Genomic DNA, 71,431 nt, shown 5'->3' with positions numbered 1-71,431 from the left:
CAGCTAACATTTCCAGCAGTACCCCATCGCTGGGAATCTTCAGTTTTAGGAGACCAGATGTCCTCTATACTTATATACCTCTATAATATCTGGTATCTTCACAAACTTCCTCATCATCTGTTAACCTGACGGGCTGGTTTACGCTAGTGTTTTAAGTACGCCGACATCACATAAAGATGCTCTTCAGGCTCTTCAGGTTCGACTACATAATACATGAACTGATTTTCATGAACTTTCCCTGCTGATGGGTCTGGTGTAGATAGAGGGTAAGCGTGAACTCAGGCAGAGGTGTGAGAGGTGTGACTGTGACTGTGACGGTGGGTGTGAGCTGCGAGGTGGCGATCTGGCTGCCTGCCTCGTGACGTGCCTGATCACACCATCCTCAGCACTGCCGCAGTGTTCGGCCAGCTGAACTTAATCATGCTATTCCCTTCACAGCTTGGTGCATGAGTCAGCACTGGGGCAAAGAAAATCAAGGGCTTTACCCCGCTTGAAATCTACAATTTGTAGCAGAGGTGATCTCTGTCACATCGATCTACGCTTGATAGCACAGGGGACCTCTGTGACATCAAGTGGGTGTAAGAGAAAAGAGAGTTATCCATTCAAATGATGACACACCAGCGCATAGCCACGCACACTCCGGAGAGCTCCGGAGTAGCTGTACACCAACTTCCATGGTACCTTAACCTACAAAGACCAGCTTAGAAGGTAGTTAAATACGATGCATTACTTTGTGTGTTGCAAGTAAGGGCCATATAACACCCTGCTTTCCGACTCCAATATCTGGACCAAGAGCTGCAACGTGATATGTGCCCTGAAAGTGGGTCAATTTGAGAGAGACCTGTTGAGACGACCCCGGGAGGAAGCAGCAGATTGTGATCACCTGTAGCGCCTCCAGCCCCGACAGAGAAGCACGTGTGTTTGCGTATGTGTCTATATCCGCCTCTCTCAGTGTGTGTCTGTGTTTGTGATGGGGTATGCAAGGAATGCTAAAGGGGCCAGATTTATCGGGCACAGCCTCTCGTCGGTCAACTCGACACCATGTATTTACTTGGGGAGGCGTTAGAGAGTGAGGAGGCGCGTGGCGTGTGTGTGTGTGAGAGAGAGGGTGCGAGAGGGGCGTGTCGGCGACACCCCTGATGGGATGGCTTCGGTCACGCGTTTTCTTGGTCACCCCTGTGCACCCCTGTCTCTCTGGTGAGTACGTTTTCCCAGGGCTAAGCCCACACGGGACCGCTGGCTCATCAGCAGAGTTCGTCAGCAAATCACTTACGCGCACACACACACACACACACACACACACACACACACACACACACACACACACACACACAGAGAGACGCTCGCACACTTTACACCCTATATATACACACACACGTCAGCTAACACAGAGCCTGCTTTTAAAAAAGAAGCCTTTTGGACTACACACATACTAAACAGCAACCAGGCACCAATGTAGGGAATTCATTGGGCCTCCACTCATGGTTGGGTCAAACACAAACAGAGTGAAGAGCTGGTGTTGATCCAGACCCCCACTGGCAGGCCCCTCTGGACCACAGCATCGCTATTCACAGCTGCGTCTGCAAAGTGACGGCTGAGGAGATGCAGAGAACATGCAAAATACCGCCAAGACCACAACCTAGGACAAAATATCCTGCAGTGATAGAGAGAGAGAGGGAAAGAGAGCTTGAGAGAGGAAGGGGGAGAGAGAGAAAGAGCAGGGGGAGAGAGAGAAAGAAAGAAAGAGAGGAGGCCGAAGTAGAAGGAAAGGGAGACCATTTAGAATAAGAATCAGGTTTTATTGACCAAGTAAGTTTGCACAAACAAGGAATTTGACTTGGTGAAGTAAAGTGGCTCTCAATGTGCTTACACAAAATATACATTACAACACAATACAAAACAAACAGTGCAACAGTTCAATGGTCTAAGAAGTTTAAGAAATATATACAAGGCGGAATGGCTATATACAGTAGCTGTGAAACAATAGTGCAAAGAAGAAGTGGAGAGTGCAAGAAGTGCAGGGATAAATATATATGCTGCAGTGGGTTAGCTGTTCAGTAGTGAGACGGCTAGGGGGAAGAAACTGTTTTTGTGTCTGGAGGTTTTGGCGAACAGTGATCTGTAGCGTCTACATGAAGACAAAAGATTGAGATTGAGATTGACAAAAGATTAAAAAAAGAGATTCACACCGTAAATAAGCGTGAGATAAAGAGATAGAGAGTGAATGCAGAGGAAGGCAGAGGTAAAGGAGAAGAGACACAGTTATAAAAAGATAAGAAGAGGCAAAGATCATGACTGAAACACAGATGGAAAGATAGAGATAGAGAAAGGGAAAAAGATGTGATGTGATGGAAAGTGAATGTCACTGCACACACAGCATAACTTGTGGAAAGTCAGGGATGGTCACTGACGTGTGTCAGGTTCTGGAGACGGAAAATGAAACCTGAGCCGGCCTGCTTGTGATCCTTCACAAAGCAACAGAGGAATCCGTAGCCTCACCCACGACACTTGATACTTACAGTGTGAGGGGAGAGGATTCTACACCCTCACAGGGCACAACAAGCATGTACATTCACACACATACACACACACACACACACACACACACACAGTTTACTATGAATATTTAAACATGTGCACATTGACATAACGTGCATGTGTGCTTTTAGGAACACTCAATCACACCCAGACACTTCTAGGAAAAAAGCAGTTTCTCTAGTTTTTGTTCGCGGAAGAAACTGGGTGAGAAAAAAAAAAAGAGAAAGAAAAACGTGAGCAGGATTTCACATGCAAACCCAAGGAGCTGCAGGCGAAGAACAGAAGCCCACTGCTGAGAGTAGCTTCAGCACAAGTCGATCGTAAGCACCCAGAAAAACTGCGCCAAAACCACAGCGGGTCATTCCCACACATAACACACACAGATGGTGTTCTGCATACTGGGTTTAAATCGGTATGCCCTTACAACATGGCATGCAGGCGTGACTGTGCTTCTGTATGGAACAAAGGTTGGTGATTTAGATACACTACCTGTGATAAGACATGCACATAACTGCTGCTAGAGCAATGGAGTGTGCCAGAGAAATGGAGGATGAAGGTAGAAAGGGATAGATAGCCTAATTAGATAGAGAGAGATAGAGAAATATACAGTATATTTAGATTCATAGACTGATAGATAGTGCAGAGCTACGGTGACCCAGTACAGTAGTAGTGAAAATTTGCTGGAGTAGTGCAGTGTGTTTTGGTGCCACAGACTCCTCTTCTCTGCTCTGCAGTGGGTCTCGGCACACGTGAGGCCCTGTGCACGTGCTGCCGCAGCGCAGGGGAACCCCTCCTTCTGCCTACACGATACCCCCTCTAAACCAGAACTGCACCCCTCTTCCACGAACTGACTCGCTCGCTCATCTCTCCTCTACACTCACTCGCTCACGCTCTCTCTCTCTCTCTCTCCTCTACACTCGCACTCATTCCTTTCTTATCGGCTGCAGAGCTGTCTGCCTTCTGTTTGCAGGCCACTTTCCTTCCAGGCTCAACAGTGTGTCTGTGTCTGTGTCTGTGTCTGTGTCTGTGTCTGTGTCTGTGTCTGTGTCTGTGTCTGTGTCTGTGTCTGTGTCTGTGTCTGTGTCTGTGTCTGTGTCTGTGTCTGTGTCTGTGTCTGTGTCTGTGTCTGTGTCTGTGTCTGTGTCTGTGTCTGTGTCTGTGTCTGTGTCTGTGTCTGTGTCTGTGTCTGTGTCTGTGTCTGTGTCTGTGTCTGTGTCTGTGTCTGTGTCTGTGTCTGTGTCTGTGTCTGTGTCTGTGTCTGTGTCTGTGTCTGTGTCTGTGTCTGTGTCTGTGTCTGTGTCTGTGTCTGTGACTCTGCACTGGCCAATCAAGGTCATGTGGCACATCCATCCAGAGCCGAGCTGTGACTGTGGCGTGACTCCTGATTAGTGCAGTGTCACTGCTGAGTCCTCGCTCACTGCGTCAATAGATCCATCTCACTCGCCCTCATTCTCCTGGCCACGCACACACACGTATGTACGCACACACACACACGTACGCATGCACACACACACACACACACACACACACACACACACACACACACACACACACACGTACGCATACACACACACACACACACACACACACTCACGGACAAATGCATTAGCCTTAGAGCCCATCTCTCTTTCATGTCATCTTCAGTCAGTGTCGAACTCTGACATGAACAGCGCATGCATGAACACACACACCACAATTCTATAGCCCATTTCACTGTGTTCCCCTTCCTTCTATCTCGCTCACGCACACACACAGACATTATACCCTCTCACCAATACGGACAAAGACACCCACACATTCACACAATATCCCAGACTGCAATCAGCACAGCCTCCTTTTCTCTGTATTATAACACTGACATGCACACAATCAACAACCTCATTTACAGCTAGCCTATATCTCTGCGCAGCTCTTAACGATTGCTACATTCATAAATCAATCTTCCTTTAATCAGCTTGTTTGGTTTCTGGCCATCTTTCTCTCCCTTCTGCTATCTCTTTCTCCTCTCTCCTTCTCTCTCTTCTGCTATCTCTCTCCTCTCTCCCTTTCTACTTTCACTCTCAGTCTCTCCCCCCTCTTCCCTGTGTCCTTGTGCAAGGTGTGGAATTTTTCTAAAATGGGCTTGTAGCTGGTGATAGAGGGTGCAAGAGAAAGGGAGAGACACACACATAGAGAAAGAGAAAGACACATGGAGAGAGAGAAAGACAGACAGAGAAATAGAAAGGGAGGAAGAGATAGAAAGACAGACGAGGAGAAAGAACGAGACAGGGAGAGAGAGACAAAGACACGGAGAGTGAGATAGAGGAGGAGAGAGTGTGAGAGAGTGAGTGAGAGAGAGAGGCTGCTTCTACTCTCCTGGCACACCTGAGACAGGCTGCTGGGATAGCTGCCTGCACCCAAGCACAGTGGAAAAATACCAACTCACCGCATCGCCAGCCTGACACAGTCTCCAAGAAGAACACGCACACACTCACAAACACACACGTCACAAAGCTAACAAATGCATATCTACAGCAAACAAATGTATAAGGCATAAGGCATTGACACACACACACACACACCCACACAAAGGCAAGCATGGCACAGCTAACAAATGCTTTATTACAGCATATAAAAGATTCTTCAGTCCAGTGCACATTAATGACACAGACCAGCATACTTACACCCACAAATGATATGTAATGGCATGCATACATACAAATGATCCACAACAGTATACATACACACAAAAGCATGCAAAATCTTAACATCGCTTGCAACTAGGCCCTGCAGGAGAGAGCACATATGAAGTAAAAATCTAGGTGAAGATGGAAAATCACTGCAGAGCTGAGCTGTAAATGTCAGGGCTGCACACAGAGGAAGCAAGAAGAAGAAATACAGACACGATGGGTGGGCTGTGCAGAATGAAGCCTCTGCTCAATCTAGGGCGTTTGCACACTACGTTTTAATCAGCTCAGGCATTTTTGGCTCAGCTGGGACCCAGGAGACATGAGCACCCCAAGAAGCAGGAAGAAAAAGCTAGAAGGACTTATTAAAGTATAGGGAAAAGAGAGTGAGTTTCCCAAACTCAAACTATCAGAGAAGGCACTGATTCTTTTGCACTCCCAGTGCTGGAGGCATTTCAGTAGTTATAGTGTTTTGAAAAGACATGACATTCTGTACTAGATTATAGAGTATGGCTACAATTTTTATCCTCTCAAAGTGCAAGAACAAAACAAAAATGTATCATCATCACATTTGGTCGTGTTGCAGCACAAAATGAGAGGCCAACTGTCACCAGAACAAGGTGCTTATCTGCAAAATGTGGAGAGTAACAAAACCGTTGACAGCCAATGCTGCCTTTAGCGTAGATACTGGATTTTGAGTTATTAAAATTCAAGCTTATTTACGGAATTTAAGTTAGGACAGCATTGCTGGCAGTGAGCTTATATGGTTATAGGTTTCCATAGCAGTAGTCTTCAGGTAGAATTTAAGGTCCTAGGTGACTAGGTTATAATTGTACCTAGGTGGTCTAAATCATGTCATATTACATTATTATCGTGTAAAATATACCTATTATTATACCATTATACCACATTGGTCGATTTTAATAAGGTATGTAGGAGGAAAGACCATCTTGGAAACAAAGAGACCTGTAGGCAATGGAGGGGTAAGGAGTCCCTTTCTCTGACCTTGGGATTCTATCAGCAGTCATTTGGAGTCTCTGCAGGTTTCAAACAGATGGCAGGACAGATAAGAGTGTTATAAAATAATTCCTCCAGTTAGACACAAATATAGTTAGGCAATTGACTTTTCACATGTAGAGCTTATTACACTATTCAGAGATAATCAACAGGTGTTAGCAGAGATATAGAACTTGCTACTAAGGTATGCGTCTGAAGGGGATTTGTATACCATTTTTCATTTAGCGTCTAACTTCCACCAAAACTGCTGACTGTAGCTTCAGCTTTCAGATCTTTATGAAGTTTCATTTCAGTGCTCCTGTGGGATTGAAAGCTCTCTGTTTTTACCCATATGACAGGAACGTATGATTGAATGTAGGAGATCTATTGCATACTGACAGTTAGAAAACGACATGTGGTATTACAGGACAGATAAACAAATATGTCAACCACAAAAACAGGAATTTAGAGTTGATCAAAGATGACATAAGCCTGTAAAGTAATATATATGGATCAAGAATACACTGGAGCAGAGCCGAGCCGAGCAGAGAAAAAGCCATTGGCTGATTTGGCCTTGAAACTAAATGAGAGCGATGTAGGTGATATCCTTGTTATTAAACACATAGGAATATTCAGACAAATTAATCTGTCGTCTTGGGGGATTTTTAAAATCATTTTGACCCTAAAACTTTAGTATATAATATTTCAGTGTATTTTGCAATACACTTTTAGTGGTTTAATCTTCCATTCATTTTTCAAGGTCTGACTCATTTTTCATGGTCAGAAATATTGCACCCTTTATGTTTTTGGCCAAGTGAGCCCTCTGCTCCTCGTGATCCTCAATCAGGCAACAAATTATGGACACACTGATATCTTGTTGCTTTTCTACTGCAATGGGGATTTGGCTGATAACATTCATGAACTGTAACTACAACCAACATTGGTTTAAAACTGTCACAAAGCAACTGAGCTTGAGGTAAAAACTCAACAATTGTTCTTTCAAAAGCACTAAAACTGCAAATAACGGGGTTGAAATACCTTCTATGGCCTTGTGGGTGATAACATTGTATCAGAGAAATTACAAAAGTTTCCAAATATTACATATTACAGCTTAATTTCCCTGTTTGACTTTGAAAACGTATACTTGTAATTGTGCTCTTAAACAATCAGAAATAAGAATATGATCAAGATTGCAAAAATAAATATCCTTGGCTCTGACAAAGCTTAATTACTTATGCTACATAACTAGAAGCACTAGTAAACGTGCCTTCAGTGACAAGTTAGGAGAAGAGAGAACACTCCAACCACACATCTGTCCATTACATCACGATCCATCTTCCTAAGCAGTGTGTGTAGGGCTGAGGGGGTAGCAATGCGGTTTTGGCCAGACACTGTGAGGAGATAACACCATGCTGCCATTTCACCCGGCTTTGACACCCCAACACGTGTGATGACACAGAATAAGGGAGCAGGCGGAACACCCGGGTGACAACATGAGCGCCAGCCAAGGAGGAGTCCACGTGCCTTGCAGCACCGCAACCATGACAACCCCCCCAAATGCTCTGATTACAATAAACAACCGAGCAAACCTCGGTATTCTCACCATAATCAAATGGCCCCATCTTAAACTCCCAAAGAGAATCCCATTGAATAGCACTCCCATTACCCCTCCCTCCCTCCCCACTATGACCACAGCAAAACCTCTTTGCCAGGACAGGCCAGACTCATCTCTTAAGTTTGAGCCACAATGGCTCTCCCACTGGGCTGCAGTTATCACAGATTGGGCTGGCGCAGCAGAACACTGGCTCTATATGAGCCGTTCTCCATTTTAGACCACCGAAACAGCCCTGTTGTCTGTAATGGAGGCCTTAAAAACAGCTAGAGCAGCAGCTCAATCCTCGGCTCTCGTCCTGCTTGACTTATCAGCTGCGTTTGATACAGTCAACCACCGCATCCTTCTGTCCATACTGTCAAGTATGGGCATTTCTGGCAATGCGCACTCCTGGTTTGAATCCTACCTCACTGGGCGCTCGTTCAACGTGTCATGGCAAGGTCAGCTGTCTGTACCTCACCGCCTCACCACTGGGGTGCCCCAAGGCTCGGTGATGGGACCACTTCTCTTTGCCATTTACACCACCTCGTTGGGCCCTATCATCCGCTCGCATGGTTTTTCCTACCACTGTTATGCCGATGATACTCAACTGTTTCTGTCTTTCCCTCCTGAGGACACCACGGTCTCGACACGGATTTCGGACTGTCTCGCTGATATATCCACATGGATGAAAAATCACCACCTTCAGCTGAACCTGGCCAAAACGGAACTGATGGTCTTCCCAGCCAAACAGGTCATCCACCACAACATCAAGATCAATACTGACTCTTTATCTCTTGCTCCATCCAAAACAGCAAGAAACCTCTGGGTCATTATTGATGACCAACTGACCTTCACGGCCCACATCGCCTCTGTCTCCAGGTCGTGCCGCTTTGCGCTATACAACATCCGCAAAATCAGGCCGTACCTAACCCAGTATGCCACCCAGCTGCTGGTGCAAACCTTGGTGAGCTCCCGCCTTGACTACTGCAACGCCCTCCTAACGGGCCTGCCGGCTTGCGTGGTGAAACCACTACAGATGATCCAGAACGCGGCGGCGCGTCTGGTGTTCAACCAACCGAAAAGGGCACACGTCACCCCGCTACTCATCGAGCTCCACTGGCTGCCAGTAGCTGCTCGCATTAAGTTCAAGTCACTTATGCTTGCCTACAGAGTGCTTACTGGTTCTGCTCCCACCTACCTAAATGCTCTTGTAAGGGCAAATGTTACACCCAGGACGCTGCGCTCGTCTAGTGAGCGTCGTTTGACACTGCCGTCCGTGCAAGCACGGCAATCCAGACTATTTTCATTTGTAGTTCCACGTTGGTGGAACGAACTGCCTAGTACTACCAGAGCAGGGGCGTCCCTCTCTACCTTCAAGAAGCTTTTGAAGACCCAACTCTTCAGAGAGCACCTCCCCTCCTAACTGGCACCCGACTAGCGCTTAACTTGCACTTCAGCAGTTACATTCCTGCACTTCTTTTTCCTCTTTTCTAGGTTGTTGTTTTTCTAATTCTCATGTAAAGTAGTATTTATTGTTACACCATGCTTTTTTATTGCTCTTAGCTTGACTGTTCTCTCCCTTGTACGTCGCTTTGGACAAAAGCGTCTGCTAAATGACTAAATGTAAATGTAAATGTAGACCGCCGTCTGTGTCTGCCTACATAAGATATCGGTCCCTCTGTCCGTCTGCCCCATTATGCAGTTACATAAGAGTGCAGTCTGGCCCAGTAAGACGGGAGCCCAGGGAGACAAAGGTACGCAGAAAAGGGGGGGGGCGAGGCCACCGGAGGAGGTGTGGAGGAGGGATGAGGAGCTAGGTTTCAGGGACAACGGGTGCAAACGAAGGAAGGAGAGAACGAGGCCAGAGATGTGTGAGAAAGTGTCTGTGTATGTGTGAGCTTGTGTGAGAGTGTGTGTGTGTGTGTGTGTGTGTGTTTGGGGGGTATTTGTTTCAGGTGGGGGTGAGCGGAGGGTAACCTGAGACAGATGAGCCAGAAAAGATTACACAATACTGGGGAGGTTGGCATGCTGGCTCGCAGCGTGGAAAAAGAAAAAGGGCCTGGCAGGGTTGATAAGATGGCTGTTATAATATTAATATTAATAACTAAATTAAGGACTTTACTCATTCAAAAGCAACCATTAGGTAAATTCCTTGTCAACTTCCGCAAGACATTGTTGTGTTTGAATCAATTAGGTATGCAAGAAAATATTGTTCTTGTCCATTACTGTCCACATTACTCATCTGCAAAACAAGCAACTGTGTACTTATACTTCTGAGTAAACAGTTTCCAGTTGTTTTGATTCTGTTAATTCATCTAACAGAACTATATGGATAGAGTTGCTGGATCAGCTACATGGAGTGACTGGCTGTGGGCAGGGAGGCACCATGATTTTATTTTGCCACCACATGTCAAGCACCACGCCCCAAGAGCAAACTCTGCCCTCAGAGTAAACTCACTCACCTTGGAATGACTTCAGCTGTAAACACACACATGCATATAGTTTCTCACTGTTGCTCTCCAACACACTCAAACAGATACATACAATAGACACACACACACACACACACACACACACACACACACACACACACACACACACACACACACACACTCACATTCAGTTCCTCTCTGTCGACCTCTACACACATACACATAAACACACACACATAAACACAAACACACAAAAACACATTATATTTCACAAATTTGCATGCTGGTGTGTGCATGAACACACACACACAAAGATAACTACTGCATTCAACACATTTGTCCCAATTGTAATTTAATCATTCAATCGTTGCAGCCTGTTCTTGGAATGTCCATGTTTTCTTCACTGACATCTTGAGAGCGAAAAAAACAATAATGAATCGTTCCACTACCCATAAGCCTTGGGCATGAGTTCATTTCAACCACACGGCATGCTGACCCCCCCCACATGCGTTACCCACCCGGGAAAGGCCTGTGACTGGAGCCAAGGGATTTGTGCATGAGTAACACCACACACCTCAGTTGACCAGAGTGCTGGGCAGTGGAGAACATGTGGGAATCACTTTTGAATTTGAACCACATGACCCTCCTATGTTTTTTTTCTCTTTTTCTAAGAAACAGAAAAAAATAGGAATAAACAACAGCAGCTAACAACAGGGGAGAAATAAAATGTGCATTTGCATGTGTGTGTGTGTGTATGTGTGGCTGTGGCGGTTGCACGCTTACTCAACAACACGGCTGTGCTTGCTGTCTGGTTTTTGTGCACACCACAGTGCACCAGCCGCCCCCAGATGTCAAAGGCTCTGCTCTTTCTCAAGCGTGCTCATTACACACATGGAACACAGTGTTCCAACCGTCCAACCGTGGGGGGTGGGGTGTGTGTGTGTGTGTGTGTGTGTGTGTTCCAGTGGGCCTGAGTGGGCTGGGATTAGGGGTCTGGGACCCATCAGGCCGGCGCAGCTCACTTAACCGTTCAAAACAACACAAACAAATAAGAGCTGGGCGCTCAGTCAGCGGCCTAATCCCGGGTGGACGGCTCTATCTCTTCATATGGTGCGACTGACCAGATGTGCGGCTCATTTTAGATTTGATGCGAAAGGTTAAATGTTGATGTTTCAATGGGGAGAGGTGGAAGTGCAGGACAGAGAGAGAGAGAGAGAGAAAGAGAATGGAGGATTGCTCAAGTTAGGGCCTGTGCCAGAAATGCCTGTGGTGCTGCCAGAATGAAGGGAGAGTTTAAATATAAGCCCAGCAGACCCCAGCTAGAGGACACAGAACAACATGAGTTACTTTGGAGAGAGACAGACAGAGAGAGGGAGAGAGGGATAGATAGACAGAGACAGAGCAAGAGAGGGAGCAGTTATTCCAGCAACAGGACCTTGATCAGGGCTATATAAGGCCAATCTCACGAGCTCTGCTCTGTTTTGCCCAGCACGTTTATTAAACTCAAGGCATGAACTGATGCCTGATCAGTGCGGGAGTACAACCAACACGTGTACGTACTTCACAGAAGCCAGACATGACAACACCGAATACTGGGTTATGATCCTTGGAGGCAGCTGTATTTGCATTAAACAGATACAAACACACATGCACGAACACAAACACATACCACGTGCACACAAACGCACCTCTGCAGACTGGAACCAAAGCTGACTAGATCTCAGAGATTGGCCCTCCATCTTCTCCCCGGCGGCAGCACAGCTGTCTCGCGCAGCCAAGTCTCTGCACATGCAGAGGAGGCTGGAAGAGGAGAGATAGGCCGGATTTTAGCCTACATGATCCCACAGATTATCCTGCTCTCACACAGATGAAAGGAGAGAGGGGGAGAGAGAGAGAGAGAGAGAGAGAGAGAGAGAGAGAGCGAAAGAGAAATCATCAGGGGATCCCCTCATTCTTTCCATCATTCTACCTACCAGGCATCCATCACTCTGCACTCATCCGTCAGCCATCAACAGGTTTGTGTGAGCGGTTTTACAAGCCATTGCAAATATGTCATTGTCTAAATAAGGAGATTTCCCTGCTATGCCTGTAAGGTGTGTCGTCTGGGGATAATTATAGAACAGCCTGTGACACCATTCAAGGACAAATGGATTTATGACCGCATGTTTGACTTTGGGCGTGTTTGTTTGTATACTGCACTCCTGGGGACTGATTTGCCCTGTTTGTCTGTGTGTCACACTCTCAAGTACGGATCTGAACTGTTTGTCCGTCCTCTCTGAAAGTCCACTTTGCTTAGTTGAACCCCAGCTAGGCCAGCTTTCCTCCAACTGGCCAGCATCCAGAGGCTGAGCCAATGGTGTAATCAGAGACCAAACTTCAGTGGATCAAAGATTACCGAGCGCTGAGTGACACATTGTACCGTGGCGGGAACCAGAGAGGACTAGAGGTGGAGAGCGTAGAGGTGGAAGAGGAGGATGATATGAGCGGATCGGGTGAACCGTCACATGGAACCATGGAAACATGGAGTGCACGCTCGTCGCCAGGGCCGACATGGTGGTCACGCCACAACAATTCTAGATATTTGAGCCACGCGATGACAAGGCTGCGCAGCGTATATTCCACAACGCCCACAGCCGCCTCATCCCATCTCCATCCCGAATTTTTCCATTCCTCCGTGAAGCTGGAGCCGGCTGGAGAGCCGAATTAAACAGGATCAGGTGCAGAGCTGCTTGACAGTACAGCTGCAGGGGATGTGCCAGTATTTTTTTCTCTAAAGGGGGACACGACCGTAGGGAAAACTCTGCCTCAATCCCACTGTCTCTCATGCCTGAGAGCACAAGGGCAAGCATCGATCTATAAACGCTATACTCCAGAAACAGCACAGGTCACGCACACGCACACGCCTGTGGACCTTTTCCTGTCCATGTAAGCAACCAAAGAGCAGTGTAGTCTGAAACTGACCTTGACCCGCTTGGTTCCAGGCTCCACTGCCACATGAATATGTGACATCCTACCCGCCCCATACTAGGGCCACTTCTGTCAGCGCCTCACCATATCCCCCCAGAACAGTCATATTTGAGACATCTGAGTGGGATCAGGTTTGACACTCATTCTTGGAACTCACCAGGAAATTACTGTGTTGACAGTGGCAGTAGGGTAAAGCAGGGGTCACTGACGGAAGATGCACTGATGCCGTCAAGACCCCCTGTGGCGCATCTATCTGTTATGATGAAAAATAAAATATGAAACCTGGTACATAATCTCTCAAAATGTCAGCATATACCCAAGACAGTCATGACAACTCAATCAGTGACTCAATCTGGGTCTGATGGGAAGAGGTTACACTAAAGGCAAAGGGCCAATAAACCATTCCGGGGTCACTGATGTAAGAGCTCCTGCTGTCCAGACCCCCTGCGGCGCATCTGTCTGTTATGATAAAGAATCAAAACATGAAACCTGGTACATAACCTCTCATGTCAGCATATACCCAAGACATTTATGACAACTCAATCTGTGACTTCATGTTGGAGCAGGAAGCAGATTTGGGATTTATGATAAACAAGGGGTGCTAGTGAGGTGGCAGAAGAAGACAAAATATTTGAACAGATTCTTCTCACACACCCATAGAGTACATTTCACTGTAGAGCATGTAGAAACATCTTGTGATTTGGAATACTGCAGATATAGAATATCATTCCAACCAGTTGGGGACTGGCCATCTGTCCTTTCTGGGAAAATCAGTTCACCCTGGCCGTTGGCCATTAGTTCAAGAAGGTCCTTGGACTAGCCTACACTCTGTTTGACCCACAGACTGTAGCTTCAGCCTCAAGGAGTTAACACCTCTCGTGCTACAGTTAGCTAACGTTACCTCCTGAGTGTGAGACTTTGCTCAACAGGTGCAGCAACCTAAATGATTTTATACGTTTCCATATGAGTTCATTAACCAGAGGAGTAAAGGGTCTGTAGTAGTAGGGCTGCAGACATTCAGTAAAAATGTAATCAAATTAGGCCTAGTTAGGGACTAGACTAGGGCTCTGGGCCAACCCAAACGGTGTCTCTAGTAAACCAACAGCACAAGTATGGAGCTTAGCCTCCCAGCTCCCAGGAAGTTCAAAACTGGGAATATCCAAGTAACAAACAAACCAAAACAGAAAACCAAAACATCCCAAAAAGCACAAAAAGTAAATTAAAAAAACCGAGTAGGTGAATCCAGCCAAGGGTTCACAATGTATCTACGGTTAGTCTCCACAATGATCAGCCAACAAGCCTTGCGTACTCACTACACTGAAATTCTCCCATCAGCCTTGCTTCAGGGCCTTATTACGCTAGCTCAACAGGTAACCAAGAAGCAAGCTGGTCCCCCCCCCCCTGTGGATGAGATGTATTTGTGAAAGTGTACTGTCTAATCTACAGGGCAAACCGATTTCAGGCAACACATGCAACACAAGGAACACATTAGCGTAACGAACAGACCAAACAAACACACGAGACACCAAAACACCACTCTCGCCTCTAGGGGCGCCATTCTCATTCGCTCATACTTCACATACTTCATATTTGGAATCTGAGCCAAAGTGGTGCCGATGCCATCCATCTCCCCGGGCACCCTATGCGTGCCAACATGAGACCCCTTGAACAGCAGTGACCTTCATCGTCAACACCGAATACCAGAATTGCACCAGGGTGTCCCCTAGTTGATGGACTGTGACACTGTACCTCATGACTTGGGAAAGAAATGGAAAAACCCCTTGCGGAGTCTGTCAGTGTAATTATATCTCAATGAAAGATATTTTGATATGCAGTGCCTATTTATATATTCAATTTGAAGCCCTAATATGAAAAGGCTAACAAAAGTTATGTGACCCGGTGATATTATCTCTTGTTATTACATCCCACCGGACTGACAGACACCACAAGGCCATATCAACTGCAGCTAACACAAATAGAAAGAAACATGGTGCTACTGGTCCACACACAATAACTCACAAATATTGGTTTTAAAATCTAACCTCTATTTAGTACAACCTCTAGGTCACTGGCATGGGTTCTGGTGTTTGTCCTCTGCCATGCTGGCTGGGTGTTTGGACTATCGATATACATGCGCCTATGTACGCGCCCAGTAAGTGGCGCGTGTTCTCATGAAGCATGCACCCGGCGAAACAGAGAGAGGTCAAATAGAATGGTCCTCATCCATGCCCATTTCCACATAGCAACAGAGAATACATTCAGAGGAACTGCCATTGTCAGAATGAAGTGCATTTGTTGTTGTACACACGTATCTAGGTTCATGTTTATTGACAAAAATGACCAAGGGCTGAGCATTCATCCAAAATTTGCAGTAAACAGAAGCAGTCAGTCGTGATAGTTTACCAAGGGCTAGAGCCACTCAGTGCCATAGAAGCATCTTTGCACTGAATGAGGTTAACGTCTGAGTCTCACCGAGCAGGGTGTCTCGCTCAAGCTGGGGGTTGCTCTAAATTATACATGTTTGTGTTAGCCAGAGACTAGCTAAGGTTTTTAAAACCAGACATTCCCTGTCATCCCTGTAACACAAACCCTCGACACCACCGGAGGCAAAAGAAAACAACCCGCTCTCATTTCACACATCAGCTGGCATGTCATTTAAAAGAATCAATGTGATTTTTTTAGTCATGCCTGCACAGACGCACACACACACACACACACACACACACACACACACACACACACACACACACACACACACACACACACACACACACACAGAACTGCACGCACCAGGAAAGACACTTTTGCCCCAAGATGAAAACCAATACAGCCTCTATTTGAACTTTTTGTACTTTTTTCTTTTCTTAAAAAAAAAAATGTCCTTGGTGATGGGGGGTGATCTATCTGACACAGTAACGTGGCCTTTAACTGAAACCGTGAGAGGCACTATGGGGAGTAACCGGACTCCCTCTCATTCAATATAGATGAACGAGTGACGGAGCTGAGGAGAGAGGGCAGTCATCTCACTACTCCGTGGGATATCAACACCAGTGTGATGTTCCTGTGGAGGAGGGCAGAGCCACGCAGAGTTCACTGGCCCTGCAGCCCAGCTCGCCACTGGGTGGCTAGAGTGGGCCGGATGGTGGAAATAGAACTGATCGATACAATGACGCCATTGATATTAACATCTGAGTGACTTTGTTTTGTTCATAACCTTTTCTGTTCTCAACAACCCTGTCAGGCAACTGGTTTCCCATATGAAGGCTAATCATTGAAAACCAATTCTATAAAATGTTTGGTTTAGAAAGTCATATTGGGATTAACTTTGTTAGACTAGAGTATCGCAACAGCCAGTATTTGGTAATTCTGCATGCTTTTGGTGGGGTTTAAATTTAATAGCTGCTTTAACATGGGATATATGGACTGCCTTTCAGGCCATCGAATGCTACTTCGAGACAGCATAAATGAACAACAAACAACCCAATAAATGATCAGCCCAAACATTTCATTAACTCTTCTAACCTACATGAATGGAGAGCCTCGTGCAGTGCTCTGTCTCCTTTAACATGTGCTGTAGGAGGAGTAGTCTTATATAACATCGACATACACATGCACGCATTCACACACACTCAGTCCCTGAGCACACAGACGGGGGCACGTGTTGATACAGAGAAGCACGTGGGGGGAACACCAAATACCAAAAAGCCAGATGTTGTGAACTCTCAAAAGTGGACAGACAAGCCAAGAAATTAGAGTAGGGAAGCAGGGAGAGACAAACATTGAAAAAAAGATAGCCTGTACTGGCACAGGGATCTGCCTGTTAGTTTATATTTACAGCCATGTGGATTCTAAACAGAGCCTGAAACTAAACAAACTCCTCAGACTATGCTGAAGCATACGCTCTCGTAGGATAGCCAAACTAAAACACGACATTAACTTTGCCTCTCGTTCTCTCTCTGATTAAGTGTCCATTAGAAGTAGATAACAGATTTTGTCACGGTTAAAGGTCAACTAATGTGCGCTGTTGTCGACATTGTGCGTACTAGTAGTCATGCCCAGGTCCTATATTACAAGGGCTGCAAGACTGGGCCTGCACACAAGGTCAACTCAGTTTCACGTAAGGACATGAACCCTCCAGGCCATTTAGGACATACTGCACATGGAGGGAGTCCACAGAGCACAGATAAACATATTGGGAGCCTCCCAGCATATGACAGTATGGCAGTGAGAGTGAATTACAGGCGTTACAGCCTATTATTAGTCATCTTCAACATGGCCGTTTACCTCCCAGGCTCCCACTGCTCACGAGGATTACAGAAGCACTGGTCTGTGGTGTAGCAGACTGACGTATGTGTCAGCAGAGTGTGGGGTGGTGCAACTGCCCCCATCAGTCTTTGTGGACGCAAACACTAGCACACTCATACTTCAAAGCCCTGGAGAAATACACAGTGTGTGTGTGTGTGTGTGTGTGTGTGTGTGTGTGACTGTCACAATCCAAAGCCTGCCATTGGGCAACCACAAAATACAAATCTTTCAGTACGTTTTAAATCACACAACTACTAGCTAGGGTTACAAAGGAAAGCAGGTTGTTGGTTAATTCTTGGTTGGAGAGCACAAAGCGAAGAGCACTCTTTTGATCCCTGTCTGCCTTGACCATAACGTATAATCTATGTCACGGGCCAGGATGTAATTACTGTCTTACATAATGTCAGTATTACGCCTCTGAGTGAAAGCACAAGACCCACATCGTCTCCAAGACTGTCCATTGTCGAAGGATGTGTTTACGCGGGGCCACACTAAAGCTATGTGCTTTTGGTGAAAGGCAGAGGTATGATGACGCAGAAAAACCCGACGGGTCATGGCCTGGAGTGTACAAAGGAGAGCGGATCGTGGAGCTACATCTGCATAATTTAGCAGACGAACAATCACCAGGCCTGTTCGCCCATGCTATTCAGACGGAGTGTGTGGGCTATTTATTCTCTGCGCAATGTCTGTGCAGAGACAATGGGGTCTCCACACTCCTCACACAATGGAAGGAGATGGTTCACATTCTGTTCCCAGTCTCACTCCTCCTAAAGGCTGTGCACTTGGAGTGGATAATTCTCCCCTGGCACATCATAATAAATATAGTCCCTGGAATCAATGTCAGATGTGGTGTGAGTGCATGATGTTCCCTGTTCCCTCCTCATAACGGTTGCAACGTGAATGGCCTTTCAAAGCACTTGCCTCGTTAAACGTCAGGCAAGCTTGACAATGGGGAGATGACACATCCGGCAGGTGCTACGCACGATGCTCCCTCTCTTCTCGGCAGAGGGTAGCTACCTATTTCCGACTGTTCACGTGTGCTGCTTGTTCCCTAGTTCACGTTGTTTGTGCGCGCCTATGTGTGGGCAAGCTCTTGTAATTGTGCAAGGCCATGAATGCTGTAGCTCTCGGTATTTGATTATACCCATGTGAACTGCTGGAAGGAGAGTTAGAACCTGCAAGAGCCATGTCACTACACTACAAGTGCTGATTCATTGCAGTGCTCGAAAGGTGGGGGTGGGGGGGTGGGGGGGGTGGGGCAATCAATTAACCTGAGTATGAGGTAAAAATAGAAAAAAAAGCTTGGCCATGGAAACACAAAGGTGCAGAGGGACTCTGTCAACAGGAAAAATTATTTGGTAAAAAGCAATGTCCGGAAACCCCACCCGCTCTGTCCGCTGTGTCAATCCCTATGTACTATAATTAGTGGATTATGCTACAAAAGAATTAGTGACAGCTCTTCCGGTTAGTGCTGCTGCTGGGTACCAACTGGAAACAGCCCCTCCGTGCACACCGCCACAGTTGAAATCGGAATAAGCTACAAAGTGGTATAACTGGCCTGTTAACGATGGGGAGTGACCATTTCAATCTCATGATCCTTCTGTGTGTTCTTTTTCTGAGCTCCACCATAGTCTACATGGAGACAGTGTTTCTGATGTCACAATGGGAACAGGCTCAGTGGAGCTAGGTGCATCAGTGGGGGCACAAAGAAAAGATAATACTGTATTATGCAGTTGGATTTGGAAGGCCTCCAGTGTAAATAGTCTCAATTGACCACAAGCCCCAGCGGTCAATCTCTTCCTAAAGCAGAGGGTTTTTGAAGCAACCAGTGGATAGAATGTGGAGACATGTCTCCCAGGGAGACGGAACACCTTTTTTTTTTGCTGTTACCATGACTACTGTTCAAGTAGTTTCTTCCAGGGACAGGTTTGCCTTGTGTTGCAAAATCTCAATCCTGACCCATTTTATCTGATTAACAAAGAAGCAAAAATCAGAAAAGGATTACTTCCCACTTCCCCAACCATACGTAATATTTGCACATGGCTTTTAAATACAAGGATGTAAACGATCAAAAGAGATAGAAGATAGAAATATGCTTTTAAGCTATCTCAGAATGTTTAACCAAACCTTTCTTTGTACAAAAAATGAAAGACCTGCCAAAAATAAAAGGTAAAACCGTATTTCACAGCTTTAGTGCCCAAATGAACACCCTTGCTTCAATTAGCCGTCTACCAATTAATATTTTTCACTCTGTCGCTCTGTGCTGTTTGCCATCTGCCTTTGTTTTGCTATCCTCCCTGCCATCGCTCTCTTTTCCCCAACCCTCAGGGTCCCACGAAACATGCCAAACAAAGAGACATAAGACAGACAGAACACACACACACACACACACACACACCAAACAGAAGAACAGAATGTGTTTACTGTGACTGTGTAAGTCAGCGTTACGCAAGCTGCAGGCCATGCCAGACCTACCGGTACATGCCAGTGGGTTGCTGTGTGTGTTGGGAATGAATGGGAGCAGGGATTAATTGGAGCAAACTGAATTGGCTGAAGCGCTCCCAGTGACGTCTGGCACTCTGGGGCCCTCTTCACCTGAATGTGTAATTCAATTTCAAAAATTGAATCAGGCACTGGGGCAGTCCGCTGAGTTTGGGGCTTTCCCCCTCAAGGAAGTGCATGGGAGAAGTTGGTGAGGATAGGAGGCCACAGAGACTTTTTTTATTTACTTTAATTCTCCTAAAATATTTTTACATTATGATCTATTTCTAGTAGGGGGCTATGGTGCACGGTTTTGTACAGTATATTTAAATAATTAGAATTTATTTGTAAAATAATATCCCCCTGCACATTTCTGCTATTAAAAAAGGCTACACAGAGAGATCAGGCAGGACAATGAATTACAAATAAGAGCACATCCTCATGGCTGCTAGACACGCACTTCATGCAAGGGTGCCAGAAGGGGAATTAGTCTCAACCAGAACCTCTAAAACCTCTCACCACATGAATTCGTATTGAAATTCAGTTGCTGCTAGAACTTTTGCACACCATACAACTTTACACACACAAACACACACAATAGCACCTGGATCCCACATACACACAACTGACAGCCTGAGCTCTCTCTTCCTCATTCCTCAGTAGAAACGGAAAAGGGGAACGGTCTGATTTAATAGAGACGGCTTGTGAAGGGTACAAATTGTACTTCAAATGTGTGAATCTGTCGCTGACTGAAACCCAGCGGCCTCACAGGACTCCATTAGCGAGATCTGTCCATCACTGGGAACACTCCGCTCCCACCCGATTGGCTCCCACCTCGCTCCTTCCAATTCAACTTGTGCCTCGGTCCAAAGCGCTCCATTCACTGAGTGTATACTTGCTGATTAGTGCACCAACAGGAGGGTGAAGTAAGGGAGGAAAGGGAGTGCTGTATTCGCTGCACTTTCAATGGATGTGACGCAAATGCCCCACTATGTTTTGTTCCCTGTGCTAGCAGAGTTTGAACAGAACAGTGCTTCCACCTAACTGGAATACAGAACTGACAAGCCTGTGTAGGCCTTGCGTAAGCCAGTGCCCAACAAGGGTCAAATCCCTAGCATAACCACTCCCACAAGTTTCTAACAGTTTGAACTGGAAAGTTAGTAATTCAATGTGGACAATTTTTATCTAACAAAGCTAGTCTTACATATAGCGTTAGATGAAAATATTTTGTAGCCTATGTGTTTAGGATAGACATATTCCTTCAGTGTCGGCGTGACTATCTTGTTTGTTATGGAACAGCTCCGCCTAGTGCCAGTCGTCTGAATTTTTTCTGCGGAAGGGAATGAATTTCCGGAGACTTGCCTTATGACAACTATGTTTTTCTTAAACTGACTTGAAAATATGGCCACGACGAAATACACTAACAAAAGCCCATTTACAGCACATAAAAAGAAGAATGGATAGATGGAGACGAGGACTGCCAGCTAGTTTACGCCGAACACATTATCCAGTGGGCAAAAACACTTTATCTAGATACGGTTTATCTAGATACGGTTTATCTAGATAAAGTGTTCCCTCACGAGCGAGATTGCGAACAAGGTCGTCACATCCACATCCCAAAAGGAAACCTTACCTCAGTAACCGGCGATTTCCTAACGTAAAATAGTTGGGTTTTTTAACGGAGGCATGTTCAGTCACGTTATAGGAGCGGTTTAAAGACAACTCTCGTGTCGTATATGGAGCAGTTCGGTCAGGCGTCGTGTGCTAGGGCAAAATCAAGCATTGGCTTCCGATATGCTCAAAAGGAGACATCCTAGCCTTTCTGCCGAAACCCGGGATCGAACCAGGGACCTTTAGATCTTCAGTCTAACGCTCTCCCAACTGAGCTATTTCGGCTTGTTGAAACCGGTACCCACAATGCCTTTCAAATGTGATTGAATATGCTTTCTTTCACTGTGAAACTATGGAGGGCGCCAAAGTCTTATTTAACACACTAGATCGCTTTCAACAAAACTAACATCATCATCTCTGCAGGTAAAGCTCATGTCAAAATAATTTCAAAGCTATGTTATTGATTGCAGTGCGGTTATATTGGTACACAATGATTCCGGAAATAACAACATTCCGATCGGTTCCACTCTAAGAACCTGGGCCACGTAATAACTTCACCAATGGTTCTGTCATGGCAAAAAGTGACCGGGTGCCAAAAAGAGCCCGGGTGATGTAATATTGGCTTTCGAACGACTCTTGAGTGACAGTTGCTATACCAACGCTTAGCATTACGTAACCCGGACACTACGTAACCCGGGCACTTTTTGGTCAGTCTCAAGAGTCGTTCGAAAGCCATCAGCTACTTGTTAGTCACTTAATATTGTCCCTAAAACTATTAAGTATTCCGTTTTAGCTACACCTGCCGGTATCCTGTACATCAACATTTGCAGTCAATACTACTTTTTGAATCGCTATATATTGTGGCTAAACACATTTTTACCCGGTAAATAAAGTGTTCCATTTCAGCCGTTTACATCATCATTTGCATTTCAATTGAAATTGTTTAGAGTAGAAATTCGTTTTTATAAAAAGGAGAAAATATACTGATATACGGTGCTTGTTTATCTACCGTTTTAGCAAGCCAGCCAGTTAGTTTGCTAACATCTTAAATAATATACGGTGCTTGTTCATCTACCTTTTTAGCAGGCCAGCCAGTTAATTTGCTCACATCTTAAATAATATACGTTACGGTGCTTGTTCATATACCTCTTAAGCAAGCTAGCCAGTTAATTTAATAACATCTTAAATAATATATGGTGCTTGTTCATCTACCTTTTAAGCAAGCCAGCAAGTTAATTTGCTAACATCCTAAATACTATACGGTGCTTGTTCATCTACCTTTTTAGCAAGCCAGCCAGTTCATTTGCTAACATCTTAAATATCTACCATTATTTGTTGATATAGGCCTATTTAGAAAAACTTGGGAGAGTTCATACTAGCTTGCTAGCTATACACTAAGCAAAATAATGTGCCCCAGCTAATGGAGGAATTGCTAATCGCTAACGAGAGGCTAGCGGCGATTTAACCGGTTGAAATGTACTTACTTTGACACTATAATAAACTTGTGAGTCAACAACTTTCCTAACACAGTCAAACATCAAGCACATGGTTTATTGCAGGTAAAATACAGGCAAGCTGGTCTCAGGTAGCGAAGTATAATGCTAGATGCTCTGGGGTAAATCGCGTTATTCAGGTAGTCTGACTTCCAAAAAGAGCCCGGGTGACGTAATGCTAACGTTGGTATAGCAACTGTCACTCAAGAGTCGTTCGAAAGCCAATATTACATCACCCGGGCTCTTTTTGGCACCCGGTCACTTTTTACCATGACAGTACCGTTTAGCAGATTTTCAGGGTTACTGATGGTGAGTGAGCTGCGGTTGTTAATGGCGTAACAGTGACATAAATTTCACAAACAACTCAAATTCATCTTACATGTATCAAACTGTACCTCTCAAACTTAACACCAACTCATTCACCAATTCTAAAGACTATGTAATTAAGTGTAACTCCACCCCAGCTCGGAGTTTAACTCCAACCACTGTATACCTTTGAAAAATGCAATAGAAGGCAAGGCCAAGGGGTGTAAACCTCTGTGTATGATGAATCTCGATCAGCAAATGAAAATGAGACCACACTCACTCACTCACAGGCGGTGGCTGGGGAGGTGGGCCAGCCATTTAATGACGTAGATAACTGCCTAACGGTTGAATCTACGTCTGTATCGGCCTCGCAAGGTTCAGGATGATTTTAAAATTTTGATTTTTTTTATGTCAATATTAATACCAACATTGATGTGTTTCATCACAGTAGCCTACAGTCATCATTTAGTTTACAACTCCAAAACACATTTAAGGGTGCGGTAGGCCTACCACAAACAGCCTCCCTAGGTGGATAAGCAGATTAAAAAATGTATGGCTAACACCATGGGTAATGTGTTGCATGGAAATAGTTTTGCAAGCATCCCTCAAGCCGCATAACAACGTTACGAGGGTTATTCGTAAGTATATAGCCTAGTAGGCTAATTTACTAATTGCACAAAATAGATTGTGGAGATACGTAGCCTATTGCAGATAGCAAGATATCCAGTGTTACTTCGAACATGGACGGACGAAATTTCCTGCATGTGCTTTTGCAGTCGTCTATGGGGACAACAAGTTGGTTAAAAAAAAAAAAAAACACTTACCATCTTGACTCTTCTAAAATAGGTCAGCGACTCTGCACGCTTTCATCCCTCAAGAGATGATACTATCTGAGCAGGTCACATTCACCGGAAGAGGAGGTTAATTGTCACACTTCCGTGTAATTGTATTTTAAATTAAATGAATTGTGTTTATAATTTATTTTTGGTAAGTTATGGCTGGTCAATTAATCTGAGCTTTGATTGCTGCTGTGCGTTGTTTTATGTATTGTTGTGTCTGAATAAAGTATCCTGACAGCCATATAGCCAAGAGACATCTGCTATCTGATATAAATATGGATCTGAGTCAGATCTGTCACCGAATTAGCTTGCATCTGAGATATGGGTGAAAAGCATTGTAGTTCAAATCCATTTCGAAAATTTGCATTGTGATTTTGTGATAATGTGTGGGGGGCTTGGAAATCGATCTCGTGTGTGTGAGTGGGTGTATAAGAGAGAGAGATAAAGATAGGATTTGTGTGTGTGTCAGTGTTCATGTGTGCATAGCCTAAGTGCAGGTCTATGTTGTGGCCTGTTGTATAAGTTGCCCCTCTCTGATTCTCCCTGAAGCTACAGCCCACACAGCAGGGAAGCGCGGTTTCTCAGCGAGAGTGAGCGCTCGCTCACAGTGCTCTGTAAAGAGTCAAACTTAAACTGCCAGCCATTTCAGCGCGCCGATAGCGTGTCTGCAATCTCCCTCATTTGTCACCCTGGGTACCTCACCGTCGTTCAGCCAAGTGGCGCTCCTGTTGTGATAAAAGGCACACGATTGCAAAGAGGAAACACAATGGACAAAATATACCTGTCTGATTTATTGAAACAGACGTTCTGTACATACAATAAAACAGCACAGTGGATATACTCTAAACATTGCAACATCATGTGAGAGCGTGCAGTGCGTGGACTTTGAATGTGCGTTTATGTCAATACAAAGAAACATGGTGTCATTAAATCCATTTGACAACATACTACATTTATCTCTGCGATGCCCAGGTCGCAGATGCTATACACTGAAAAAAATATCTCTCCCTGCAGTCCCCTTCATCCTTGTATCATCTTGTGAGTCACCACATTTATAAACCATCTTACAAGAGTATACCAGTACAGGCCTTTGGAAAGCTGTCCTGTTTTGTACTCTATTCCTTAGAGGGATTTCTCCCAGCAGTCAGAGGTGTTACAGCTGTGTAATTAGGTGGCAGAGTAGAGTCCTGACCCCAGCTTGCTGCACCACCTTTGTTTTTCTCACTTATCTGTTTGCTTCTCCGTTTCACTGCCACTAGTCAAACAACACCATCACATCTCATCCCTATTATCCTCATATAGTATACATATGAATAGCAACACAAAACAACACATTCTTTATGTAGAGATATCAAATAAGTGACACTCACTGAAATTTGAGCAGTGTTGTCACTGACTTAATCACAACATTATTTGCCATAAGCTAACCTACTTATCATCTTGCACATGTGTTCTGTAGTGCTGAATGTACATATGACATAAAGTAGGAACAACATGAGTCCAAATATGGGATTCTGAGGTAAGCCAATATTGCACATTAAAGGATGTACTCAAAATATCACAGACTGATTATTTATTAAAGGATAGGAAAATCGTTTAAATATGTACAACAATTAGTGTTTATACTTGACCCTGAATCTACTTTATTATATACATCACATCCCACACTGTTTCTAGAAATACAGTCAAGCACGCCTGTGCTCTCTCTCGCGCGCACTCTCTCTCTCACACACACACACACACACACACACACATACAAACACCCAATGCACAGGATCACCTACAATTCACTCATAGGTAGGCAGAGCCATAAAGCCTTTAAAAAAGACACACCCCTGGCATATCTCAATTAGAAATGATCATTCATTACAAAAACACAAAGAAATTAAACATATGTCCACAAACATCATGCTCAATTTACCGTCACAACAATTCACAATTTCAACTGTGGGGCACATACTGGACGTCCAGACAAAACAGTGAAGTAGACTGAAGGGCAAAGAGAGGCCTACAAACAGACACACATCTTATAGAACATACAATACAAGGTCACAACAGCTCTATCACCTTACTCTCTTGTTTTGATACAGAACACATTCAGCACCTTGGATACCCTCTGAGCAGAATTAAGGCATGAGTCATTTTTTGACAGGGCAAAGCAAACTGGTACTCTGTGCGAGTTTGTTGTTTTTATGTGTATGTGTGTACTTTCTGTCTATGTCCTCAGCTGCCTGTGTGTGTGCATGTGTGTGACTGTGTCTGGCATTTACACAGACTCTCATTCTGAGCGGGCGAATAAGCACCTTTCAGAAGATGCTGACCATACCGTTTGTGTAAACATAGACTAGGTGGAGAGACCTGTAATGTGCCATTGTGTTGTAGGATGTAGTTTGTTGGTGTGAGCGTACGAGTCAGTATTCAGAGAAGTGGTGAGGGCCCAGACAGCCGTGCAGAGAAGAGACTGAGAACCTCATCTGCAGGTGAAATTGCATGTATTGTGTTCATCTGGTATGCTGGTGGTCAAAATGTACAACTTTTACCACTAGCAGTTGCTAAGGAAACCCGATGGTGCAGGTGCGTGTCTATTGCCTCTACTTTTTCAGCACATGAGCTGTTTAATGAACACACCTGTGGCCTCCTACGTTTGCCTATGTTTGGCTGCAAAAAAAAAGGCAGACCAAATCCAAATACACTCACCTTTTCCTTAGGATGTTATTCATTCAACTCAAATACAAAATAATTATCCAAAAAAACATTTACATCAATTAGTACTGTTTGTGTATAGAAGATTTACAATTTTTTCGTACATTCATAAACACATGAAAGAGAAATTTAACTAGATACTGCCCTCATTGAACATATTGCTATCTAGTCTTTGAAAATCTGTTATATATTGCTAAAAAACCTGACAACTACAAAATATCCACTTGACAACATATGTCTGCTAAACACTAATCAAAATATGTGTTTGAACATTACATCCTGGGTTATAATACATTATTCCCAGAGTACTCCATTTGAGATAGCTTACAGGGTTTTGAAAACCATATTACTGTTTTGAGTAGTGTCAGAGCCTTCTTCACAGCTGTGTGGTTAGAACCCGATTGGCATTCACATCTGGATCCTTTACTGTAGGACTGCAGTGCCGAACCTGGCTCTTTCACAGCGGTTCCGTCAGGCAGCGATCCATAGCGTCACTGCCCTCCAGGCGTAGCTTACGGCCCTTCCGTGCCTCCACCCAGGAGTTTTGGATGACAGTGCCCCCGGGAGAGGGGTCCACCTGCAGCAGCGAGACCACGCGCTTCTTGACCTTGGCCCTGAGCACGCGCCGCAGCTTCTGGCGCGTGAAGGCATAAAGCAGCGGGTGGGAGATGGTGGTGCCGTAGGCCATGGCCAGGAACCAGAGGCGTAGCGAAACGAGTGTGTCGCTGGGGCCCAGGCAGAGAATCAGCATATTGGTCACCGAGATTGGCGCCCAGCAGCCCAGGAAGGTGGAGATGATGAGCAGCGACATTCTGAAGACGCGCCGCTGGCGCTCCCGCCGGTCCCTGTGGCGTCGTACGGCCCGGCGTAGGGCAATGATGGCCGACACCGAGGCCTGCACCCCCAAAGGAGCTGGAGCTGGAGCTGGGGACGCTGCTGCGCTGTCCGCACCCATCAGGGGCGCAGTGGACAGGGCCGGAGGGGAGGTGGCGGTAGGGGTGGGCGAGGATATGAGTGGAGGGTGGGTGAGTTGCTTGGACTGCTCGGCCCTCTCAAGCTCCTCCTGCTCCGCCTTGCGTTTGCGCCTGCGACCGCGGCGGCCCCGGCAGCCCAGGCCGCGGCGGACATGCTGGTTCTTGCGCAATTGGGTGCCGATGCGGATATTGAGCGCGCGGAGGATGCGCGAGTACGTGAAGAGCATCACCACCACCGTGGCAAAGAAAATGGGCACCTGCAGCAAGAGGTGGTAGTACATTCCCAACCCTATGTGGTAGCCCTGCCCGCCAACACACAGCAACGTCCGGTTGCGCCATGACGTGGACTCGGTGGTGCCGGGCACCCCGTAATCCGTCTCTGAGGAGAAGAAGTCCACTTCAATGAACGGAATGAAGAAGACCGCCAACGAGACAGCCCACACGGCCGCCAGCAGCATCCCTGCCCAGCGCGGCGTCAGCAGCCGATTGGCCGGTCGCACAGAGATGTCGTAGCGGTCCATGCTGATGACGAGCACATTGATGGCTGTGGAGATGCTGGCAAACGTCACACAGGCCTCATGAAAGCAGCAGATGAGCGCCAGGTCACGGCCAGGGGGCAGCAACACCACCACCACCGTCAGCGGCAGGCACAACACGCACACCACAATGTCCAGGATGTGCAGGTTGACCGTCACCATGTTGCTGACCGAGTCCACCAGATTGGACTGGGAGCAGTAGAGCACCAGCACGGTCAGGTTGCTGCTGAAGCCCAGCACCAGCTCCAGCATCAGGAAGCTGGTCAGGGACACCTGAAAGCCTATTGGGTACGGCGTGTGCCACCCAGAGGGAGGGGTGGAGCCGCCGTGGCTCTCCAGGATTCCAGTGCTCACCACCGTCCCCATGCCGTCGCTGGTCTCCAGGCGCAGGGTGGTGTAGCTCTCGGTCTCCATGACAACCCTGCGATGATGCGGTGCTTTACCTCATGCAGTGACGGGGCCAGTGGCCCCAGCGCAGCCAGGTGTCCATTCTAGTGATAGTCAGATGAGTGATGGACAGCTCTGAGCCACGCCTGAGGAGGAGAGGGAATAGAGAGGGAAAGATGGATGAACCACACAGTCCAGAAAGAGAATGTACAGAGACAACACATTGTAGTCATATTCTTTATCTCTAGAAAAACGGTTATTTTTGCACTTCGGGTTAGATGTTAACTGCATTTCATTGGTTTTGTAAGACAATAAAGTTTAATCTAGAGGAAAGTGTTTATTAGGGTCACTGAATAAACACATGTTCTTATAAGTACATACTGCTATACTGGCAGTCATGTGCAGAATACAAAACATGGAAGGTTAAAAGTTATTACACATGCACATTATTTACATTACACAGCAATGTAAAAGATACAACTCCTCCCTATCCCAGACAAATCTGTCAAAGCACATGAAGTCTGGAATCTAAACCAGACCACCACAGTGCAGTAATACATATTTAATCATAAGGGTGGTCCTACACATATACCCTGTAAGCCAAACATACACTGTCCCGTAATTGAAGCTGTCCAGGTGCCTGACACCCCAGTCAATAAATTGTTGGTAATAAGATAACATCCTACACAGTATGTCCCTGCACTGCGTGTTCCCTTCTCTTCACCTGCCTTCTCCTGAGCTCTCCGAGCCTCTCCGCTGGCCCCTCTCTAGCCTGACGACAGCCATCAAAGCTGTCGTGTCTGTAGCATACTGGGCAGCAGATGTTCCTTCTGTGGAGGGAACATGTCCCTGGGAGCCTGGATATCCTGCTCTGTCATACATTATGATCCTCAACAGTTGTTGCTGCACAAAGGCACCCCACACACACACACATTCACACAAACACACACACACACTCTCTCTCTCTGTCACACACATGCAGACATACACACATATGCAGACACACACACGCACACACACACACACACACACACACACACACACACACACACACACACAAGCCCCCCACCTGAAGGGAACAATGCAGTCCTATTTCGACTTAAAGGTTACCCTGAAAACAGACAGGCAGAGCAGGGAGATAAGATATGCAGATTGAGTGCCTATTATGAAGAATAAGTAACTCAGCATCTTCCCAGTCCTCATGTAAAGGGTTACACTTTTTATCACATTCTAGTGGAAGAACAACCTACGTTTATCTTGGCACTCAGCCATTACTCAGACAGGAAATGACTGCTCTTGAAGTTTGGCGGTGACGGCAAATATTCTTAATGTTATAATGTCAATGGCCCATTTATTAGAGGAAGAGAGTGCTTTAGTAAAGAGCATATTAAATATCCCTGCAGTGAGCCATAATAGCTTTGATTTAAAGCATTAATGTTAACCGTATATCGTGGTTAAAAATATTCGACACGCTCTTTTAAGAAAAATTACATCAAAGTATTCAATGCAGTTGGCCCAACTCGGCAAAAAAATGTCCGCCTCTGCCTTCAGCAGAGGAAATATATTTCTTTCAGGAAATGTGATGACACTCTAGTTTAGACATGGACCTTCAGCTAACAACAGACAAAAGCATGTCTATTTCAGCATATGAAGTTTTAATCTCACGGTATTTGCATAATGCAATTTAAGTGATTGAGTCAGCCTGTCAATACCCAAATGATGCAAGGAGGCACTGAATTGAGAGTCGCTATCAGTAAGATGTAAAGGACCATCTGTCTTAGCTAATAGGACTGATAGTAATGGGAGCCTAGTGGGCCATTGATTTAAATGTAGAGAAAGCATAAAGCAGATATTCTGTTATTGTAAAATGAATATTCTGAGGGGTATACTACAAAAAAGCAAAGCATTTTTGTTTATGAATTGTAAAAGAATCTGAATGGATCCTGGGATTGCTCACCTACAACAGTTTAACTAAAAACCCAAATCACCTTCACCCAAACATTGTGAATTTAAACAAAATATGGTTTGACTTAATAAGGTCATACATGTAATTTGACTAGTTCTTCACTCTCTTGATATAAAACAAGTTATTTCTTCTTTTTTTTCTCCATATCCTATTCTCTGGTGTTGTTGTTTCCATAGCAACCGGGCTCTAGTCTGCAGTAATGAGAGGCCAGCTGCTAGTGAGTGGTGCCTGTGCTGTACTTCTGAATGTCACCACACTGAAGTAAATGACTACATTGACTTACAAGTGTTCAAGTGCTGTTGGCCCAGGGACATTTTACTTACTCTACTACTATCAAATGCAGTCAATTTCAGCTATGGGGGAAACAAAAAAAATGACATAAGATGTGGTGAGGCTCTGGATTGCCCCTGTTGACAATGAAAGAAAGGGAGTGAGAGGAGAGAATGTGGGGATGAACACTGAGCAGGGGCCAAGGCAGATGACAAGTGAGAGTGTGTGTGTGTGGGGGGGGGGGGGGGAAAGAGAGAGAGAGAAAGGTGGAGGGGTTGCTGCTTTAAGTGCTGCAGTCTTGTGCTCAGCTCATTGTAGAGATTTCCAGCTGGCACTGTTCGTGAGCAGACTGCCTGATCATCACTCTGCCATGCGGGATGAGCCCGGGCCGAGTGGCAGCGGCAACAAAAAAATGACAACAGTAAGATGGTACACAGTTTGTGATCCGTGATAAAAGGCGACTTAGGTGCCTGCCGCGGACATGGTTGTCTCCATTATTGATAACACAGCAGGAACAGGTTTGGGGTTTGGGCCAAGACTGGTGTGTGTGCGTGTAAGTGTGGGTTTGTGTGCACACTCATGGGGGAAGGACAGCAATCCTACTTTCAAGTAAACAGAGAACTCCTCGGGGGACAGGAAGGCTGGAGAGAATGATGCAATGTGTTTACTTTTCCCCCACATCCTTAAGGCCCCCTACTGCATCCAATCTCTCTTCTCATAGTGGTTTTGTGAGGGCCAACATCACGTTCAGTCTCATCCAGACAATAAAACAAGACTGATACGCCAGCACTTAAGGGGAACACAAGGAACAAAGTAGTTCTTTGGTAAAAATGTAAAAACATACATAGACATTTGATATATGGCTTAATTGGTATTTAATTAGGGGTGGGAAAAAAAATCGATTCTTCGATTTATCTCGATTCTCTCTAGAACGATTCTGTCTCGATTCAGAAAAGTTAATAATCGATTTTTTTAATAAAAAAAAAAAAAAAAAACATTTTTTTTTTTACACATCCGTTTTGTGTTGAAATGCAAGCTGCATCGATTATTGCCTTGTTCATAGAAAGTCATAATTGTGACAAGGAAAAGCTTTTTCTCTAATAAAAAAATTGAGAAGGTAATTCATCTGTTGATATCAAACACAAAGTAGGAAGTGATTTGAGACTCTGAATAGCAAACTCAAAGGTTTTAAAAATCGAGATGCATCGATAAATCGTTTTATCGGTTTAGAATCGATAATCGGTTTAGAATCGAATCGTTGACCTCTGAATCGGAATCGAATCGAATCGTGAGGTGCCAAGAGATTCCCACCCCTATATTTAATGGTCTGTATCTGATGTGCACTTGTTTGTCAGGCTGAACAGTCATTTCGTATTATGGATTGATTGAACTGAGGAACCCTAAGGAGCTGCAGCAAGTGTGTTTTTATCTGTGAGACAATGCAACGTGACCTTCACCTGACCCCTGAAGCTCAAGGCCAGCAGCGCTCAGCCAACCGCTGAGCGCACGGACCTGTCTCTCCCTATCACCAGCGCAGCCCGATAACCATGCTCAACAGTGAGCCCGTTTTGCTGTTGCATGCAACACAGACGTCGGGATCCTCAGGTCATTGCTTGAAGAGTGGCATAAACATCCACTGACACCCAACAGGCGAAACTAATGCTACACACAGCGTGCAGCCCCCTCCCTCCCCTCTCTCACACACAAGACCCACCTCCGCGTAGGTTTGCACGGTAGATTAGAAGCTGTTGATAAGCTCAGCACAGAGCCACGCAGAGAAACCCAGGTGCACTTACACTAGCACACACGTCCTAATTAACTCCCCTGCCAGCAGGGTATTTCACTGGGGAGCCCAGGGGCCTCAGGTAATCGGCTTTAATCACTTCCGACCACCAGAGAGAGGAGAGATGACTCCACTACAGTAAACTAGAGGATAATTATGACTCCCTATCTTAAGCTTCGAGCCAATCAATCATAGCATTTTGTTGCTTATTACCTCCATTCAACAGTGGACTGTACAGCTGTGAGTGGTCGGGACCCTGGTGTGAGCTGACTGAGCTGGACAGAGAGAACCTCAGAAAAGCTGAGGCAATGTTAGCTTCTGTCACACTCTACTTAAAATTTCATCAGATCAAGAACAACTATTTACCTATCTATCCATCTATCTATATGTCTATATAACTACCTGTCTGTCTGTTTTTATATTAAATCATCCCTGACGACGAGGCATGCAACACCTGAACGTCTTAGCCATTGTATATTGTTTTTCATAACATTTCCAACAAATAATCTGAATCCTGCTTTGTCATCATGCATCAGACATCATTTTAGGCACTAAAATGTCAGTAAGACAAGTTTGGTGAGGATGATTCACCTTTTAACAGTGCTCAGAACAATACGATTCTTTTTGGCAACATCCTGACCAGCCCTTACTGAAATGTCAACAGCATATTCATTTACTTTTTGTATTGACTCTAAAATTGCAAAACATTATCACAGAGTGCACGGAACAAAACACCACAAATCAAAATTGACTGTGACTAGTGGAGACAGGCTTAGGTGTATTTTTGTCAGTAAATAAATAAATTAAAAAAAGACCAATGTTCCATTCTGTGTAGTCAGTTCCGCTCAATATTTACACGACACAACATGAGTTGCTGATTCACGGAACAGCTGTTGATTTGGACTGGCTAAGACTGGTTTCAGCATAAGTGATATCAAAGTTCTTCAGGCTAAAGAGCCGAGGTCCAAGACATCCCAAATGTAATTAACCTTTCCGCTCTACTTTCTGAACTGTATTTCAATTCATGCCACTTTTTGTGGTGCCAAATAACATCAGCACATGTAGAATTAGCTTGAAGCGCACTAAATCAAAATCTCTAGCACCACCACCAGGTCAAGAAAAACCTCTTAATTCCAACATTTAGGTTTTCATAGTCTTCTTGTTATGTCTTGTTATCTTTATTAGTTGTCTTTGTTTGTGAAGTGCACTTCAAGTTCACTAACATCTGGCAAATGTTACTGTGTCCACCAGATACAAATCTAACAATGGATAATCCAAAATGCACGGGCACAACACCAAATCACAGAAAATAGAAATAATTGCTGTAACCAATGTAACACTGATTCTTAATCCCTGGTATTGTCACGGTTTACAGACCAAATTCTCAAAATTATTCTGAGCTCTTGAAACATCGAGAATGAATACAGATTAATGAATATATCTGAAACTTCACCAAGGCATCCGTTTTACCCAGGACCAATGCAACTGGTTAAAGCAGCACGTTAAAACCCAATGCCAGTGAAAAAGCAGGACAGAAAGTCTTGTCTATTCACCATTGTTTCCCAGATGGCTATGAGCCACAGTTTGGTTTACAGTAAGCCCACACTTTGCACTTCTTCAAGTTGTCATGACACCAAGTCAATTTATAGAATAGGAGTCTGCAAAATGATTGTGTTGAACACCTACTGTGTTGCCAGTTGGGCACAGGGGCTTTATCAATCCAGCACAGAGCGTTCACACTGAAGTAGAATCAGACAATTAAAGAATAAGTGAATTTGCCTCCTTTCAAGCATGCATTTTACTGTTGAATTCTCTCATTGAAAATATTAAGCCAGCCTCACAAATCACTCCTAATGGCTTACATCACATTTGCTTACAAGTGTGTGCTTCTGTGTCTAAGTGTGAGGCATACACATACACAAACATACTCTCACACACACACACACACACACACACAATTAATGGTTGAACATTTGTTGGAAAATAATCGGCAGGAGGGGGAAGGGGGTTGAGATGGATGGAAAACATTTTCTTCTGAACACCTCTGGCCTCTGCACCTCTGATCCTCCTACTCGTAAATCATTCACTCCGGCACGATGAGACAGCCCACTCCATAACCAGACACCAGAAGAGAACCACCACACCATTTCAGCACAGCATAACAGGACAAAACTAGGGTGGCTGGATCACGGGTGGAATATGAAAGCTTGGAGACAAGAGGGGACTGCAGTGCACAGTTCGCAACCTGAGGGTACTGAAGCAAGTTCACCTTTCAAAGCTTTTGCCATGAAACTGCTGGGGGGCTGTTGCTTGCCCCTGTGAACTGTGGGCTGCTCGATCTTCAATAACATTTCCCAGGGTTGATGGATTAAAAAAATAAAATAAACAAGAAACAAACACAGCTCTCTGAGACATAAACAAGTGAGATCCTCTTAAAGAATACATGATGTGGAAAATACAAATAATGCACTTAGATACACATTTAATGCACTACCCACACTAGCCATTAGCGTACCTGGCAGGAATACTCAAACAACAACGTAAGGGCTTGATTGTTTCCCTTTTCTCTGAGAAGAAACTGAGGGCCTCATTTACTAACAGAATTGCGCTCATTTCAGGCGTAATTTCTGCGCAAATAGCGGGTAAAGACATAAACCCTTATTAACAAAGGTGGCGCACTTGAGTAAAAATGCAGATTGCCCGCTGCTGGGAGGGTATAAGGGAAAGTGGGTGTTGTTCATTGCAAAGAGATGGGAGGAGATGCGTAAAGTGCACCTAATTATGTATTAATAACGAAACAAGAGGTGTTTTAGCATGACATATCAGATGCTAAATAAAAACTATCTGCGTGCGAGAAATTTGAAAAATATGAACATCAGAAATGTTCTTTTGTTTAAAGTTTATATTTGATATATCATTTAATATAGGCATATACAAAATTGTCCCACCAGCTGTTCGGCCAGGTCTTACCCAGAATCACCGCTCCATGTATGGTTTAAACCGTATTTCCACCCATCGTTCAAGCACACCGAGTACACGGTGTAAAAAAGGATAAAATGACAATCGCAGAATTTAAGGCACCTGCACTGAACAGAAGGGAAAGGCACCTATACGGTACTGTTCAACCCTTCAAAGCAAAGTTTTTTTAAAATTATATTTCTAACTCATCATCCATGGTGGCAAGAACAAGCAGGCCCATTCTCCCCTATTTTAGCGGCTCATTAAATAACACTAGAGGACGGAGTAAGGCGCTGATTATGAGACGAGGTTCTTGTTTGATAAAGATAAATACCACGCAAAATGAGGAAACACACCGTTTGGCAAAGGCGCTGATTGCGCTGCACTCACAAATGTTAGTAAATGAGGCCCTGAGTGTCTCTCACAAGATTTAAAAATGAGGATCTGACATAATGTGGTATTGGTGTTATCCAGCATCGAGTATTTTTTTCCACACCAAACCACAACGCTTAAATGTTTAAACCTTTTGTATGACATATGCAACATTACCAAATTTAAATGAGATCTTACTAATAATAATGATACATTGGGTTTCTTCCTCTTTCTCTACCACTAGAGTGGCCTTAATGATCTTTGCTGAAGCAGCTATATACAGAAACCCATCAAGCACCCATCTCTGGTGAAGAAGGATCATGGTCAGCGCAAAAGGCTGACATCAGCCAAAGAGGCAGAAGCCTCAGCATTCCCTCGTGACACTGCCTGAATCACGATGGAACAGATCTCCTACATGCCTTCAAAATATTCAGTTTCTGGACTGCTACAAATACTTTATTAGAAACAAGTATGTAGGGGTAGACATATCAACATGTATAAATTGCATAGAACCGCTCTATTATTTGGCATTTAAATGTCTGTCTTAAAATGGGCCGAAATTGAAGAGAATACAGGTTGACAAAATGTTACAGAGGTGTGAAAATGCCTTTTCCTAACAGCCCATTAAAAACATTGTCCCTTGGACTGTGATGCAGACTGTGTTGTGCAGGAATGATTCAAGCATAATTGTCTGTTTCTATTTATAACAGCTTAATTTCTATTTAACCGTGTTCAATATTACATTAATATAATGCAATCATTCATAAATTATGAAGAAAATCACTGAATTAATCTTCTATAACAAGCCTAATTGGAAGCCACCTGCCTAGCTAATGGTTTCAGGGATGGAAATTTCTCCCTCCCCTCGTAAGAGCTTTTGATCTCAGGTGAGTTCCAGTCAGTGATCAGTTGCCCATGAGGCGTGTGTATTCCTGAGCCTCAGCAGGCATCACAGGCATCACAGTCTTTACTTTCAGTCATCGCACACAACCACAGCCAAAAGGACATGGCCTAGTCTTTAGAGATGAGATATTCTTTTCTATTCCACACGCGAAATGTAGCCTACAAAAACCAGACCCAGTAATGTTATGTTATTTATATACACATACAATAAAATGCATATCCTGCCCATTGATTGCTTATTGTTGATACTGCAGCCTACTTAAAGTATCCAGATATGACATTTTTTTTAAATGTCGTATTATTAGTTCTACATTAATAAGTCAAATGAATTCAACTCAATTTGCTGAATTTATTTTATTACATTTTTGTTCCATCTGGTAAGCTCCAAAGTGGACTCTACTCTCATGCCGGCATTCTTTCTGAATGCTGATGTAAATTATGTCCTTGAACTACCCTCGTAAACAAGGAAGACAAGGAATATTAACTCTTCCCCAGTTTCATTGCCTAGGATGTCCACAAAGAAATCCAGTTTATACATGATGTGTCAGAGAAGGAGTTGCAGAGGAAAATGAAAAAAAATCATTGTAAGACACTGGGCAACACGGTTGCCAAAGGCAGAATTATGATCCATATCCTAACCTTGAAAAACGAGGATCAACACAAGAAGAAGGACCACCGTGGATAATCAATTTCAGGCAACCCTGTAAGTCTACATCTGTCGATTTTAATTCATTCACTTAATGAAGGCACAGCCAATCCTATTAATTACTCAATTCGCTCCAAATAACATTGTTTTTGAAAAGACTAGTTTGCAAAGTTGTCATCTTGCTATTATCCCACAGTCTGACCCTCATCTTTTACCTAGCCTAACCATTGAGAGCAATAGAGGAGCTTGATGTGTGATCTCATCCAACTGGTGTGTTGATCATGTGCTTGGCTTTTACAAAACCTTTTGACACCATTGTGTCCCTTTTTGATCTAATCTACATTTATCTAACGTTTAAAGAAGAATACACAGCTATTGTGAGAGAAGCAAAGGTGAAGAGATGAAGCTCTTTTGGTGATTCCATGCCAGATCACTTAGACGACCGCATGTCCCCTCAGTTTTTCTCCACATTTTTATAATAATATAAATATATATATATAATATAATGTTGGCAATTACTTAGGATGCTGAAATTGTGCTTATATTTAGTTCACATGTACGTCTTTATTATATCCATCTTTCAACTTCATGGCTCAATTATTTCAGTGAATATTACTTTTATTTTCAATCACACTATCTTGAAATAAGGACACACCTTGAGATTTCAAATGACCATTTCCGTGGAAACATATCTCAAAAAGAAAAAGAGAGAAAACAATATGAACTGTGTTGTGTACATATGCTCATTTGGCAAAGACTCTCTCTAAATATATTGTGATTTGGACTTGGTGAAGGTCTGAAAATGGTAAGATCACAAGTGCACAAATCACATGCTAATGAATAATTAAAAAAGTATTATTTGAAAATGTCAGTATCCAAAAATGCTACATCAAATTTTAGGCAGTGAAAAAGGGAAAATTTGTGTGAGGGTCTCTTAATTCAAATTGCCATATATTTGTTAACGTCAGGTGTTTGGCTGTGAAATTTCTCCTGTGTCGTTATTTGGACGATGGGTATACCGGATAAAAATGTGGAGAAAAGCAGAGGGGATCCCATGGGAAATTTTTCAGATTTCATGCGGTTTGGTATGGAATGACCCATTCCACTATTTTGAAACGTAGAAACTCTTCAAATGAAAGTCTATTTCTTCTTGGAATACCATAACCATTAAATGTGAAAGTCTCTTTGGATAATAATGGAAAAATTGTCCCCGCTTTCTGAAGAGATATTTCTACTCTGGCCTCTGAGACTGCATCATATCGTGTCAGACAGCAACCTGTGCATATGGGCCTTTGTTCTCACTTTGGGCTGAAACTGTGCCCAGGCATACAACTGCCAATGGTCAGCAGTGGTCAGATGTGCTCCGCGCCCTTCAAGGGAACACGAGACAATTCTGGCACTGTGTATTGTCCTGCTTCACAGCCACATGAATAATTGAACGCCGTGCTTTTACGGCGGAATCTTGGATTCAAAGCGGCCGATACCAAAACTTGAGTGCCAAATAGGACAGAGAGGGAGGGAAACGGAGAATATGAGAGAGAAAGAGAGAGAGAGAGAGAGAGGAGGACGTAAGAAAATGGAGAGAGAGAGAGAGAGATGAAAGGGAGTGGAGCCATTTAGCACGAATGATGGAAGTTGCTTATCTACAGACAGAAGCAATTAGAGTAGAATTCTTCTGATACATCTAGTGCTCCTGAACGGAGAGAAAAAGCAGATGTTTTCCTTTCTTCTTTTTTTTCACTCATTCTTCACCCATCACTCTGTCGAAAGGTTACCTTATGTTCAGAGTGCAAACACATTCCACAGAGAAGCAGAGTTAAAATGGGAAAGCTTTCATCATGACCAAACCACTCACCATCTTAACCTCATAAGCACCCCATCTCTCCTCCTTCCATCTTCTGTACTTCCTCTCTCTCTGTCTCTCTTTCTCACGCTCACTTTTTTTGGCCTACACCTGCATCCACCCACCTCTCATCTATCAACGTCCTGCTTTCCCACCCTTGCTCTGGTTATCTATTCACTGGCCTGCTTTTTGGATCACTTTCCTCCCTTCCTTCTCTCGGTCCCTCTTGCTTCCTCCTCTTATCGTGCGTGCCCAGTACTTGACGCTCTTTTTCAGCTATTATTACCGCAGCGGAGAGGATGGAACAGAACCACTTTCATCCTTCCGTGCTTTTCATGACAACATCTAAAGTGATCAGGTGCAGGGTAGACATGGAGAAGGTTGATATGCAGAGAAATATTATATGTCCGTGGTGCATTATTATTTTATATTACATTACTGAATACGGAAATGGCAGCACTTCTCTGCGGGGTGTTCACTTTGAAGTGTTTGGTACTCTACAAAGACTTCTTATGAAACTGGAAGAAAAAAAAACACCTAAGAGATGTGAATAGCGTGTTTCATTGCTCCCATACAGACACATGCGCACCTGCATATACATGTGCAGTCGCACACACCATCTCTATTCACACAGGTATACGCAGATATCAGTGTGCTCCAACAAATATACTTACATAAATAGACCCGCACAAACGTGCACAAGCACAGGCACACATACACACAGTTCAACACAATTATTGTGGAAAGATGTTTTCCTATGAAACCCTCAAAGGACCATTTCTCGGAGGAGGCCAGGAAAAACACACAGCTTCTGAGAGTCTGCGCCACTGTGCTCAAAGTCAAACAACAACAACACATCCACGCCACGGAGAGATCACTCAGCACAGTGCGAAATATTTTGTTAAACATTTTAGTGCAAATCTCAGTTTAAAGCAATAAAAAGAAGCTGTGAATTATTACAGTGTGGCTGTATCTTTTGTGAAGTCCCCAGATAAGCTTGATGAACAACTGAATTGTGCTACATACCATTAATTAGATGTCTAATGTAGCATATTTAATGTGTCTTGTAGATTAAAAATTATCTGATCTTGCCATTGCTAGCAAATGCATAAAACTCAATTTAGAAAAATAGAGAACATTTTAAGAATAATGCCACACGGCTACTACCACAGGTTGAAAAACATTGTTATGAATAGGCAGGGCACATTGCTGTGAGTTCCACCTAAAGCCACCAAAGACAGCCTCAAAAACACACTTATTTTAATGAGATTTCCTTCCAGGATGGCGTGATCTCACCCCAGTTATAACTATGTGAAAAGAGCTGCATGTGTTTCCAAAAGCAGAGGTTGTGTGTGATTCATCCAACAGAAAAGATGACATGCCATGGATGACATCCGTGCCAGGAGATTGATCTGGTGTGATTTCTCATCTATTCCACGTTGACATGCACAATAGAAAGCCTATTATACTGTAGCTCTCACGATTACTGTATGTCAGAAAACACTCTACATATTTGAACGTTGAAACACACGAACACAATTTATCTTATTACTGAACAAAACGTACACCACCTACGTATGGTATTAAACGGTTGTTGTGACACTAGGCAGATATGCTGAACTTACCTCCCGCGGTGGTGTGGTCCGGTTCCCGCTACATTCTTCAGCAGGTGCCCGTTTGTCCTGCTCCTGAGACCCACAGCCTGCTCCTCTTTCAATGGCACGTCTAGAAAGTTTTGTATTCAACCAAAACACCACCAAAACGTTTGAGCTCTGTAAACAAATCAAGCGTGTGTCTGTGCACAATACAGGCGAGGGGCTTTCCTTATACTAGCGTCTCTACCTGTGCATCCTTTTAAATAGTCTACTTTTGGCGCATTTGGTGAGCCCCTACCATTACTCTCCGTGGCTGTATCAGTTAAGCTATAGGCTGTTATAGTGAAGGCAGCTGGGACGGAGAACAAAATCAAATAAAGCTTTGTCTCTGTCAGGTTGACTCCTTGTCACACGCACTGCGGTTTAGGAGCAGTGGGTACCCACCAGAGATACAGAAAGAGCTCTTCCCTCTTGTCCAATACGGCGATGTCTGCAGGCTGCTGGGGTGGGAGGGGGGAGGGCGGGGGTGGCAGGCTCGAATAGGCTCCGAACCGTGAGCACGAGGATAGAAGGAGGGAGGTGCTACACATTCATGCAAGGTCATCCGAGACTCCTCAAGGGTGAACGTGGCAGAAGCACTCCGTTAACAGAATTACTTGAATTTATAATTGTTATGAATGGAAATGGGCTCGAATATGTATCGCTGCTGCCTTTCTCATAAATGAGCTGTAAAGCCCTGAATCACCGATGCTGAGAGAAAAATATGAAGTTGTAGTCAGAGATTCCCTCACGTGCCTTAATCCCTCTTAACACGCTAGTCGGCATCGGGACACTCTCGACACTATTCTGTATCACCACAAGGTAATTATAGGGATGTGCTCATAATTTTTATGTAGAGATTTTGAACACCGTCTTTATCACCCTCATCAAGTACAACACAACACAAGTGTCAAGATACAAAATGTTTATTGCTTTTGCGATCTTTGTGAATGACCTTGAACTGCCAACACATTACAATATTCCCATGTGTCGTGCGGTGGTGTTCCCAATGGGAAACTCTCTCTCTTGGTCATGTGCAGGAGGGATGCGGGGCCGCGCCCCTGGGCGACACCTGTCTTTAACAGGTAGTGCACCCTGAAATGCATCCTAAAAAATGACTTAACTACGATGGCACATCAATGCTAGTGTGAATATTGACAAAATTACCCATTTTATAAAAATCTGCATTTTATGGGTTGAAAATGGCTCAACACGCCAACTACTGTACCAAATCATCTTGAACCTTGCCAGACTGATGCTGACGTAGTCAGCCATTTGGCCCTGATAACTGTAAATAACATTATTTACTGTTATTTACAGTCATTGCCTGAGACTTATTTTTAAATATAAAAATATAAATACTTTCCCCCTCAGTGGGCAGCAAAGTCCATGGGCAGCAAAGGAGATGAAGAGAGGTAATTATCTGGTTTGTTTTCTTTTTGAGGGAATTTGTTATTATTTCTGAACTATTTAGCCAATGTATCTAGGGGCTTATGTAGCTACCTTATGTGTTAGCCCACCAATACTTATAGGCTTAGATACACTGTATGTAGCTATGTTTATGTAATCTTGTATGTAATCTATCTGTGTATATGGTCGCGGTTGTCTGCATTGTAGTTGTGAGCAAGGGTTGTTTGAGAGTATTTATTTTATGTTAGTCTATATTGGCTTTGAATGGGACATTTTACAAATATGGTGATGTAGATTATTTCTGTATTTTGCAGTTGTGAGAATGAGATTGAGAACTAGAAATGCATTTTTGTAAGAAAATGCGAATGTGGTTGCACCGCAGCAGTAGCCGGCTGTTGCATACCGTAACCTGTGCAATTACACAAGAAAGGTGAGCTGGATGAGCAACATACATCATGTAACAAGGTGTGGGGCAGCAATTCTCTAACATCAATGACCCACTGACATTCTGGCACACAGGCAGAAAACACATACTGTGCTGTTAAAATATGAATCAGTCAATGTTTAAAATGAATTGATGGTCTCCATTCATTCTCATTGTGTGCAAACAACTTGGCCACGTTGTTTCTCTGAAGAACGTCTGCTGGGCAAACAACATTTCTTAACCACGCCACTAGAGACATATAACATTCATTTTCACTGGGAAAATAAGCAATTAAAAACAGCAATTACAAAGTAACAAGAGTGCTTATCAAAAAGTTGTGTACAAGCACACTACATGGCATTAGAACGGACCTGTGAGCTGGCACCAAAAATGAGTGTAATAATAATAAAAATAATAAAAACAAGACTTTAGAACAATGTGGTTGCTTGCGTAATCACATAATGAGACATGTGAATGAGACATAATGAGACGTGTGAATGAGACATTCTCTCTCATGGACTCATCCTCCAGCAGAAATCAGGCAGTGTGTGTACATGTGTTTTGGAGAAGTGGCTTTGGAGAGAAGCCTGAATGAACGGGCTGGGATTTTTTTGGTTGTTATCTTTCAAAATCTAGTTTACTCTTGCGGGTTTCTCCAACATTGCCTGCCCTACCTTTAATCTTTGAGAAGCTGGAGCAAGATGCGTTGTCAGGCTGTCTTAAAAAAAGAGATAAAAGAGCTTAAGACCAGCTTCTATCTGTAAAACAATCTCTATCAAAACACATGGAGATGAGAGGCAATTGGTCTGACACATTGTATTTGCTGTAGCTCGCCTCAGACTGCCTCAGGTGGATAGTTCCAAACCACCATATGTGTGAAGTGGCAGTGTAATGTGGTAAATCACATGGTTTTAGCACATTGTGTGTGGGCGTCTGTGTGGGTGCCACGGTCATGTAGGCTACATGGATGGAGATGGATTGAGAAAATGACAGAATATAAAAGAAAAATAATCTGAAAAAAAAGATACAAATGATGGCTGAGCAGGGCATTGAAATGAGAATAAATAGAGAAGATTCAATTGTGATCTCGACTTTATTCCCTCAACAATGCGATTTGTGTTGGCTAAATTGATGATAGAGAAGGTCAATCTCAATTTAAACAGTCCTCACTCTCTCCACCCACATGAAAGTCCATCAGTGGCTTTTCACTGCCAGGATGTTGTGAGGACTATCAGAACTAACAGAAACCAGACTAACAGAACTAACAGAAACACAACTAACAGAAACCAGACTAACAGAAACCTCAACTTAAGTAGCATTAAAATTTCTCTGACTGACTTAAGATATCAGTCTAATAACATGGTTTACACAGTCACATCAAATGGAACATCAAATTCCACGAAATAAAAATGAGAGGTGCTCATTATTAATTTAAAGCACAGTAAAAGGGTGTTGCATTCTGTCAGGTGAGTATCAACCTCACAGTTCAAGTCCATTTGCAGTAACAAAAGCTCACAGCAATTTGCTTTGCATAACAGAGAAAATCCTCTCATTGCGTGCTTGCATGAGGGAAAAATATTCCAAGACGAGCTGAATTAATTCATGAACTGTGTGCCCTGACCGGCCACTTTTAAATCAATGAGCAATTAGTTAAAAGCCTGTTAAGATTGTCTTTTTCATGCCACACTGGAAAATGTGAACTCACCTGTGTAGAGACCGATTCTCAACACAAGAAAGTGGATTATTTGGGTGTTGTTTTGCCCGGATCTGCGGTATTCAATCAACCATTTTCTGATGGGCACAATGAAGGGGTAATCCCTTTGGGTGAGTGGAGATCTGAGTATGTGTGGATGGAACACTGTTACATCACACCGAGCCACCTATTAACCCCTAACATTCAATCCCCCTTCCTCTTTCCTCTTTATCCCACCTCCTTGTAAGACAGCACCAACATTTTGCCAGTTCTGAACAAAGATTGCTAGAAGTAGAATTAAATTGATTTGAGCCAAACTGCCAAGGAAATGCTTTGTTTTGTATAGTCACTGTTTAGTTGGCAACAGTTGAATAGTGAAGAAAACGTTATTGGCTCTGCAGATATTCATTTACTGGCTATTTTTTACAATGAATAGTGTTCCAGGTCATTCCATTCGATTTCTGTTTCCTGGCTTTGTTTGTAATCTGACCAACAGCTCTTCAGAAATAGTTTTGAGTGTGTATTTATTTTATGGATTGAGATTGACTGTACCCTGACAAGAAAGAAGAGAGAGAGAGAGAGAAAGAGCGGGGAAGATAGGTAGAGAGATCATATCTGTCACCCCAATTCTTTACTCTACTGCAGCATGTCCAACACAAATCTCAGAACCTCCTGCATTTCTCACCCCTGTGTCAAAAAAAAAAAAATCTGAGCCACTGTCAGCCTGGTGGAGCAGAGGGCCAATTACAGAAGGAGAGAAAAAAAACAGAGCACATGTTGCCAATTACTCTGCAAAGCAGAAAAAAGGACACCTCACCACCAGAGCCCAGGTGGATCCCACTTAGCTGCCTGGCTAAAACCGCCCCAGCGAGACACACAGGAGACCAGAAGGCACACAAGAAGCCCTTTTCCTTCCAGTTCTATGAAATGGCAACACTCACTGTCACACTTTAGTATATATATATATATATATATTTAATAGAGTAGGAGTGCAGTAAAAAAAACTGTGAAGTGCAGTCAAGCCAGTGAGTCACTTCAAAACATTGTGTAAAATAATAGATCAAAAAATCACATTCTTCATGCATACACATTGATATTAGTTCAGTTATTGTACAAATACAGTAATTATACATTATATGTAATTATACAGAATATACATGACAAAACCAGTACAATAAACTGAAAATCTTTATGTAACAGAGTGCAGTGCAAAACACAATACACTTTAAAGCAGACAGGTAGATATAACAATTCAGCAACCATCAAAATACTTGAGTTCAATGAATCCACTCGTAAATGCAAGTTATCATAGACGCAGCGCCACTGAGCAAAAGAATAACATGTGTGGATTACTGCATAGCATCCAAAACATTGAGAAGAAGATGCAGAGATCCTCTAAAGGTGCTTTGTGCCGATATCCCAACCAGCCCCCTCCCCTTTCCACTCCCACCCCAACTCCCCTGCTCCTCTTCTTAAGCCCTTTCAAGTGTTCACTCGCTGGGGGAGTGCCTTGCTCAAACGCCACTCTTCCCCCAGAGGTAGCTAGGCACGTGGCAGCCCTCGGGAGCCTTCAGGTGCCTTTCAGCCTGCTGTTCCTCCTCCTCATCCAGAAGGCCCTGCATGTAGCAGGAGGTGCCCAGCAGGATATGGCCTGTGGTTTGCATGGTAAGCAAGGTCCATCTCAAGGCCTCCCTGTCAAGAGGAAAGAGATAGGGGAAGGAAAACATAACAAGGACAAGGGGGGGAGGTTTAATAATAGTCTTCGTCCTTGTCTTGTGCTTTCAATTGAGCTGTCAGTCCCCTGTTTCTGCATCTCTTTCTCCTTTTCTCTCTCTATCCCTCCTCTCTCTGTCTGTTTTTCTCTGTCTTTCCAGAGGGATTTTGCAACCCAACACAAGCAGTAAGCACTGATTGAGGATATTTGTTGATTCTGCAGAATTTTAATCCCCTAACACCACCTCTCAGCTTTTGCCTAAAATATGAGGTGTTCCGCACAAGTGACATAACGAGAAATTTTAATCCCAAACATTCCACCACCCTCTACACCTTCCACTTAAGTCTTTAGTTCTGGCTTTTGGTTCCCTCTGCTGCTCCCCCCCCCCCCCCCCTCACACACTCACTCCCCCTACACAAAGAACAATACTCACTTCAGCATCCTCTTAGCTTCATAGCATCGAAGGTTGTAAGACACAGTGTAAACTCCGTACAGTGTTGCCTTCAAGTTCAGGCATCCAATGAATTCCTTAGGGTGGTTCTTGTAGAGGTCAAAAGTGAATTTAGCCACATCTTTCCTGCAACCAGGGCTTCGGCTCACATGCTGTGCGTTGACTAAACTGGTCTTTGAACGAGACAGAGAGACAGTATACAGAGAGGTTGAATGAAGACATCAGCACACGTAGATGATGAATACAGATGTTTGTTTTTCCTTGAGGCAAACAAAACCTGAGGATGAAAGACGGTGCCGATTACAACAATGTCAGCAACAGCGTAGAGAAAAAACCCACACTGCAAGTTCATATTCTGCTTAATATTCTGCTTGAGTACAGCACAACTTCCACTGCCCACGGCTGTAGGAAACTGCCAAAATAAATAAACTCCACTGAGTGTCAGGGGGAGGATAGGTGGCAAACTTTTGTTGTGGCTGTCAAACCTGTGATGAATGGATGCTGCTCTGCTTCTGCTTCTCCCCCTGCAACCCAACCCCCAATCTCTGTCACCTCCCACCCATGGTTCTGTCATCCGAAAATGTATTTAGCGTGTCTCGGAATATAGATTAACGCTTTTTAAACGATCTGAGATGACGGACAACAGAGGTGGAGAAATGGCATATGCTAATGGAAGGCGCACAGCATGAGGGACACAAGTAAACATGAAGGCTAATGGCATTCAGGTGCCAACCAATCATTACTGACGCAATTAAGTGACTATGCAAATGATTCACTGTGGACAAACAGCATTCAAATTGAAAAGCCGCCGAGTAAACACTACTTTAAATGCGACTTTATTCTGACTTTATGCTCCGCAGAATTGTGAGAGGAAGGGGGAAATTAACTGAAAAGGTTGAGGCACTTCATTGTCCGCCGGGTCGCAGTTGTCTGCATCACTTCTTTTCTAATTTCAGAAAAGAGCATCCAAAGCATTAAACATTCAACATGCGTAGAATGCATCTGCATCAGTAAAGCCTCTTCTTTTATTTCCCTGGCATCTGTCAGTGGATCTGTAAAAGGTCTTACCAGTCTACCTGCGGGAAGAAAAACAAAGGACTTGTCCTGGGTTTGTTCGCCTCCATACTAATGAGCAGCACTTACCTGCACAGGAGGAGTCCATTTCTGTCCTTTCTCCAGGACCACAAGGACTGTGTTGTCCCGCAGCGTCTGAAAGAAGTCCTCTGTGTCCACCCCTGTACCATCCTCATCGAGCACCAATGCGCTCACGCAAGAGACATGCAGTCCCTCCATCACCTGGGCGAAGACAAACAAGATGTTTAAAAAACACATAATGGACAATCCACTTTGACAATCCAGTGCACTGCCTGACAAAAATCTATACACTCATTCATACCTCTCCTAAAAAACAAACTCTTAAAATACAAATGTTCATTGGCTGCGGAGAATGGAATTTGGATTGTAGACCAAGGGTTGAGTCATGAAATGAATTTGTCAGAAGATATTCTGATTATTATAAAAGACTGAAGAAAACAAAAACAAAAAACAATACGTCAGCTCAAACTGTCTGTCAAGCCTGATAGACTGCTGAAACCGTCCACTATGACATCAAGTACAGGCACCAGCCTGTCAACAAGCTAATCATTCAATCTCTCTCCTTGGGCTTCCGTCAAACACATTCTGACTCATCCATCTCTCTCTCCCTCCCTCTTCCTCTTTCATCTGTTACTGACTCATGTCTAGCTGCGCATTACTTTGGGGGGGGGGGGGGGGGGGGGGCAAAGGGAGCTGTCAGTGACATCAAAAAAAGGCTATTCATGCTGTCCCCCTTTCAAAATGCCTAGACCTGCCTCCTCTGCTAGCCTGCCACTCACAGAGCTCCCTCTCAGCTATTTTAGCTTTCCCATCACCTTGTCCAGCAGGTCCCGCAGACTGTCGGCCATGATGCCCTTCTTGACGGTGCGCTCAGCGTTGGCCACTCGAAATGGCCTATGGCGTGGGGGCGAGCCTGTCAGCAGCTGCTTGGTCATGGAAGTGCTAGCTGCCACGCCAGCAGTCACACATCTGTTGGATGCACAAAAACGCAGCTGAATTACAGTGAAATTCACACACACAAGAGCTTTTAGTGGCAGTCCCGCTCACATGACGCCTTTGGCAAACACACAGTTTTGTGCCTGTTCTGTTAAGATTGCACTGGAGGGAGGTGCCCTCTGTTAAATTCCTGTGAAAACTCCAAGAGCTGGCATTGCGAGTGCAGCCAATGCCAAGACCTGCCACTGAGTGCTTTCGAATGTTGGGACAACCATGGACATTCCATATGGTCATACCTGGATATTGAGGTGGGGGTCAGCAGACTTAGAGACATTTTGGCATAATCCATCGTCATGTTACTGAAAAGTCCTGGTGTGGGAGAGACAGACAGACAGACAGACAGACAGACAGACAGACAGACAGACAGACAGACAGACAGACAGTCAGACAGACAGAGAGGGCCATATAGAGAAAAAGGATTATATATCAGTATATGTGAGAGAGAGAAAAAGAGAGAGAGAGAGAGAAAGAGAAAAAGAGAGAGAGAGAAAGAAAGAAAGAAAGAAAAGAGCTTTCAGTTCAATCACTGCAGTGCCACAGCATGCCAGAAAAGAAAATGCTTGGAAGACCACTCTGCCCTTCAATACACAATACACAAAGAACATCCCAAAATAAAATCAACACCCTACATTGAAATAGCACCCAAACGTTTAATCTGTAAAGCATCAAAAGCATAATATAAACTGTTCTGAATGGCACATATTAAACCACAAACGCAGCCAGGCTCCTCTTATGGAGATAAACCCTTCACGGACCAACAAGATTACAGAAATCAATTTTCACTCAATTCACAACTCCATTTTTTCCCTTTTAACACATATCAGATCACTAAGCATATAAGGATGGCTGTTACTTTCCCCTCCCCAATGAGGTTTCCCAAACCATTTTTGCCTTTGAGGAAAAAAAGCAGCCCTTCACAAAACAGCTGGTAAGCCACACCATTCCTGTAACCTCAATATCTTGATCTAATCCCGACAGCTGATGGAGGCCCCGTCTGCCTTGGCACCCTGGCTCCCAAATGTGAAATACCTGGTCAGGTCAGATTGCCCTCTCCTCTGAAACAAATCTTCCCACTGGTGTGATGGGATCACTGTCAAGATGAGAATGAAATAGCTTTTTATCCACGGTCTCACCCTCTCTCGCTCACTCCCTCCCTCTTCCCGTTGCGTCAGCCACTTTTTCAACTTTGACCAAGTGTGAACACAACATGAGCATGTAGTCACATCTATTGAGCAACTGTCTCCACTTATTACAGTCTACCCTGGCATACGTGCAGTACATTACTGCTATTGGACGCTCTTTGCGCCTCCCACTCAAGTATTTACTGAGGAGACAAATTAATAGCTTTCTATATATGATCCTGTAATACACCAAAGAGCAAAGCTCTCAAGGAGAGAGTAATTGATTTCTCAAAGCTTAAGTCCAAAAAACATTCATACAGAATGAAACAAATCCAACCTATCCTAACCTATTGTCATTTCAGATACACTGATGTCATGTCATGGTGGTGTAATCAGTAAAGATAATCACCCAAGTAAACGTGGAGAGTGGGTGGCTCCTTTTCAACGTCATTGTGGCGCCCAGGTTGCATTACATAATTCTCTCTATACTGAACAAAGACACACGCATACAACTCAGCCCATTTGAAGCAGAAGCAACACAGTCTCAAGTATAAAACATCAAGAACACAGCAACGCAAGGAAAACCACAGGTGGCAAAGTCACATCAATCTCCAAACTGAAGGGTGATATGAAACTTTGGAGCTGATCATTCACAATCCCAGCGCAGGCCCAGCCTGTGGCATCACCTCCCACCCAATGCCACAGACTTAATGCAGAGACTATCCACAGGTCTCTACCTCCTGAGGCGGCAGGGCATTCTGGTGAGAGACCAACTGCCTGTTTCACAACACATCATCATGTTCCAAAGGATTTCACACAGACTACAGTATGTGAGCCTGCATTTCTCTCTTTCTCTCTGCAATTCCCTTTCTCTCTCACATACACACACACAGACCAAAAAGTAAGTAAGAACTTTGACCTGGGTGCCAGGGGTAATGAGGAAAGTATAAGGGACTGGGATGCTGCGTTAGGTGCAGGAGAGTGTGATAAAATGCGTAAGTGCATTGGAATGAGTCTCCCACTGAGAGTGCTGTCAAGCTGTCATCTCACTGCACAACCCCAGAGACGCAAAGGCATTATTCAAAACAAGGTTAAAACATCAGACCACGCTCATAATAACAGCCGCAGTAACGACACTCGTTGGTCATCTATCAGAAGAAATCTGTCGTCCCACAGCTAATGTTCTTGAAACTAGCCGATGACAGTAAGTTAGTTCCTGGGAAATGAAGCGATTGTAGGCAACAAGTCAAGGGTCAATGTCGAAGTCAGTTTCAACAAGGCCGTGAAAAACATTTTTAAATTAATAACAGTGACATTTTTAAACATGTTCCCTGCGCTGAGATAAAACGTACATGGTTGTAGGACAGCCTAGGTCACAATTTCATTCTAGCTACTGTCCCACTCCTACCAGGACAGTTGCTGTGTGGTCGAGTCGATGTCAGACGACAGATTTTAACTGATTGATCACCGTTCATCATTCAGTTAACTTAGTTTTATGTATATTTGTGAAATAACACTTGCTCCCGTCATAAATAAGGACATTTAATTACTATTAAAATTGAAACTCACACTCTATTTACATTTAATCTATTTACATTTATAACTCCGTTACATATAGCGACAGTCTAATTGGTGCTGAAGAAAGTATAACGCGTATGACCCAGAATATTGACACGGTGGTTATTGTAGTGGAAATAATGACACCGTGTGGACAACCCCTGGTATGTTTTTGAACATGCACAGCATGCTGAACCCTATCGTTGATAATCACAACCCCGTGATGCTCATCTACCAAATTTGCCCCTATTTTTATCTCAAATGGCTAAATATCGTGTTCTTGCTGTGGCTGCTCGGTCTTCCAGCACACCGATGGACGACATGGCCCCAGGGCTTAGGAAACAGCGAAGAGAGCCATAGCGCAGTTGACAGAAGCGGTCCGGGCCACTTTGCAAATTGAACCCAAAAATGAGGCCATTGGGAGCGGTGACTCATACCACTTTTATTTATACTTAACCGTGACTATGGTTAAAAATAGCTTTAGTCAAAGTCCAAGGTATGGATTCTACTCCTATGTACGATATGACTCGGGTTAATGTTGTTTTATTTCGTCCACTGACCTATTTAATCTATAAATAGGGAAATCTATAAAGTTATTTTTTAATAAGAATAATATGTTTAGTGCATCACACAGGGCAAAAACGCTGAATACTACCTTACAATGAGCTTATGTTTAAATGTGTTTAACTGTGGACCATTTCAAAATGTCCCATTAGTGTTAATGTTTAATTGTGGTGTTTACATAACAGAATCTGCGAGAGTGTCTAATCAACACAGATCGGTGATGACACTGCATTCAAGAGGGAAAACAATATCCGCGTGTCTTTGTTTTCTTATCTGTTCATACCCTCTATCTCACTCTGTAGATTCAAATAGGGATTGGTTTATGATACATCAAATTAAAACGCATTGACATCAATAGAAGATGATGTTAAATTATTGAATTTTATTATATAAGTCCAGTGTGCACATAATGGTGTATTCTCACATTCCATAATTCAAATTCATGTAATTTGACAGATATAAATCATCCAATGCAATCAAGTTACAATCAAGAGACTCTAGTATTCATATATGTTAATATTTACATATTTGTTGAGGAAAATTAAATACAGCAAAGTATACCAACGCAAAAGAAGTACATGTCTACTGCCAATCCCTCTCAAATCCTGTGTACCTTGTTCCCAAACAAATTCAAAACATACATGTAATCAGCACAAACTTTTAATTAGCTCCCAGCCCCATCTGAATTGTACAAGCAATGGTTTTTATTTCCTCTTGCCAATGCGTGCCAACAGCTCAGCATTGGATGCTGCTTTGGCCCGCATGTCCTGGTTCTTGGCCAGGTCTATCAGGACACTGAGGATGCTGGTGGGCACATCCAGGGAGAGTGCGAAACGCGATCCCTGGGCTGCTTTCTTTGTGAACTGTGGGAGCGGCCGGGAAGCCCTTGCTTTCCTGATCGTGGGCTGGAAGTCTGGGGACAGAAGGGATGCCAAGATCCCACTCCGGTTGAGGATGCTGACAGTCATCAGGTCTCCGTCTGCTGGGGTGTCTTCATCCTCCTCCAGTCGCAGACTCTGACTGCTGAAGCCTCGCGGCTGGCACCAGGCACAGCAGGGCAGCATCAGCAACAGCAGGTACAGTCCCGCACCACGCATCTTCAATAGAGAAGGAGTCTGCAGACACAAAGGCACAGAGAAGTCTGATGTTAATGTAAGAGGAGTATGATAGCAAACCGTTTCAATTAGTTTAACTAGAGCTGTGTTGAAAACATGAAAGCTATGTACAAAGTAAATAATATTTTATGCAGCCATGATAATCTCATTCTGAATTTTATATGTGTTCGCTCTGGTTTTGTATACAGAAATATTGTATGAAAGAAAAGCAAAGGGTCACTAAACCCCTAAAATAAATCAGCTTAATTAAACATTAAAATGTATTTAGCATGGAACCACCTGTCATTGGTCATAAACTGTGTCAACATCTGGGGTCACTCTAGGAAAAGTCATCAAATTCCAAGTTGAAAAAATATCATAATGGGGGTTTTCTCTGCTGTGAAACAAAGTGGCGGGTCATTTTTGACCCATGAGAAACATGATAATTAGGTTTAATTCAAATGTTCCACTCTATGTGCTTCTACATCAACTAACCAAACGAATGTATTCGTCCTTTACTATGACATCTTGCAAAGATTCTATTTCACATGGGGGAAAAAAACATAAAGAAATCCACAGCACTCACATTTTCAGAGAAATCCGTTTTAGTCTTTTTGCAATGTTGACTTCTTAAAAGTCAATTAGTAACTTCAGCAAAGCCATAACTGATTTTATGAACACTCCATCACCATCACCACGGGAGTTGTCAATAAATAGAACATTTGACAACTCCCGTAGCTATTTTCATATAATTAAGAATTTAATGAAGCATTAAGTGTTTTATGCTCAACACTTACCCAATATTTCAACTTGACTGGAGCTCTGTCCCAACACGAACAATCACACACACATTCACGTTCCTTGAATTTTGGAGGAAGACTGTTGACCTTGTGGACTCTTGTCTGTTATTGTCCAGCGCCGTGTGTCTCTGGGTGTTCAGTGGATTTGTCCGTTAACGCTTCTATCAGAGTTGCCAATCCAAGTGTGAGGGCAAATCTTCGGACAGAAGCTGCTTACTGCACTGACAACCCTAGCCTCTTCTCTCTGTCTTTTACTCTCTCTGTCTCCCTCGTTCCATCTACGTCTTTCCGTCCACCGTCACGTTGCCCCCCCAACTCTCAACCTCTCCCCCTGCCCCTGTTTGTCCCCTTATCTCCATATGTGGTGCCCTCTATCACGTTTTATTTCCTGTTCCATTTCAGAACCGTAGTCTGTCTAAAAATACATGAGTTGTGGTAATTACCAATGTGTTTTCACATGTCCTCATACTTATTGAAGTAATTGGAGTCCCCCCCCCCCCCCCTCCCCCTCAAACACACTGCTTTCCTGTGACGACTCAGAATGAGATTTTATGTATCTCAAGATCTTAACATGAACGCTCATTGATATCTGCCTATCACCGCGTATTATGCTGTTATATAGTAGCGGGGAACATTTGCGTCATTATCTATGATCATCGCCCTTGTTTTTCTGCCCGGCCCTTTAGTCAGAGAGAGGTGAAACCATGATGCTCTGTTGCACGAGGTCACATTTTGTCACAGAAGTGTGGTATTTCATTTTCAGGTTTTAAACAATGTATCCCACATAAAAAAAATAACTAAAAAAACCTGACCTGCACAGATGGCTAATGTTGTGTTCTTTGAGTTTATGCATTAATATCCACACTATGTAGCCATACTATGTTTACAAGATTGCAATACTCTGATTATATGATAAACAGATTGTGTCAGCCTGTTCATTTTGAACAATTTGTATTGTGACCACAGATTTTAATGTTTGATCATCATTACCTGATTGCTTGCATAAATGGTAATAAATGAATGACAGCTTTCCCACTTTAGTGTGTCATCGTGCTAAACAAAACACGAAAGAACGTAACAAAGCCACACCTCTGAGATATACAGTGACCCCTGACCCTTGATCAGTCCTCTCAGTCTAAACTGTGAATGAAAGGAGAAGGCCAGAGAGAAAGATGGAAGAACAAATGAGACCTGGTGCATCAGGGGGGGAGAGAGAGTGAGAGAGCTTGCGATTATGGAAGTTGGCAATTAGGGAAGGAAGGGTAGAAAGAGGAGGAGTGGTGGAAACTGTCCAGCTGAGCACGGGAGACAAGGCAGCGATGAGCCCCTTGTGTTTCCTCTGTCCAACTGAGCAGTGGAGACAAGGCAGGGACGAGTACCTCGTGTTTCCTCTGTCTCCTCCAGCTCCAAACATCAAGACATTATCCTCATCTAAGTAATAATAAGTGCTCCACACGACTCCTAGACACACAAAGGCCTAAAGCGAAACCTAAAAGAGGTACCCACCCCCCTCATACACGCACACACTTCCCCAACAACTCACCACATAACACACAGTCATGCTCACGTCATGAGTCCCATCACCCATATAACCTTTCAGCCCCATTGCACCAGGTTAGAGTTTGAACATGTTTGGGACTCTGGATGTCTCTTCCCTGTATTCGGTGTCTGTGTGTGAGTGTGTGTGTGTGTGCGTGTGGTGGTGGGGGGACCTAAGAACCTAACTGACTCAGTCCCCACCCCCCCCCCACCCCCAGATCAGAGCAGATGAGAAACGCTCACCCACTCATTGCTCCCTGGCCTCAGGAGAAGTTCTCTATGCTCTTTATCTATGGGGGCTCAGAATAGAAGTAGGCAGGATATCCAGCCACCAGCTTGGCCTCTGTGACAACGTCACGGTTGTGACACATGATGTCAGATACCACAGGATCTGGAGTACGCAAAGTAAAGGAATCAGTTCATGGTTACAGTTAGGGTTTGAAACATGATCTGAATGCCTCTTTTTTTCTCTCGCTGTGAAACATTGATCTAATTAGCTTTCTGCGCCATCGGTCCAATTAATAATTGTTCAACACGAAAGTAATGACTGCGCTGAGGCTTTTATGTCAATTAATGAATGGTTGTTATAATAGAGCAGCTACATCTGGCTAATTATTTCAGAGATAAAAGCAATGAAAAAACCCCAAAGCACAAGGACAAAGATTTGAAGGTCAAAATAGGAAAGCATGAGTTCATTTATAACTAACGATACAAAAAGATCGAGAAATAGACAAGCCTTCTGTCTTTGACTAGAGTTTCACTGCACCCTTCTGCGACCCCAAATTATATACATATTGTCATACCACACAAAGAGACACACACACATAAATACTTACATACATACATACATACATACATACATACATACGTGCAATAACATTGATTCTGTCTTCAGATACTGTGGATAAGAACCGTAGTAAAAAACAATAAGGTCATAGGATGGTAATATCTTGGAGCCCATTTTAAACTTCAGAAGCAAGCTGCACAACTACAAAATCAACACTGGCATGCATCAATAAAGGCTGTCAGCATGACACTTCCAACATGTCGCCTAGCTTCAGGCACTCATTGTCCTGGCCAAATCATCTCATTGAGTGGAAGAGATTGACAGATAACCTTATTGATCAATCAAATTTCCTGCTGACATTGTCAAATCCAACTCAGTGGTATGTGCGTTCACTTCTTGAGTCAAAGTGTGCTGATTGTGTATCAACAACATAAAATCCCTTCTGGTACTGCCCTGTCTGACCCTCAAACCTGATCTATCCAAGTTCCATCTTACATCATTTCACATCACGAAAGAGAAACTGATGAAATGTTCTGAATGAATTAGCAGAATTAGCTGCCAGTTAATGTTTGTTTCCTTTAGAGCAGCTGTGGTCTGCCATGGCTGAGGTCACAAATGTCCTGGCTGTTCACTTCTTGACCTTTCTGATTCATTCATTAAAATATATATTTAACATTTTCATTTCTAAGCAATACATGCCAAATTGTTACGGTACACTAGTTTGAAGAGCCTTTCTACATCTCTGCCCCTTATTTACTTCTTCACCCCTTTCACTATGAATGCCACAGGATGAATAAATGGAACAAATTACAATACATTTCCTCTATTTAAAATGTACATCCATCTTGTGTGGTAGCAGTGCATTAATTGAGGTGAAGACAGGTGATGCCCCTCTTCCATCTTCACTCACACACACCATTAGTATGCAGGACCCTTTACAGATTAGCACAGGTATTTCTGGTTACTTCTGAACATCGAAACTGCACTGACGACAAAAGCACATTCATTTCCAGGAGTGATTTATTTTGGTGAGCGAGGGCCGAGGGTACCCAGTGTGTTTGTAATGCCACTTTTCTAGGTCCTCTGGTGGAGAACAGGGGACACTGCATTTCACTGACGTCAAGTCAAACGACACACTCAGACATGGACCATTCTGAAGTATTTTATTGGAATGAGAGCTCCTGTTATGTACAATAGAAGACAGAAACAAAACATCATATCAGTTCATAAATAATTTGGCTCTGTGTGAAACTGGTACAGTGCCCTGATCACTTTTGTTATATAGCCACATGTACCACATGTCCCCTTCTCTCTCCCTTCTCATGATGCTCTAAATGAACGTACTCTCTTTGACCACATCAAGTCTGTTGTTAGGATATACAATCATTATAGTGAGGTAATGACTGGTTGGTGGGAAACAAAACAAAAACAACTGAACTTGGTATGCTTGACACAGCCCCCACTTCATGTTCTGTTTCATTTCTTTGCCATCAGACATAGACATGAGTGACAGAAACAAAAAGGGGAACTTATTGTTCTTTTTTCGTTCACAGACTAATTTATTGATGTTAAACCCTCCCCCTTCTTAGATAATATGGAGGGCGGGGGGAGGATCAGGAGGATGGACTAGCAGGGCTTCAGAGGGAGAGAGAGAGAAAAAGAAAGAGAGAAGGGGAGAAACAGTGTGAGCTTGACGGCAAACATGAGGACAAACACTCTGGTCTTCAGGGCTTTTCTAGAAGCGGAGCCAGTACATGGCGCTGCGCATTCTGTTGTAGTCGGGCAGCTGTTCCACGGGACCTGGAGAGAAAGAAAAAAAAAAAAACACAGAGGGGTGAAAAAAATATGAAATGATGATCTAAAATAAACTCCTTTCTTTGCATGTCCTCTTATGATCCTTCGCCTTCAGCACAGTCCTCTCTCATTGGTGCATGAATCATAACTCACCAACTGCGGCGACAGCGGGACACTTGTCGTAGATATATTTGGAACAGACATCACGGACCATCCTCGGCGTCACTTCCTGCGAGGGCAATACAGAGGAGGTGATTAGTGAGGGCCAGCTGGTGCAAAGACTCAGGGTCACTGGAGGTCACCAAGACTCCATGGGTGCCAATGGGAGTCACAGGGAGAACTGTGAAGGAGTGAGTGAAAGACGGGGGAACTCACATCAATCCTGGCATCCCACTCAGCCAGTGGGATGCGGCGGCCGTAGTTCAGAATGTGCCTTCCGATGTCGTCACACATGGGAGTTGTGCCTGCAGGTCAAGAAGTGGTGCAGAGAACAAGGACTATTTAAGTAACATGGATCCCGTGTGTTTGAGTGTGACTGAAAGTGTGCATGATACTGAAGTGAATGCAGGAGGCTTAAAGAGTGTGAGAGAGAGAGGGAGAGACAGAGAGAGAGAAAGAGTGCATCTGCATATATCTAGTTGAATTTCTGATGTATGCAAACTTTTACCGTTCAGCTGTCCCACCAGGCTGGCCTTAAGGAGGTTCTTGGCCCGGGCAACATCACTCTCTGTGACTGTGGTGCACAGGTTCATCCTGCAAACAGAGAAGAAGGATCTTTACCTTCAGCAAAGACGTGTACAAAAAGCAGACTGTCATAACGAAAACCCTGCAACATTATCATTACACACACAAGCAACCATATACACAGCATGAGGGAATTAACCATTAATCCTGTTTCTACCACAAGAGAGAAATAAATGCAACAAAATGCATTTCTTCTTTCTTACATAAACAAATGAAAACAACACCAACCAGGCATTTTGAGACCAGTGCATCATGTCCTCGATGTTGTTTCTGTCAGTGACGAAGTAGATGCCCAGCAGGCCCGTGTCGCTGTAGGTGGAGTGGAAGGCCTGGAAGCTCTGGCACAGGCCAAGCTCAGCGGACAGCCGCGCCAGACGGCTGCTGAGGTGCTGCACAGCACAGGGGCCAAAGGTCAGCATGGACCCCATGAGAAAACTCACTCCACTCCACTCCACTCCACTCCACTCCACTCCACTCCACTCCACTCCACTCCACTCCACTCCACTCCACTCCACTCCACTCCACTCCACTCCACTCCACTCACTCCACTCACTCCACTCACTCCACTCACTCACTCACTCCACTCACTCACTCACTCCACTCACTCACTCCACTCACTCACTCCACTCACTCCACCCACTCACTCCACCCACTCACTCACTCCACCCACTCGGGTGTTTGTACTTATGGGATGGGAGCCAGACACAAAACAATCTGTATTTACAACTATTACTGGTGATTGTTTCATGGAAGGGCTGTATTGGGTGTAAATTAAACAAAACACATCGTTTTAGATTAAGGAAACTTCCAGCTATGAAAATCACCACATGAGTCTCAATTTCATCTCCCATCATACTTTAAAAGCTAGAATAATTCAAGACTGCATATGAACACCTGGTCAATCATGAATATTCAATTAGCTTGTCTTAAAAATGAAACACAAACCCAAAATACCTCCCTAACAAGCTAAATCATCCAGGGACAATTTTCTGTGTTGGTTGAGCAATGTGGCTTCACAGTTTCTCACAGGCCCAAAAGACTTTCACACGCACACGCATGTACACACACACGACAACAGTCAACACACACACACAGGACCAAAGTTCACCTTTCCTCCACCAAAAGTGACATCATAGCTGCCAATGATGCTGTTAGCCACCATGAGGGGCACACAATCTGGGCTGGCGGCACCAGCTCCCTCTACCGCAATGGCAATGTGTGCCAGGGGCATCGCATCGTCACGCATACGGATCTGTGGGGTGGACAGAGGAGAAGACATAGGGGTAAGATATGTGGAAGACACCGTGGGTGTCACTGTGTTAGGGACCGTGATCATGGCACCTCTTACCTCACTTCCTGTGAAGCGGCAGGGAGACAGCACTGGCACGGCATCGTCCTCGTACTCGAAGGAGACGCCGCTCAGGTGCTTCTGGGCCAAACCCACCAGCTCATCATGGTTTACTCCTACACACACAGACAAGGAGGAGGAAACAGTCAAAGCTAAAGTATTGCAACAGCCCACTGCAATGTCTCAAATCAGGGCAGAGGGGCACTTCAAATGAGGGAGTAACATGGGGGGGACGGAAAATGGCACCTCCAGCTGCGGCCAGCACCATACGGGGAGCTTTATAGTGGCTGTTGATGTACTCCACCAAGTCCTGGCGAGTCAGAGTTCTGTGAGGGGACAAACCATACAAAAATGATCGCACACAAGCATCCACAAGTGCACACAACAAAGAATGTAGGTAAATCACTGAACTATACACAAATAGCAGCTAAGAGTTGGACAGCTTAGAGTTCTGTATAGGACAAATGCACACGGCAGTTATAATCAGCATCCGGATAACCCATATAGTAGTCTAGTGTCCATTCTCAGCAGATCTCAGGCAGGTGTAAATCAAAGCTATACATGGTGTTTGCAAAATAGGATAAAAAATTGCGTGGCCATCCCGCACTATTTCTGAACATTCCTACACTTGACCAGTGGCTGTGTGTACCTGGCGTTGACGGACGGTCCAAGGGCGCTGTGTCCCAGTGGGGTGCCCTGGAAGGCGGTGGCGTGCAGCAGGTCCAGGCACACGTCCTGCAGGCTGGTCTCCACCTCCTCCAGCTCACGGAGCACCACGCTCCTCTGCGCTTCCAGCTCAGCCTCACTCAAGGAGTTGCTCTGCACCACCTCTGACAGAAGCGCCACAGCTGTATGTATGTGTGTGTGTGTGTGTGTGTGTGTGTGTGTGTGTGTGTAGAGAGTGGGAAATAGATGGTTAAACATAGAGCATAGATAGCAGAGGATCTTACTCTTGATATGCAACCTCAAAACAAAAACAAAAACATTCTGCTTTATTGTCAGACACTGCAGTTATCAATGAGGCTTTTCTACACATATACCACACTGTTCCCAAATATTAAGAATTTTTTTAGTTCTTCCAGGTGAACCTTCCAAAAAATGTGACCCTTTGCCTCTTTAAAAGGGAGGACAGAAACCAGCTTACTGGTTCTCTTACCTTTGGGCAGGTCCTTGGATAAGGTCTTCATGTAGTATGCCGTGTGCTCCCGGGAAGTGTATGCACTCAAGTGGGCCCCCATAGCCTCGACTTCGGCCTCCAGGGCACTCTGAGGGTGCTGTTTTGTTCCCTAGGGGTGTGAGTGTCAGTTAGTGGAATGCACATGGACTCCAATCAGTGTTACTCAAAGATTTCAAGGATAGTGGTGTGTAGGTACCTTGAAAGCCATGTGTTCCAATAAAAACCCTGCACCATTGTTCTTTTCAGACTCATAGCGACTCCCAGAGCTTATCCACAGTCCAACCTAGGTGAAAATGAATTACAAATCTATTACGATAACTGCATGTAGTGTTAAATAATTAAAAAAAGGCAATGTGCTAGATCTGTTACTATGCATAAGTTAATATGTAATAGCCTTATAGCAGTTCATCATATTTACATTGGTTCCACGACTTACCGTGCATGTAGCCTGTCCAGTCTCCTCAGATGCCACCCGAAGACCATTTTCAAGAGAAGACAGACGAGTGTCAGGGGCTCCCAAGATGCTTTGAGCATATGAGACTGAAGCCTGGCCACGTCTCAAGGAGAGCAGAAGTGGCTGGAGGTGAATCAAATGTGTGGATGAAAAGATATGCTCAGACTGATAGTAACAAAACAACGCTGTTCAAGTAATATGATGCGAGACGGATAACTATTACTTTCGTGCAAACAATCCAAATTAACAACGACTGAACTGCAGTTCTATGTCATACTTCAAAACGAGCTACACTGCCATAGTAGAAGCCGATTGTTCACTTTCGTCGTCACAGTCCAACATGACATTTGATGTTACGAGAGGATGTGTAAAATGATCTGTTAACCTTAGGACTAAAATGTTGGTTGAATGACATACTCATCCCCATAGTCGTGAAAGCAGGCTAGCTAACTAATTAGCAAACAGTGTAAGGGCAACCGAGAACAGGACGAGGAATTTCTTCTACATGACCTTGTAAACACCATCAGTTAGCTACTGTACGTGTACATCAAATGCTTGAAGATAACACAAACGACCACAAGAAATTGGGTTCTTTTCACTGAATGTCAAACAACGCTGATGACTGAAGTGCTCTATTTATTGACCTTCCCGACAACTACTTGGCTAAAACCACTAGCCAGTTAGCTAACATGCTAGCTCCTGTATAATGAAACTGTCCTTAGCTGTTAGCGTTAGCTAGCATGAAGTTACCGGACACAGTTCGGCCTACTAGACACAGTCACCAGCATATAACAGTTGGTGGAAAGAAAATGTCCCAAGTTATTATCAGCACTGATCATTAGGAGATTGAAACATATTACAGTTAACTTACGCTACGAGATTTGGCGAGAACTCGCCCTACAGTACTCCCGGCTCGACACACGGACGCTGCCATCTTCTCCTTGCTAATTCAGAAGACTTCAGCGGCGGGCCAGCAACGTCAGGCCTCATACGTCAATATAGGCCACGTAACGTAATCTACGTCTGCATTCACTGATTTCGTGAGTCCCTTGTCCTCACCGGTTTACGTGCTAGGACGACCTCCAGTTTCTGCCAGAGGGGTCAACTGTTCAAAATATAGATTACTTTTAAGAGTGTAAGTATGAGATTACTAAAAAGGAATAATACTGTTTGTCTAACTGCCAAAATATTTGAGTATGTCATTTTTTCATATATTATAATTTCGCAAATGATAAAAATTGGGGAAAGTAGCCAGTGGAGAGGCACAAAAATATCTAGGTCTATTCCAGGAGATTGGGTAGGCCAAAGATAACAGTACGATTGCCACACATATAAACTATACTACGGACACCCTCTCACATATCATTGACACAGACACAGACATTTTCTTTTCCTATATTCCTATATTTTTATGAAATATTAATAACTTAACTTTATTGTGTGTAGTAACAATAGAGGAATATTTGCTGTGTGTTCTCCTTAATATTTGACAAAATTAGTTTGTCTCATAAATACACATTATGGTTATTTGAATCAATAATTTTGAGTCATTTCACAAATGTTTGGATGCATGATACTTTATTGTGAGGTACAGTGGTTATTATATGTATATATGTGCAAAGTTATTTTAAACAAGTTGTACGTCTTTAAACACAATCATATTTTATGCATGCTCCGGCCAACCAAGGTGACTCCTTTATATTGGCGTCGGGAGAGGGTTTGGTACCGGAAACTAGCCTGTGGGATAATTGGAGTGGGAACCACTAAAGTTGGGCCCCTGTCTGGATCATGTAGACTGAACACCTCCAGAGGAAGAACAGGGGCAAACTCCATAGCATGAGCCCGCCCTGATCTGGGCCTCACTGCGGGTCCATAGAGGAATGCCTTCCTTAAAGGCACACCCAGGGACCGAGTTAGCACCCTGGGCGGCAGTTTCAAGCTCTCTGGGATGGTGATGTGGTGAGGACATCTCTGTGCCTCTCTAGCCCCCAGTCTTCCCAGCCTCTCCACTGCCGGTGATGGTGGCACCCTTGCATTTTTTAACGTGTCTGTCACCACTGACCTGAACCACTTCTTGGTGCCAGGAGGCGGTGGTTTCTCAGTCTTTTCTTCATTCTCTTTGGGTGGTGAGCGACGCCGCAGTGGGGGTGGTGGGATGAAGAGAGGCTCAGAGGGCCTTTGAAGACGTGGTTTCCTAATCTGAGAGCCTTCAATGAGTAGATTGATCCCCACATACTGAGGCACATCCACTGCTGCCTACAGGTAAAATATACATGTGGAGTAGGTAAGAGCAAGAGCCTGCAAATCTAATTCTTATTGATAATAAATGAATTTGTGACAACAATATTCACTGTCCACAATATTAAGTATAAAAATCTTTAAAAAAATGATTGGCAGTCGATTCATGTAGCTAAAACCTACTTGAGAAACATTATACTAACAGATTCTTCTTCCACCTCACCTGCTTGTATATGAGCTCAAAGCCTCCTGTGTGGGCACTGCGATCAAACCTCCGGTCCAGGACCACACGCAGTGTGTCCTCCTGGACTGCAGCGCACAATCGGGCTGTGACAGCTGTGGAAGGGGCCATGGTAGGGCTTGCATTAATCTCCAGCAGCCACGGCCTCAGATCCCGGCCTAGCATGAAGTCAGCTCCATACAGCTCGAAGCTGCCTCGCCGCGACTCCACCAGATCCTGTGCCGTCTGCAGAGCATGCACCACGGCGGATTTCATCCCTGGAACCACCACACACCCCCACTTGGCCCCCAGCCCCTGCCTCGTCAGGTAGGAGCGGAACTGGTCACATGACCACATGTTGTCCTCCGGAACATCGGGGTGGCGCTGCATCGATGGCTGAAAATGCTTTTGAATGGAATTGTTGCACAAATGCACAGAGCTGCGAAAAGTCATGGAAAAGTCTATGTGAAATCAATGAAAGACTGCATGGGAAAGATTGCAACCTTCAATGGTAGTATCACAACACTCAGGATCTCCGGTTGACTTACTTTTCCATGGTCTCCACTGAGTAAGGCTGGGTAGAGAAGCGGATGTAGCACTTCTTATAAAACCAAATGGTGAGGGGATTCCATTCAGTGACGAGAAACCACTGACGCAGGTCAAACTTAGTACCATGAACGAGCAGAGGGCGCTCTAGATACTTCTGCACCACCCACTTACTGTCCTTTATCAGAGTTGGGTCGCTATCCACCAGCTTTAGTATCTCATCCAGGCGCTTCGAGCACATGATGCCTGAGGAAAAAGGGTAGAAACTACAATTATGTAAAACAAGGACTGCAGTGCCTATGGTCTATAGACAGCTGTGTGCAGATAGGGAGCTCACCTCTGCCACGGGACTTGGCTCCAGGTTTGACAATCCAGATGTTGTGGACACCATCAGTGTCCAGCTGTGGACAGACCTCACGTAGCCGCTGCAGCGTATCCTGGCAACTACTCACATAACTAGCACTGCCCTCAACATCAGCACCATCACTGGGAGAGAGTAAAAGACACAATGACTCATCTGAAACAAGCTGACACAGTAGAGTAGAAATCTTGAGCAAGAAGGCTCTTATTATGAAGGTGAAAGAAGAGCACTCACTGGACAACCAAGTAGTAGCTGTGAATGAACTCCGACCACTGCTGGTCTGTCAACATGGGTGGCGTTTCCATGGATATGTCTATGTCATTGTGTTCCAGGCTATCAATGAAGTCCTTGCATACTTGCAAAGCGTTTTCAATGATTCTAGGGCTCACCAATGACATGGCCGGCCTTTTACAGGGTTTCTTAGATGCTGTGGAGATGAAGGCTCTCATTGAAAATGGCTCTGCTCTGTAGTTGATCTTATGAAACCACACCCACAAATCTTACATTACGCAGTAGCAAACAGTGACTGTGAAACAGCATTACAAATTCTTCACAAACAGTCTGCCTCTTACTTGAACGCGCTGGGTCAGTCGTACAAGCTGAGCCACCTCCTTCTCCTATGCCCCACTCCCCTCGACTTCTCTCCACTATGAACTGAAGCAGGCTTGTGCAAGCTGTTCTCCTAAAGTCCTCTTAAAAGAAAATAAGTTGGACAAAAAAATGACAAAGAGCTGTGGTGTGCTGTATATGACAATGGAGTTATTCCCATGAATATGGTTACTGTCAGGGATTGAGAAAGTAAAAAGCGGAGATGAGGATACTGACCTACAAATGCATGCTTCTCATCCTCAGCACCCAGTCTGTAACAGCGTGGAAAGAAGCTATCTGGGTCTGCTGCGTCAAACCACTGAAGGTTCCTCAGGTTCACACACAGACCCACCTAGAAAGAGAGTAAGAAAGAGATGGAGAGAGAGGGAGAGAGAAATGCATTGTGTGGGCACATGGGCAACATGAAGGATGGTGGTCATTGTGAGAGGAGAAGTCTGTGGACATAAGGAGGTTATCTTTTCAGTGCCGTTTGTCTGTCTGTCTGTCTATCTGTCTGTCCAGCAGGATTACACAAAAATTATTACATTTTGGAGTGGATGTGGATCCAGGATTTTTTTTTTCATTTTCTTTAACATTGCGAGATGCAGCATTTTTTTTTTTTCTTTTGGCCTTGACGCCATTTGCTGGCATTGGTGCACCATTGGCCTTGGCGGGGGAATGCACTCTCCAAGTGCTCTTCTAGTTCCTTGGCTGGGGTACTTTGTGGGTCTGTGCTAACCTTGGTGGTGAAGGTTCCAGCCTTGGCAAAGTGATTGACCATCTGTTCCTTCCGTAGTGAGCGTGTGTCAATGGTGTCTCTCCGTGTCGTCCAGTAGAAGAATGATAACTCATTCCTAACCAGTCGTGACTTACAAATAACATGCCAAAAATGTGCCACATCAAGAACACAAAAGTTTAGTGATCACAGAGAAAGTGAAAGTGAGGGGGGAACCCTGGAAAGCTATTTTATAACTATGCTATGAAAATATTTACATTGCCATGCAAAAAGCACAACTAAAAGAACCTAGTACCACCTAGGATCAAATTTATCTCACCATCAGGTTATGCAAATCATCGAGATCATCTTTCTCAGATTCCTCTGGACTGTCTACAAAAACAAATGAGATGAGAGATACAGAGACACTGATGACAGAACAATAGGAAGAAAGAGATGAAAAACACTGGGCTTTCATGTCTCTACTCCTCACCGTCATCCTCATCATCGTCACCACTGTCATCCCCATCATTTGTGTCATCTCCATCCTCTCCATGGCGACGTATCGCCTGTTGATTGGCCCGTGGCAGACGATGCTCCACCCACCCTCTCGCCCTCAGGGCGGCACGGACCACAGGGTAAGGGCCCTGTATGGAAAATATCTTCCGCATCTGACAAGATGGGGAATGCAAAGTTGCCAGTTAAGATACAGAAGTGTGGATCTGTGGAAATAAATATGGAAAGGTCACAGAATTCAACAGTACTTTTACAGCCTTGTCCACCAGAACACGGGCCATCCGCAGCCTCTCAGGGTTGATCATGGGTAGATTGAGCAAACTGCGCCGCACTTTCCCTTCTGTAGGTGGTGCTGGCAAAAGCAAAAACAAAACACCACCACCAACAACGCAAGGAACCAGGCTCATGCATAAGTTACTCATTACAGACACAATCAGGGATTAAACCCAACACTTAGCAATGCTGGGGTATAAACATGCTCCCATTGAAAACTAATTGTACTGTATACTTCACTGGATAAAACCATGTGTCCATGAATGAATGTAAACTGTATGAAGGGCGATGTCTGTGTAATGCTTCAAAAGTCAGTAATGCCGTGTGTGTGTTTGTGTGTGTGAGTGTGTTTGTGTGTGTGTGTGTGTGTGTGTGAGTGTGTGAGTGTGTGTGTATGTGTGTGTGTGTGTGTGTGATGTGGCAGATGTTTGTGTAATGCTTCAAAAGTCAGTAATGACATGCACAGGATGAGCAGTGTTGTGTGATGGATGTGGCAGATGTCTTTCCCTACATGGTGTAGTTTGTGAGGATTTCTCTGGCCTGGGCTGGGTGAGAGGCGGCACCCGCTCCTGAGGTCTACATGACCGATCTCCATCACTCTGGCCCTCCACATCTGGGGAAGGGTGAGTTAGCACATCAGTAACACATATTCACTTTCGCCAGTGAAGACATGCATAACAGATGCGCACAAGGCATAAAGGCACCCAGAGACCCCACCCTATCTCTAGCTACCATCTCCGCTTTTTACTTTGCCTAGTCACATTTGGAATGAGAAAGTCTGAGCAGTTTGCTTAATCTGATGCAGGGAAAACTAAAGACATTCAGTTTGCTCAACCTAATGCAGGGAAAATTGAAGTCATTTGACCCAAATGGCCTACTGGAAAACAAAACCTTCAATTGGATTTTGGCCAGGAACAAAACAAGATAAACACACCACGATCTTAATAATCCCTTTGGGACTGTAACTTGAGCACTGACTTTGACCTTTTCACCACTAGATCAAAAGAGCAAAGCCATGAAACTGTAATACCCTCATCCTTGCCTGATGTATTCTAATTGCCTGCTGCAATGCATTTTTCGACCACGACCCTCATCATTTATTCAGCATGTGTACTAACGTGCCTTTACATTCTATGCAAACACTGAATGCTATACGACGCTGTATAATGAGTTCACAGTGAAGGGAGGTTTAACAGCTCTTTAGAATGCTTAACTCAAAACCGGACTGAAACACACACCTGAGCAACCACAGGTAATCCCTAAACAAGAGGTAAACAGACTCCTCTTTCTTTTCTCTCACCTGGCATGTTGTGTTTCTCCTATTATAGGCTGCCATATGTAGATGGTGATAGATATGTATTTTTTTTATATATATATATATACAGTGCTGCGTGTATTTGAATGTGAGGGAGAAAAAAAAGGCTTTCTCATATTGGCCCACTCACCACTCTCTGAGCTTGAGGGCACAGGGTTCTTTTCTGAGGCCGGCAGCCAGTCATCCCTGCGTCCTGGCTGGACACATTTCCTTAACTTGGGGGCCTCCATTCAATCAGCACCCTTTCAGAGCGGCAGGGACACCTGGTGCTCTGGCCCCTCTCGCATGCTTCTTCCGCAGCCCAGGTTAGTTACCGTCCTCTGGATCTCATATGTCTGCCATTGGTTTGGGTTCAGCTTGCTGACCAATCCTGTTGTCAGTGCTGCCACTGGAAAGACCCATAAGAGGGATAGACGGATTACAGGTGTGACAAATCCACTATGAAAGACATGGATGGACACAATGACATACACGTACGTTACAAGATCTTGCATATGTAAAAACAATCTATAGACGCAGGCTGGACAGCACATTAGTGGGATTAGTTGAAGAGGTACAGCTGATTGATAAGGAGGTTAGATTGCAGAGCCTGGCACTTCTCTAACGCACTGAAAAGGGAACTGTACACGCCTCTCATCTAACGCTAGCATTTACAGTGCTTTTAGTCTAATGTAGGATCTAAAAGATAAACATCCACAAAATAAACAGAAGTAAATCAAAAGAACTGCTGGAATAAATCGTACATTTACAGTTGCTTTCGGTCTGATGAATGTCATTCCTTGACAAGCTAGTCCTAAACTTCAAGCCACGGACGTGCAGTTATTACGCTCCATATTGGGCACTAGCTGTGACGCCATAATGCATTCTGCGGGCAGGACACCTGTCAAAACTATTCAGGTTGATGCGTTTTATCACCTGTCCGTCGGTCGGCGTGTGAGTTTTCTTATCGCCAAACATCGTTTTGAAATCCGTAGGGATCTTTCCCCCACAACAGTACCAGGACGGTTCGCTCGACTTCGTTGGCAACTCAGGCAAGCAATCGGGTGACAGCATCACGAGCAAGTTCCCAAGGGAGGTACCTGCTTTCGCCCGCTCATGCTGCCCACCCCCTCAAGTGCTGGTGGTCGTATTGCACTTGCGCAAAGAGTTCAATCCTCTTCACATATTGCCTCTCACGTGTTTACCGTATCCATAACAACAGCACATAAAACTGAAATAGAATACGTGACCAATTAAATAGATTCACTTCAGATTCACATTCACTAGAAATATTTAACCAATAGACAACCATATTGCATGATATTCAATGTCTCCAATACGTTACTAATCAAAAAGCTGTTGACATTATGTTTTTGTAATTGAAGACATTTAAATTATGCCTTTAATTTTTAAATAAGTTTTTAAAAACACATGAATTACCCCCGGCTATATCACTGAATTGCACATTGAAATGCATGCAAATACGTTCTTATAGTTACACTTAGCAGAATTGTGTACTGGTATGCATCAGTTGCGAAGTTAAATATGACCACTAGATGGCATACCCTGACAATTTTATGCGTACAGTTTCACATTTCGTGTTACAGCTGTCTGCGGTTCTGACTGTTCAATCAGTCTATTGTTGCTTGACAACTATAATTTTTACCCGATATTTTCCTGGAAGATTGCCCCAGTGAATCTCTTGACAATGAGTATGTTTAATGTACTGTATTCATACCTCACATAGGCAAATTTAAAAGAAAAGCAGATGCTCTCTCTTTCCCTCTGTCCCTCTCTCACGGTCCAAAAATCCCAGTGGAATAGGAATGTAGGAATAATCAGGCTTCCCATCTCTTGGCATTATCTCCTATTCAGTTGTCTACTCAGTCATTTAAGGACAACCAATCTTAGAATCAGCTACGGTCATATTTCAAATTTTGTGAAGGTTGAAACATTAAGGTAAAGAACAAGGCAAAGACAGTTTAATCTGAATCTAAAGTCAGGTGACAATTCTAAACAGGACTCAGAACCCACAGGCTATATTGGCTAAAAATCCCTCAGGTCACTCTACATCCATTAGGCAACTACCTCATGAAAATAATGAACACCTCTGTATTAAAAACAGATGGAGTTATGACAGACTATTATATCCTCTACACAAAGGGAATACACAACAGGGGCAGATGGTTGGATAGATGAATGATGAATGAAAGTCCAAATGCGCAACGCTCTTTCATTTATTCTCAACTTGTGCTGTTTATTTTCAAACATAAACTGAAGGACAGGTGGGATTTCTATTGGTTTAGAACTCAGACACCTTTCATTGGTGCTTATCCACTGTTTGGACAGTAGTGTGCTGCTGTGTTTGTTGTGTCCTCTTGACCCATTTTTACGGCAAAGGTGCCTTTGAGTTGCCTCAGCTCTTTGCTGCTGCTATCGCCATTACAGAGCTTCCAGTTTCTTGCTGGTAATCTACATAAATCCAGCCATTCTCAAATACGTATTTCTTATGTCAACTGTGCTTCAACTTGCAGTATTGCTTCCCACTGTCTGTAAACCTTTATGGCTGTTTGAAGTGGATAGTACTCAGCTTGGAGTCCTGTCTAAATACTACTTTGGCCCAACCTCCAGTGGTTTATGAGGATGGGAGGGGTAACTGTTGTTGAACAGTGGGTAATGTGTAAGTGTGTGAGGGCGCGAGTATGCTGAATGCCA

General features: G+C 44.1%; 5 protein-coding genes and 1 non-coding gene across 8 annotated transcripts; all 6 read right to left on the bottom strand.

Moving 5' to 3' along the window:
• Positions 1-21,802: 21,802 nt before the first annotated feature.
• Positions 21,803-21,875, bottom strand: trnaf-gaa. Its single transcript has one exon. It is a non-coding gene; the product is annotated as a tRNA-Phe (tRNA).
• Positions 21,876-25,004: 3,129 nt separating this feature from the next.
• On the bottom strand, positions 25,005-41,655 carry LOC105912153 (G-protein coupled receptor 22-like). Its single transcript, XM_031567448.2, has 2 exons — positions 41,195-41,655; positions 25,005-28,974 (listed from the first exon to the last, which is right to left on the bottom strand). The coding sequence occupies exon 2, from the start codon at positions 28,853-28,855 to the stop codon at positions 27,389-27,391; it is 1,467 nt and encodes a 488-aa protein (XP_031423308.1). The 5' UTR covers positions 28,856-28,974; positions 41,195-41,655; the 3' UTR covers positions 25,005-27,388.
• A 4,031-nt stretch (positions 41,656-45,686) lies between these two features.
• On the bottom strand, positions 45,687-50,195 carry cidec (cell death inducing DFFA like effector c). Of its 2 annotated transcripts, none has more exons than XM_031567447.2 (6): positions 50,120-50,195; positions 49,223-49,295; positions 48,806-48,959; positions 48,039-48,191; positions 46,878-47,068; positions 45,687-46,422 (listed from the first exon to the last, which is right to left on the bottom strand). In XM_031567447.2, exons 2-6 carry the CDS (start codon positions 49,279-49,281, stop codon positions 46,245-46,247), a joined length of 735 nt encoding a protein of 244 aa, XP_031423307.1. In that variant the 5' UTR covers positions 49,282-49,295; positions 50,120-50,195; the 3' UTR covers positions 45,687-46,244. The 2 variants fall into 2 exon arrangements, with proteins under 2 accessions (XP_031423307.1, XP_012696585.1); XM_012841131.3 differs by having other exon boundaries at positions 50,016-50,154.
• Positions 50,196-52,576: 2,381 nt separating this feature from the next.
• Positions 52,577-54,631, bottom strand: LOC105912152. The gene is made up of 2 exons (XM_012841064.3): positions 54,120-54,631; positions 52,577-53,343 (listed from the first exon to the last, which is right to left on the bottom strand). Exon 2 carries the CDS (start codon positions 53,323-53,325, stop codon positions 52,933-52,935), a length of 393 nt encoding a protein of 130 aa, XP_012696518.1. The 5' UTR covers positions 53,326-53,343; positions 54,120-54,631; the 3' UTR covers positions 52,577-52,932.
• Positions 54,632-57,594: 2,963 nt separating this feature from the next.
• LOC105912262 (cytochrome b-c1 complex subunit 1, mitochondrial) lies at positions 57,595-62,982 on the bottom strand. Its single transcript, XM_012841204.3, has 13 exons — positions 62,837-62,982; positions 61,948-62,088; positions 61,708-61,794; positions 61,491-61,620; positions 60,984-61,182; positions 60,581-60,660; positions 60,335-60,450; positions 60,095-60,238; positions 59,215-59,375; positions 58,910-58,995; positions 58,618-58,706; positions 58,396-58,471; positions 57,595-58,248 (listed from the first exon to the last, which is right to left on the bottom strand). The coding sequence occupies exons 1-13, from the start codon at positions 62,897-62,899 to the stop codon at positions 58,184-58,186; spliced, it is 1,437 nt and encodes a 478-aa protein (XP_012696658.1). The 5' UTR covers positions 62,900-62,982; the 3' UTR covers positions 57,595-58,183.
• A 544-nt stretch (positions 62,983-63,526) lies between these two features.
• On the bottom strand, positions 63,527-70,012 carry ttll3 (tubulin tyrosine ligase-like family, member 3). 2 transcript variants are annotated; one of them, XM_012841063.3, is made up of 14 exons: positions 69,653-70,012; positions 68,868-69,125; positions 67,934-68,035; positions 67,398-67,501; positions 67,127-67,304; positions 66,974-67,026; positions 66,658-66,786; positions 66,156-66,270; positions 65,903-66,022; positions 65,565-65,757; positions 65,307-65,455; positions 64,972-65,215; positions 64,427-64,862; positions 63,527-64,221 (listed from the first exon to the last, which is right to left on the bottom strand). In XM_012841063.3, exons 2-14 carry the CDS (start codon positions 68,965-68,967, stop codon positions 63,622-63,624), a joined length of 2,523 nt encoding a protein of 840 aa, XP_012696517.1. In that variant the 5' UTR covers positions 68,968-69,125; positions 69,653-70,012; the 3' UTR covers positions 63,527-63,621. The 2 variants fall into 2 exon arrangements, with proteins under 2 accessions (XP_012696517.1, XP_031423306.1); XM_031567446.2 differs by lacking the exon at positions 69,653-70,012 and adding an exon at positions 69,481-69,627.
• Between the last annotated feature and the right edge of the window lie 1,419 nt (positions 70,013-71,431).

Source organism: Clupea harengus, chromosome 5 (assembly GCF_900700415.2).
Source record: "Clupea harengus chromosome 5, Ch_v2.0.2, whole genome shotgun sequence".
Lineage (NCBI taxonomy): Eukaryota > Metazoa > Chordata > Actinopteri > Clupeiformes > Clupeidae > Clupea > Clupea harengus.
This window is presented reverse-complemented; position numbering and strand designations above follow the sequence as displayed.

Coding starts and splice junctions, on each gene's coding strand:
- cidec (XM_031567447.2), bottom strand. CDS start 49,281: ATGACGATGGATTATGCCAAAATGTCTCTAAGTCTGCTGACCCCCACC. Junction 48,960..49,222: donor ACCCCCACCTCAATATCCAG/GTATGACCATAT, acceptor TGCATCCAACAG/ATGTGTGACTGCTGGCGTGG. Junction 46,423..46,877: donor GAAGCTAAGAGGATGCTGAA/GTGAGTATTGTT, acceptor TCCTCTTGACAG/GGAGGCCTTGAGATGGACCT.
- LOC105912153 (XM_031567448.2), bottom strand. CDS start 28,855: ATGGAGACCGAGAGCTACACCACCCTGCGCCTGGAGACCAGCGACGGC.
- LOC105912262 (XM_012841204.3), bottom strand. CDS start 62,899: ATGGCAGCGTCCGTGTGTCGAGCCGGGAGTACTGTAGGGCGAGTTCTC. Junction 62,089..62,836: donor TTCTCGCCAAATCTCGTAGC/GTAAGTTAACTG, acceptor ATTCACCTCCAG/CCACTTCTGCTCTCCTTGAG. Junction 60,661..60,983: donor GGACCGTCCGTCAACGCCAG/GTACACACAGCC, acceptor GTCCCCTCACAG/AACTCTGACTCGCCAGGACT.
- LOC105912152 (XM_012841064.3), bottom strand. CDS start 53,325: ATGCGTGGTGCGGGACTGTACCTGCTGTTGCTGATGCTGCCCTGCTGT.
- ttll3 (XM_012841063.3), bottom strand. CDS start 68,967: ATGGAGGCCCCCAAGTTAAGGAAATGTGTCCAGCCAGGACGCAGGGAT. Junction 67,305..67,397: donor TGGTGGACAAGGCTGTAAAA/GTACTGTTGAAT, acceptor CCATCTTGTCAG/ATGCGGAAGATATTTTCCAT. Junction 66,271..66,657: donor CTGGAACCTTCACCACCAAG/GTTAGCACAGAC, acceptor CTCTCTTTCTAG/GTGGGTCTGTGTGTGAACCT.